Source organism: Colossoma macropomum, unplaced genomic scaffold (assembly GCF_904425465.1).
Source record: "Colossoma macropomum unplaced genomic scaffold, Colossoma_macropomum, whole genome shotgun sequence".
Taxonomy (NCBI): Eukaryota; Metazoa; Chordata; class Actinopteri; order Characiformes; family Serrasalmidae; genus Colossoma; species Colossoma macropomum.
Genome location: NW_023494792.1, coordinates 31,219,252 through 31,291,340, shown reverse-complemented (window position 1 = coordinate 31,291,340; position 72,089 = coordinate 31,219,252). Strand labels below are relative to the sequence as shown.

Below are 72,089 nucleotides of genomic sequence, written 5' to 3'. Positions count from 1 at the left end.
TCACTACTCTCACTCGCTATAGTCCAAATGTCACTGTGTTGGGTCAACATGCTGTTCTTTCTCTTTATGTCTTGTCCACATTTTTAAAAATGGACAAAATCATGCAAAAAAAACAAAAAAAAACAGACTCAAAGTGGCTGCTGCTACTGTTTTTAGCTATTTGACACACTGTTGTCCATGTTTATAGATAACAGTGGGCCATAGTCTCAGGAAGCACATAAACAAGTCTGAGACTGCTTAACAACTTGAAACGTTTTGAGACAAGTGTGATGTAGACATGATGTTTATCTTTGCCATTGGTGGGGGGGGGCACTTTTTTGCGGGCCTTTTTTTCTACTGTTTTCAATTGAAGAGGTGTGTTTTGCATGCAGGTTTTTTGCACAGAGCACTCTTGACACCTTGATTGTAGAATTTCTGCCTAAATATATCAAAGCAATAGCTAAATGTGTGATTTTTCAGGGAACCGTCACTTTAAAGGTCCTCATATCATCACTGTCCAAAGAAAAACACACACACACACACACACACACCTTCTGGGTCGCGGGGGGGGGGTGCTGGAGCCTATCCCAGCTGTCATTCGGCAGAAGGCAGGATTCACCTAGGACAGGTCGCCAGTCCATCACAGGGCCAAAGAAAAACAATATCTCTGAAATGGTAACTTTACAGGAGAGGGGGTAAAACTTTCTTAACGCATGTAAGTTAATGCAAAGAGATTTCATTTCAACGAATTTTGAGACATTTCTATTGGTTCATTTATCATGAAATTGAACAGCCACCATGATCAAATTGTATCAAAAAATAGAAATGGACAAAAATGGAGACATATCGGGTTTTATTGGACAGTGACAACATGTGACTGCAGCCTAAATGAAAATGGAAACTGAATGGTGTGCTCAGTTGAGATTTTATATCTTGATATCTTTCATGCAGTGGATTTCTTTAGAAACAGCAGCATGAACTCCTGGTCTCAAACTGGTTCCTGCGGCAATTTTGAGATTCCACCGAGCTTCTTATCAGTTTACCAATCATTTCCATACAGGTGCATGTACACACACGCACAACCAGTCTTGGTGACTCTCTTCATCTTCTGGTGTTTTGGGTGTTTGTGTTTTGGGGAGGGCTGCTCTTTGGTATAAGCGGTCACTTGGGGCCCCTGAAAGTGTGATGACGAAGGCCACATATTGTAATTAGTATTTTTTGTATTAATGCATTTTAAAGATTTTTTCATTACATTTAGTTTTTATAACCATATATGTATTTATATCTCGCTGTTGTCGGAAGAAAACCTTGTATCTCCAAAACAGTAACTTTACAGGAGAAGGAAAAATACAATGTACTTTTAATGTAAGTCAATGGAACCAGACTTTTTTCCAAGTCATTTTGGGTCATTTCTTTTGGTCTGCTCATCATGCAATTTACATACAATGTAAAAAGCAACAGGTATTTTCAAATTATGTCAAAAACTGGATAACGACAAAAATGAAGATGCTAGGTATCGAGTCACATTATTATGACCCCTTCCTACTTTCGACAGCAGCAGCGCGTAGCTCATGAAGGAAGTCAGGTGTTTTGAGCTGGCTTAGTGGGTATATAAGGTATGGAAGGCACTCTCAACCGATTTGTGTATGAATACATCCTTGCAGATCATGTACACCATAATGTGTCCTGATTGTCTTCACTGAGACGGACAGGATCTTCTGGCAAGACCATCCGACATTGATTGGAAGAGCACGAACAAGACTTCCAAGTACTACCCTGGCCTCCTAATTCCCCAGACTTGAACCCAATTGAGCATCTGTGGGAGCACCTCGACCATTGTGTTCGCTCTATGGATCCTCCCCCACGCACCCTCCAGCAGCTGTGGGATGCACTGCAGTCAGCATGTCTCCAGATACCTGTGACAACCTACCAGGACCTTACTGAGTCACTCCCAGCCCGTCTAGCTGCTGTCTGTGCTGCACACGTCGGTTATTCTGGATATTAGCTGGTGGTCATAATAATGTGACTTGACTGTGTATATATTATATATATATATATATATATACATACATACACATGTATATATATATATATATATATATATATATATATATATATATATATATATATATATATAGCGGATTCAATTGCTCTCGGCCAGATTAGCCTCTGTGCTATTCGACTAGCTTTGCAAACTTTGTAATGCAAAACGTTTTTTGGGAAGTTTGAACATATTGTACAAATTCTGAGAGTACCTGCTTTGTCCAGCTATGAGCTTTGGTGTAGAGCCATGATGTACTGCCTTTCTTTTTATTATTGCTAGCCATGTAACTTGGCTTGCTAACTAGAAAACTAGCAGTGTAAAGTGGTGACATTGTATCAGCAGTAATATATAAGAGATGCAAAAGGACCAATCACAGCCCCTGTTTTGGTGTGGAGTGATTGTGAAAATCTCACAGATACATATTTTGCTCTGAAAGGCTCTTTTTCTAGAATTTAGTTTCCCATGAATGATAAAATGATAAAAACACTGCACAGAAGTGCGCATACATGGATGTGTGGATAGTCAATGATGGTATCCTGATAGTTATGGCTTTGTGTATAAAAGATATCAGACGCTGTTTCTGTGTGGGCTGGTTGCCCGAGGCTAACTTGTGTGTGTGATTTGTCAATACAGATCCTGTTGTCTAATATGCCTGCAGTTTTGTTCATTTAAATAGTTCACAGTAAGTCACACAGGCTGCATTCACATGCAAAGACTTTTGCCAATCCGATTAAATACATTCTGATTATAGATTCAGACTGAGGTGTTTATATTCTCACTCTACTCAACAATCTGAGGGGAAATCTCAATTTGCATGTACACTACAAGTAATCAGATCCAAACTGACACGCATGCGCAGAGCACTGCTTAGTGTAGACGTTACCATGACAACGAGCATCACGTGAGTCCAGTCAGAGTGAGACGAGCAGCAGTGAGCAGTGCTTGTGTTTTTAATTGCTTTAAAATGATGTCAGACTCAGGAAAACGTCCTTCACGTTATTAAAGAAGGCCGAGAGGAAGACGTCGTGTTCTGAGACACATAAGCATCCAGCGTCCGTCCCACCGCCGTCTTTTAAAGATCAGAGCATAAACTTCGTCTCCTCTGCAGACCAGTTTCTGCTCCGCCATGTTGAACGTTATAAACTGTCACTATGACGTGACGCACATGTGCAGAACGTACTTAAACTTTCCGACTGGGAATGTAATCAGATACAGGCGTTTACACGGTTATTTTTCTTCTATTTAACAGATTATTTACAGGATTTCCCACCTCGTTCAATCAGATAGGATTTGTATTCCGAATGGCCTCAATCGGACTAGACTATTCCGATTGAGGTGTTTACATGGACGTATTCTATTCCGATTGAGCTATTAGTCGGATTATTAACAGAATATTAGGCTGCATGTAAACGTGGCTACTGTGTCCTAAACCACACTGACAAGCCTGCACAAACTTAGTGAAGCTTTGGTGAATTATTGTTACAGAATTTATTTGGGCTGCTTGGGTGACTATTAAGTTCTTGTGTTTGTTAGCAAAGTTAGCCTCTCCACTCCAGTTCTAAACTAAAGAAGAAAACTTGGAACAATAACATGTCTTGGCAGATCAGCTACATCTTGCATAAGTATAGAGTTAATTTTTCATGGTAAAATCACTGCAATGCATGACCTCTTGTGGCTTTTTGTTCTAATATGATTGGGGTACGATGTTCCTGCTGGCCCCCCAAAGGTTCAGAAAAAGGCTCAGTCCTGCTTGTTCTGCGTACATTATGATCAGTGAGTCTCTCAGTAATGGGTTTTGACCTGACTCAGAAAACACCGCAACCTGCTGGTGTGGGTCTCTGCAGACTCGCTCCACTAACACACACACACACACACACACACACACACACACACACACATACACACACACACACAGCGTCTGGAGAGCACAAAGGCTGCATTCACACAGTGTGCTAGTGTGCTACTTTCTTTATTCAGTGTGAAGTCACATTCAGTCAGTTCTGGCCAAGTGCTTTTGTCCTTCAGAGGATCAGCTTTCCACCTGAACGAGGCCAGACCATCTTACTGTCTCGTCACACACCCCTCACTTGCTTCCACTCGGCCTTCTAGCACAGCTTTATGGCGTTTGAACTCTGTTTCACTCTGATCTGCGGCCTTCACCGGTCACTTCAGGTGGCCCATTTCCAGATGCATTTAAGTCTGAAAAGGAAATGACCTTCTGTGATTTTTGTGTCACTCAGTTGATATAACTCGCTTACCTTACTTCCTAGCTTGAGCCATTTAGCATCAAGTAACAACCAAACCTACTATTTTTTTTTTTTAATTAGCTGCCTTTTATACTGTGTGAACAGTTCATAATGAATGGACAAATGGAAATGATGCAGAATTAATTGGAATAGAATCCTCCATGTACACTGAAAAATGTTTTTCCTTCTCCTTTGTTAGCCTGTCAGAAATATAAGGTTTTATCATGATGCCAGTGAAATTTGGGTGGTTGGAATCAGTGCTGTGTGTGAACATCTAGAGGCCTAAACAACATTTTACTATATCTGACCCCAACCTCAGTATTTCCTACCCAAAAGAAATGACACCCCAGCAATACAGCTCGATAATATACCAGTATTTAGGTCCCGTCTACATCTCAGTATTCTCACTGAAAACTGTTTTTGAAAAGTTTTTGAAAACACTCCAGGGTGTTTTGAAAACATTGATATTACGTCAATAACTTGTGCACGTCTGTGGCTGTTTTCATTTTTTGAGCTTGCCGAAATCTGAAATATGACTGATGACTGGGTGGTTTCTGTGTGCTCAACAACTTAGGGGTGATTTGATGACATGTTTATAACTTTATTTAGCTTTTCTTTTTTCATTAAACTGCAGTGCGGTGTCGGAATGTAAATGGGATGACTGCAAATATTAAATACCTCAATGTTTCTAAAGGTATATTACTTGATGGTCTTTAACCAAAAGTCAGATTCGAAACAAATCCTACTCTCATAATTCAAAAGTGGTAAAAAAAAAAATAAAAAAACAAAAAACAAACTTGACATTTCTGACACAGTGGGGCAGCCATAGCTATACAGTAGACATATCTGTTGTTCTCTATATGAGGCGCAGCATTTAAGGTGGAATGGGAAATTTCAAAAAAGAAGCTGGCAAATAAGAAGCTAACTTCATCTTAGTGTAAGAACGTTCTAACGTTAATCTGTGATGAATATCTACACGGATCAAGGAATGCTATAACTTACCAAGCTACAAAGCAACCATCACTGTACATAAATAACTACTACATAAAGTTAAGACCCCCTGAATAGACTACTAAATGAAACAAGCTTAATATAAAACCAGAGGAAAAACAATCACATCAACAGGTTCTCTGTGCTTCACCAACCACACGACCATATCTACATGAACATCACACAAACAATACGCATCACACAGACATGAGTGTGGATCACTGTGTTCCCTCTGTTATATAATCCTATCCCACTGTCTGAGTGCAATACTCTTGAAATAGGATCATTTTGGACAGTATCTTTATTAAACCGCCGCTCTATAATGGTGCTGAATGCAGTCCAGCAGCGATGTTAACCGCCCTAAAATTGTGGCACCATTGACGTGCCTGGCTGGTGTTGATTTGTGGATTTGTGTGGATGAGGCCTAAGTCTGTTGTTTCATGTAGTCTATGGCTACGCACTCACTGTGGTCCCCGGTGGCTCGGGGGCCCTAAACAACCTCTTTTACTTATCCTTATAACTAGAAACAGCCCTATTTGGAACAAAATACTGAGGAGGATTTTCACTCTCTGAACCCGGACTGTCCACTTCGGCCCATTTCCAATGGCGTGAGATCAGCTGAAAGGTCAAAAGGTCAGAAGGCTTCAGGTGACTGCTGTTGAAACCACATTACAACAGTTATACCCTTTAAGCTTGGGGCTGTACTTCAGCACTGCCCTTCTTTCCAGCCTGATTATTGGTTTTAGCTTTTTGTGCCACAAAAAAATCAGCTCAATTTGATCTGCCTATAATCACTAGCTGGCTAACCTGTGAGGGAAAATAGGCTACATTAGGGTGGCACAGATTTGTGCATATTCACTGACCTTCAACATTTGGTCTTGCCTGCATATTTTGCTTGTATGTGATTACATTGAAATAAATGAAGTCTTTATTGTGCCACACATTTGCATTCAATCGAAGTTCAGTCAGTATAATGTTGCGGTCAGAAGAAAACTTGGTACAAATGGTGATTTTACAGGAAAAATGGTAAGTTAAGTTAACGTTGCAAGATTTTCTTCATAAAAATATTGGAACTATTTCTATTGGCCCGTTCATCCTGGAACTGTGACACAATGTAAACAGCAGCTGGGCATTAAATTATGTACAAAGTGCCATAAAAGTAGCTTTATTACCCCCTGACATTTTTACTGTTGACATATTTTCAGTTTGTAAGTCAAACAGCTTCATTGGTTCTTTTTACCGTAAAGTTTTTAAGGTTACTTGCTACCAATGCTTTTATAGTGAGGTTGACAGCTTCAGCCATCTAATCTAGAACCAACAAACTAAACTTATAAGAGGGACAATTTCTTGTGACCAGTAATTTGGCAGTTGTAAGTATTTGCTGGTGTGTGGCCCTGAGAGGGAGCATGTCTGTAGCCTCTCCGATGACTCTCAGAAAAACAGGTCAGGCATGGCAGTGGTGCTATATACCGTCCTCATATAACCTCGTCCCGTGTTTGTTTTGATCTCACTTACCCTCATCCAGCAGTTTGTAGAGCTGAGAGCAGACAGAGATTGGAAGAATGGACAGTACTGACGTCAGTATTGACACACAAATATATATTTGTATTAATATACTTAAGAGGAATTAATTATAGTGTGGAAGTATAGTCTAAATCTTTTTAATCCTAAGATTAAACATTACCACAGAGTACCCTGACCTCTAACAACCACCAGAACCCTAACCTTTAACTATAGGCCTATTCCTCGAGTTGACTATACTAAAGGGACAGGTTTTAGCGCCTTCAGCCTTAAAACATTAAGGGACAGTTTGTCTGAAAAAGAGTAAATGAGGACAAACCGAATATCCCTTTCTGGTCCTCACAAGAATAGAAAGACAAATATATGTGCGTAGTTGACTGTGAGGGCACGGCTGACCTGCTTTTCTAACACTGCACACACTATGCATAACATATGCACATACACACCAGAGATGGGGACTCGAGTCACATGTTGACCGACTCAGACTTGCCCTTACATGACTCTGCACTCAACTTGGATTTAAGGCTCAAGACAAAGACTTTTAGTTAGAATCACCATCCTTAATGCAGTGAACAGCTGAAACGATGTTCTCCTGGTTCTCCTGCAGATTGCAGCAGCATCAGGTTTAATGCAATTCAAATAACGAGGTAACGAGGTACCTCATCTGACTCAGGTTTTAGTAGTTTGTAAGCTGGGTTAGCTATTAGACTCTATAGTTATCATTGTTGGTATACAAACTACAGACTAACCAGCCTTTTAAAGTTGTTCCTTGTCTTTCCTTTAAACATCATACACCAGACTCATGACTTGACTCGGACTCCAACTCGCACCCCAGACTTGACTTGCACTTCAGATCCTTGACTCAGACTTGCTCGTTAGAGACTTGACTTGGACTCGCACCCCAGAGACGCGATTTAGACTCGCACCATATAGACTAAAAACTCGACTCAGACTCATACCCCAGAGACTCAACTCAGACTCATTCCCCAGAGCCTTAAGACTCGGACTTGCACCATATAGACTCAAGAGTCGATTTAGACTTGCACCCCAGACACTTGGCTCAGACTTGCACTCCAGAGACTCGACTCAGACTCATTCCCCAGAGCCTTAAGACTTGCACCATATAGACTCAAGAGTCAATTTAGACTTGCACCCCAGACACTTGGCTCAGACTTGCACTCCAGAGACTCGACTCAGACTCGCACCCCAGAGACTCAACTCAGACTCACACACCCGAGACTCGACTCAGACTTGCACTCCAGAGACTCGACTCAGACTCTCACCCCAGAGACTCTTCTTGGAGTCACACCACAAAGACTCAAGACTCGGACCTGCATCCAAGAGCAAGTCGAGACACAACTTGGACTCGGAGACTTGAGACTTGACTTGGACTTGAGCACTCGGAGACTTCAGGCTCAACTCTGATCTGCACCCCAGTGACTCAAGACTTGTCTTGGACTCCCACTCACATCTCAGAGACTTGACTCGGACTTGCACCCCAGGGACTTGACTCAGACTTGCACTCCAGAGAACTTGACTTTGACTCGCACCCCAGAGACTCGACTTGGACTCGCACCCCAGAGACTCGACTCGGACCAACACCCCAGAGCCTTAAGACTCAGACTTGCAAAATAGAGACTCAAGAGTCAACTCAGACTCACACCCCAGACACTCAGACTCACACCCTAGAGACTCGACTCGGACTTGCACTCCAGAAACTCGACTTGGACTCACACCCCAGAGACTCGACTCGGACTTGCACCCCAGAGTCTCGATTTGGACTTGTACCCCAGACACTCGACTCAGATTCGCACCCCAGAAACTCAACTTGGACACCACAAAGACTTGAGACTTGGACCTGCATCCTAGAGCAAGTTGAAACACAATTCAGACTCGAACACCTCAGAGACTTGAGACTTGACTTAGAGTCGAGCATTCAGAGATATGAGACTTAACTCAGACTCGCACCTCAGAGACTAAAAACTCGACTCAGAATCATACTGCAAACACTTGAGGCTCAACTCTGATTCTCACCCCAGTGACTCGAGACTTGCCTTGGACTCCCACTCACATCTCAGAGACTTGACTCATACTCACACTACAAAAACTCCAGACTCGACTCAGACTCAGAAAACCATGTATCTCTGAAATAGTAACTTTACAGAAGGGAAAAATCTTCTAAACTTTGGAACTTTACTATGTTGTAAAGGGCAGCTGTTAATTTCAAACGCTGTTAAAACTACAGTATGCTGATGATGAGCTGGTGTCATGCACTGCCCAGCAGACATTTCTGACCTGCTTTTCCAGCACTGCAGACTACGTACTCACACGTACACGTGCCACTGTATAGACTGCGGGCTGTGTATACGTATCACTAGAGCGGAAATGTGTGACCTTTTTAAGCACTCACTGCAGAAAGTGTACAGACACATATGCGCACGCGCACACAGCTGTATAGACTAAATAGACTAAAGGCTAAGCGAGGACAGGGTACACAACGTCACAGCAGCCATGACTGACCTGCTTTTCAAACCCTCTCACTCACACTCACACATACATACACACACACACACACACACACACACACATCACAGGCAGTTGTGTTTCCCTAAAGCTTCACAGAATAAAGACCAAGACAAAGTTCAAAATCTTCCGTTCTACCAGATAAGGATACTGACATCAATTTGGAAAAAGAGAGGGAATCTCAGAGCCGTGTGGAGGGTATGTAAGGACAGGACACGCGGCATCACGACAGCATGGGCTGATGTACTATTTAAACATTTGCTCACTACAGACACTACAGCGCACACTGACGCTGCTGTATAGACCATGTGAGGACAGCACAGACTACGGAGATGACTGACCTGCTTTTCTAACACAAACTTACACTGAGTAACTCTCCCCGTGGACACACACACACACACACACACACACACACACACACACACACATACATACACACGTGCACACACGTGCACACACACACACAGAGCAAAAACTTCCAGTCTCACAATTTGAACAGGCACTTAAAGATTATCTACAGACTATGAAATGATTAACTACCTGGTGAACCTCAGTTGATTATCAACAACACTGGAATAATTAAAGTTAGAATCATGGTAAGGATTAAGTTTGGGATTTGGGTTAAGCCAAGCTTAGTTTAGGTTTAGTGTTTGGGTTGAGGTTAGGTTAGCATTACAGTGAGTGTTAGGTTTAGGTTTTGGGTTGAGGTTAAGGTTAGCATTACAGTGAGTGTTTTTAGATTGAGGTTAAGGTTGGAGTTAGAGTAAGTGCTAGATTTAGGATTAGGTTTAGGCTTTGGGTTGAGATTATGATTAATGTTAGAGTGAGTGTTAGGTTTAGATTTTGGTTTGAGATTAATGTTAACCAAAACAGTGTTAGGTTTAGGTTTTGGGTTGAGTTAAAGGTTAGCATTAGAGTGAGTGTCAGGTTTAGGTTATAGGTTGAGGTTATGGTTGGGGTTACAGTGTGTATTAGGTTTTGGATTAGGTTTAGGTTTTGGGTTGAGTTAAAGGTTAGCATTACAGTGAGTGTCAGGTTTAGGTTTTGAATTGAGATTAAGGTTAGCATTAGAGTCAGTGTCAGTTTTAGGTTTTAGGTTGAGGTTATGGTTGGGATTAGAGTGTGTGTTAGGTTTTGGATTAAGTTTGGGTTTTTAATTGAGATTAAGGTTAACATTAGAGTGAGTGTTAGGTTTAGGTTTTTAGGTTGAGGTTAGGTTAGCATAAGAGTCAGTGTAAGGTTTATGTTTTAGGTTGAGGTTAAGGTTGGGGTTAGAATGAGTGTTAGCTTTAGGTTTTGGGTTGAGGTTAGGTTAGCATTACAGTGAATGTTGGGTTTAGGTTTTGGGTTGAAGTTAATTTTAGTGTTAAAATGAGTGTTAGGTTTAGACTTTGGAATGAGGTTTAGTGTTAAAGTGAGTGTTAGGTTTTGGGTTTGGAATGAGGTTAAGTTTAGTATTAAAGTGAGTGTTAGGTTTAGGTTTTGTGCTCAGGTTAAGGTTAGCATTACAGTGAGTGTTTTTAGATTGAGGTTAAGGTTGGAGTTAGAGTAAGTGCTAGATTTAGGATTAGGTTTAGGCTTTGGGTTGAGATTATGATTAATGTTAGAGTGAATGTTAGGTTTAGATTTTGAATTGAGATTAATGTTAACCAAAACAGTGTTAGGTTTAGGTTTTGGGTTGAGTTAAAGGTTAGCATTAGAGTGAGTGTCAGGTTTAGGTTTTGGTTTGATCTTAAGGTTAGCGCTAAAGTGAGTGTTAGGTTTTGGGTTTGAGTTTAGGTTAGCCTTAGAGTGAGTGTTTTTGGGTTGAGGTTAGTTAGCATTAGAGTCAGTGTCAGGTTTAGGTTATAGGTTGAAGTTATGGTTGGGGTTAGAGTGTGTATTAGGTTTTGGATTAGGTTTAGGTTTTGAATTGAGATTAAGGTTATTAAAGTGAGTGTTGGGTTTAGGCTTTGGAATGAGGTTAAGTTTAGTGTTAAAGTGAGTGTTATTTTTAGGTTTTAGGTTTTGGGTTCAGGTTAAGGTTAGTGTTACAGTGAGTGTTTTTAGGTTGAGGTTAAGGTTGGTTTAGAGTAAGTGCTAGATTTAGCATTAGGTTTAGGCTTTGGGTTGAGATTAAGATTAATGTTAGAGTGAATGTTTGGTTTAGATATTGGTTTGAGATTAATGTTAGAGTGAGTGTTGAGGTTAGGTTTTGAGTTGAGGTTAAGGCTAGCATTAAAGTGAATGTTAGGTTTAGGTTTTGAATTGAGATTAAAGTTAGCGTTAGAGTGAGTGTTAGGTTTAGGTTTTGGGTTTGAGTTTAGGTTAGCCTTAGAGTGAGTGTTTTTGGGTTGAGGTTAGTTAGCATTAGAGTCAGTGTCAGGTTTAGGTTATAGGTTGAAGTTATGGTTGGGGTTAGAGTGTGTATTAGGTTTTGGATTAGGTTTAGGTTTTGGTTTGAGATTAATGTTAGAGTGAGTGTTAGGTTTAGATTTTGGTTTGAGATTAATGTTAGAGTGAGTGTTAGGTTTAGATTTTAGTTTGAGATTAATGTTAGAGTGAGTGTTAGGTTTAGATTTTGGTTTGAGATTAATGTTAGAGTGAGTGTTAGGTTTAGATTTTAGTTTGAGATTAATGTTAGAGTGAGTGTTAGGTTTAGATTTTAGTTTGAGATTAATGTTAGAGTGAGTGTTAGGTTTAGCTCTTGGCTTTAAGTTAGATTAGCATTAGAGTGAGTGTCAGGTTTAGGTTTTGGTTTGAGATTAAGGTTAGCATTAGAGTGAGTGTTAGGGCTCTGTGTGTGTTAGTACATGTAGGCAGCTAATGGGGCCAACAAGCTGGGCTGCAAGTGGGTCCCATGTGAGCAATCATCCCCTTACCCTACATGGGGCCCTTATGGTGTCCCCTTATATGGGCTAATGATTGGGCCAATATAAACTACACTAGCCCTTATGGGTAATTTGGACAGTAAACCTGGGCTCCAGGTGGCCTATCACCTGTATTACATAGAGTCACTATAGGCCAACATGCAAATTTTGGTGATATTTTAAATGGCTCAAACCAGTACACACCGTGTGGGCACCACTTTTCTATCACATGATTTGATCAAATGCAAAACACTTTTTACTACAGAGTGCAGAGTTCTCTGTATCACGTATTATGAAAAAAGGAAAACAGAGAGAAAAAGTCATTACATCAAATTGAAATAACAATGCAGTAGGTTACCACACTGCTTTAATCAAGGTATCTGCAAGTATCAATATATAAAATTTAAGACATTTTAATGCCACTTTACACAGTTCAAAGTGGGGTTAATTGGCTTAGAGCCAGTAATTTCATGAGGTTTTCAACTGTTTGTCTTACAAACGTGACCACCACACATATAATTATATGGCGGTGTCTAATAAAGCTACTGCTTTATATGCAGCCTCTGCTGCAATAATGCACATTTCTACTAGTTTTACTGTTATATTAGTGCATAGCTTACAGTCACTTATCCACACTGAGTCAAATGCCACTTATGACAATTCTAGCCTTAAAATAGACATATTTAAAGCTTATAAAACACATCCAAGTACCATATTTTTACTTTGCATGTTGCAATTTACGGTGAATCATTCAGTAAATACTTTAAAGAATCTTTTTGGACAGGCTAGTTAGCCTGTTAGCTATCTGCAAAACAGCATATTACACAGCATATTCCCTACAGGTTTGTGTTAGAATTCAAACTGAACCCAATTTTGCAACTCCTTGATTATCAAAGTACAATGTTTTGCATAGTCTGTACTGATAACACTAACAAAAATAAAAAAGTTGGATGTCTAGCTGAAAATGGTTGATTTTGCCACTTGGCTAGCTGACTGTTTTCCCTGCTAATAAAGGCCAATACAATTCCCCATAAATGGGTAATGGAATTAGAAACCACCAGTTTACTGTAGGACACCTTTAGATCCCGTTAGGAAACTGTCAGATGCATGTGGAATCAGAGCACCTGTTAAGCCATTAGAGTTCTTTACACTGTGGTATCAACCCAACAGGAAAACACAGAATACCATTAGTGACTATTGGACGCCACCAGGAACCAACAGATGGTTAATAGCTCCTTTGATTTTTTTCAGCAGGGTTAGTATTTGTTTAAGGCTTACAGGCTTAATCCTCAGGCATTTGGACTAATATCCTTTCAACAAAATGCTCCACTTTACTTAGCAATAAAGTGAAATAGGACTAAATATTATTTTCATACCTTCATAATTCTGTCAATCAATCCTCATCAGTGGAAGGCAAGCCTTTTAGCTAGTTAAGGCTGGAGGCACCTAGAATGTTCTAGGCTTGTGTTGGTGGGGACTGTTAAACAGGATCTCAGTCATTTTGACAATCTTTACCATTTTGAACCAGTTATAGAAACTAGCCTTTTATCTCAAGTAAAAACATGGAAAAACAGACATTTGTAGATTTATAGACTGTCTTGTACTCATGTTTAAATGGGCTGAGGCAACAAATTATGCACCACATAAATCTGTCTGTATTTGCAATATTTTATAAGAACTACTTCAATGCAGTTTATACTTAATATTTTTTAAAGCATTTGAGATTCCATATGAGAAATAGTGTAAGAAATGCTTATAAATCAACTCTCAAAACTCACTCAGCTTGACTGGGACTCACGACTGTAACTCCACTGGGGCCCAAATCTGTACCTTAACTGTGGGTCCCATAACATTAACCCTACTGAGACCCACAAATGTAACCTGACTGTGGCCCATGACTGGAGCCCACTGCTATAACCCAGTTGAGAGCCACACAGAGCCCATCAAAAAGCTCACTACAAACCTAAACCCAGGTAAAACCCATATGGGGCCCACATGGACATATTAGCTAGAGGTTAGAATTAGAACCAGTGATTTTGGGTTGAGGTTAAGGTTGGGTTTAGAATGAGTGTTAGATTTAGGATTCAGTTTAGTTGAGATTAAGGTTAGCATTAGAGTGAGTTTTAAGTTTAGATTTTGGGTTGACTTTAGGTTTAGGTTTTGGGTTGAGGTTAGATTTAGGTTTTGGGTTGAGGTTAGGTTAGCATTAGAGTGAGTATTCGGTTTAGGTTTTGGGATGAGGTTAGGTTTAGGATTCAGGTTGAGGTTAGGTTAGCATTAGAGTGAGTGTTAGGTTTAGGTTTTGGGTTGATTTTACCAGTGATCTCCAATACATCTTTAAAACGGTAATCTTAAAACATTTTTTAAAGTTTAAAACTTTCAGTTTTGAGTTTTTGGTCTTTCCCTCTTCAAAGATTTTTGTTGGAAGAGTTGGCTGGAAATATTTGCCTGTTGACATTGCCAAGACGGCTGCCAAGTGAACAGACTTTCCTATAAGGACTTTGGCTGAGGTTAGGTTAGTGTTAGAGTAAATGTTAGAGCTAGGGTTAGATTTAGTTCTTGGGTTAAGATTAAGCTTAGTGTTGGTTGGAGCATTATGTTCAGTTCTTAAGTTTTGGTGACAGTTGTGGTTAGAGTTTGTTAGATCTAGGTTTAGGTTTAGTTTTTGGGTTGAGGCTAAGGTTAGCATTACAGTGAGTGTTAGGTTTAGGCTTTAGGTTGAGTGGGTACATAAACCTTCACAAAAGTAATAAGGGGACACCGGAGAAAGAATGCAGGAAAAAGTGAGATATGGGCCTTTTGAGGTGACATTAATAGATTAATGTAAGTTAGATTGTGTTCTCATAAAAAGTTACCAAACTTTTCCTGTGGAAACTCACTGTTACTCTCTCTGCATAACTCTGCGTGGACACTAAGTGTCCCCTGGTGCCCCGCGTTCTCTTGCCCCTCTCAGGAGCTATCGCAGCATGGTAATCAGAGTGGCATTTCTATTGTGTCAGCGACGTACCTTGCCAACTGCATGCTCTCTTCCACTCGCTCTCTCTCTCTCTCTCTCACACACACGATGAGGTTTATCTAGGTCACAGCTGACATGAAAGTGTGCGGAGTGTACAGACATTTTAATCAGGCGGCTCTAACCTCTCTCTACTGCTTCACTTTTAATAACCCACAGCATGAGCACACATACACACACTGATTCTGTGCTTTCCTTTCTTCTGGGCTTTGTATTTAATGTTGATATAGCCGCCCCCCTCCCCAGTCACACTAGACTGCAGCTCCATTGTGTGTCTCTGTCTGTCCTCAAACAACCTGCCGTGTCCTTAAAGAACCTCAGCCGAGCATTGCCCCGCTCCGCTCTACAGCCTGCAGGGAAACACCTTTATCTCAGCTCAGAGTTTCACACACTGCCCTACAGCCTTTAGCACTGTTACTGCTCTGCCACACTTTTCAGACTTTAGCACTGTTACCATCTACCACACTTTACAGACTTCAGCACTGTTACCATCTACCACACTTTACAGACTTCAGCACTGTTACCATCTACCACACTTTACAGACTTTAGCACTGGTACCATCTACCACACTTTACAGACTTGAGCACTGTTACCATCTACCACACTTTACAGACTTCAGCACTGTTACCATCTACCACACTTTACAGACTTCAGCACTGTTACAGTCTATCACACTTTACAGACTTTAGCACTGTAACAGTTCAAGACATTTTACAGACTTTAGCACTTTTACAGCCTACCACACTTTACAGACCTTGGCACTGTTACAGTTTACCATACTTTACAGACTTTAGCACTGTTACAGTCTATCACATTTTACAGACTTTAGCACTGTTACAGTCTATCACATTTTACAGACTTTAGCACTGTTACTGTTTACCACATTTTACAGACTTTAGCACTTTTACAGTCTATCACATTTTACAGACTTTAGCACTGTTACTGTTTACCACATTTTTTACAGACTTTAGCACTGTTACAGACTACCACACTTTACAGACCTTGGCACTGTTACAGTTTACCATACTTTACAGACTTTAGCACTGTTACAGTCTATCACATTTTACAGACTTTAGCACTGTTACAGTCTATCACATTTTACAGACTTTAGCACTGTTACTGTTTACCACATTTTACAGACTTTAGCACTTTTACAGTCTATCACATTTTACAGACTTTAGCACTGTTACTGTTTACCACATTTTTTACAGACTTTAGCACTGTTACAGACTACCACACTTTACAGACCTTGGCACTGTTACAGTTTACCATACTTTACAGACTTTAGCACTGTTACAGTCTGTCACACCTTACAGAATTTAGCACTGTTATAGTCTATCACACATTACAGACTTTATTAGTTACCGTCTATCACACTTTAGCGGACTTTAGCATGTTACAGTCTATCACACTGTAACATGATTAACATGTTACAGTCTACAGTCTATTACACTTTATAGAATTTAGCACTATTACAGTCTATCACACTTAACAGACTTTAGCACTATACTTGGTCTCATTTGATCACAGTTTGCTAATTTCCCTGAACAAACCCTGTTTAAACCTCTACCCTATAGTGCTGTCAGCCTGTGTTACTACACACTGCCTTGAGGCCATTTCACACCAGGCACGGTAACCGCAGTGCATGAGGCGGGGCCAGGCGCAGTACTCTCCTATATTAATCAATGTAGCCTTTCACACCAGCTGCATCACAGGGTGCCATGGCAGCACGAATGCCAACACACTAGACAACGCAAGGATGGAGCAGTAGATGCACAAGCATACAGATCTTGTACGTCCAGAAGTTGTGTACATGGCTGGAACAGGGTGGAGTTTGAACAGTTGGACCAGAAACATTTGCCAGAAGCTGATAAAGCAGTACATAAAGACACACTATTCTGGCAGTCTGGCTTCATGACAAAGAAAGAGTACACCACACTGATAAGCCTCTCCGTCGTCTTGGATTTTCATTCGTCCTCTGCTTGTGCCTGCCTATCTACGATTCTACTGGTCGACGTGCCTCCATGTCAGAATCTGTTGCAGCAAAAGCTGAAATGGTTTGAGCTTTTTTTCTGCATACAGGCACATTTCTGGTCTGACAGAGCTAACGCAGTGTCCTAACTTAAATACATTGGGGGACTGCATTTCTCAGTGTCTAGCGTGTAAACACTAATGCGTGTGTCAAGCACAAATATGCTTGGAGGTGTGCTGCATGTTCCTAGGCAGAAACAGTAAAGAAATGCAGTGTTTATTCAATCAGGCTAAATACTAAATCAACAAATATAGTTTTAACTCTTTTACAAGGTGATAGAAATCCCTTCTGTAGGTTCATGTTGCAAACCAACATGCATCTCCCGCTCTTGATGTAGCATCACATGGTGATGTGATCAGCAGCAGTCATGGCAGCGAGTCAGAATTCTATTGTTTCTTTCTTTATATATGAGTAATAAATGGACAATAAAGACATTTGTATTATGTCAAAAAATGCAAACCAATTTGTGGATTGGTTTTGGCTTACCACACACACTGCGTCACATCTAGTGTAAAACCCTGCATGTTCTATAAATGGGCCTTCTCTACAACTCTACCTACCATACTGTACCCTAGCCTACATGCTAAAAGGTCCATCCGTCCTTAGCCTACAGCTTTGTCCATGGGTTATTTTTATATTATCTACTGTTTCCTTGTTAAATTTTGTTCTATTCCTGATATTTAGTTTATAATCTTTGGTAACACTTTATGTGGATAGTCCACATAAAGTGTTACATTCAACTAAATATTGACTAAATTGACCATCATTTTCTTTAACTCTAAACCTGGCTCTAATCCTAACCCTAACCTCAACTCAAAACCTAAACCTAACCCTCACCCTGGTCCAAATCCTAACCCTAACCCCACAACTGTTTAGAATCAATTGAGTTTGAATAGATAGTTTGTTAACAATTTGAATATCTGTAGATAATCTATAGAGGACTACAGTGGACTATCCAAGTAAAGTGAGACCTAATCTTTTTTTAACAGTTGAATCTATTTTAGTTTGGTGGGCAGGTTTAATTTTAGTAACCAGAGCAGCAGTGTAACCAGCAATACATCAGACACAGCTACTGTCTTTTTATAAGATGGCCCTTCTCTTCTTTTCTTTTCTCCTCACAGCTGGAAAATACCATCATTTTTAGGCCAACTTAACATGAAAACTGACAATATTGTTATGCTATTTCACCTGATTATCTTCTGCTTTTCCTCAGCAGTTTTAGTTTACTATAATAGGCCTGTATATATTAGGTTTCCCTGAGGACAGGATTTGAGAGTTGTTGGGGAGATTAACAGAACAAAACCGTGGAATGGCTGGGGGTCCTGTGTTTTACTCCGCTGTGCTGTATCCTGTCATTCTCCCATTTGACACTTTTACTATACTCTAATTGGCCATGCTCTTGCTGGCAGAGAAGAACAGCAGGGTCCCGTTTTTCTCTCTCTAATCACTATGTGACACCACTTAAGCATCTGAATGGTTGTGCAGCAGAGTCAGACGCTTCTCCTCTGAGGGCATCAAGCTGCTTGACGATGCTGCATGGCTGGAGGTCAGAAAGGTGACCAGGCAGGCTTCATATACACTGACGAGGCCTGCTGTCTCGCACATCTGCTATCACCTGCGGTGATTTTCTTCTAGCAGATCAAACAACCTCAGTGATGCCAAGAGGTAAGATTTACTACGTCTAGTCAAGTGGCATTTTCCAGTATTTACAGAACAGGAACTCACAGTAGAACTTTGCAGGTTCCACCAGATAGTAATGTACATTAATTGGATTTATTTGTCTTGTTTAACAATATTTCTTTCTTACTGCTTGGAGTGCCTTCAAGCATATCATAGCCATCATGAGAAAACCTCCTGATCTTTATAGAAAAGCATTTTAAACTTTCATACAAGGTAATACAATTGGTTTAACTTCATTCAATGTCATTTTAAACCATTTCTATTGGTTCACTCATTTATTTTGAAATGTTCACACCATGTAAAAGGCAGCTGTCATTTTCGGGTGGTGTAAAAAAGAGAGTTTTCCTAACACAGTGACAATATGCCACTTGTTTTTACAGTTAAAGCCTGCTTGGTGTGAGATTTCTGCATTGATTGCTTTGCACCATGTCCAAACATACTTGTTGTGGCAGGTGTTAAAACCAGTCCTACATCAAAATAGCACTGAAATGCAGATATCTTAAATTCGTAAACATAAAGAGAAAGCTAAACAGGCAGGAAAAAAAAAATCCCTAAAACTTTTTTTTAGGTCATTTATGATTGAAGCTGCAAGCCGTGTGAAGTTAGAATCAAAGAGTTGGAGCGCGTCCAGAGGAAATGCTTTGGTTTTTAGCGGTGTGGGCCACCGCTGACCCTCAAGCTTTCTCTTCCATCTTGTTCCCACAATACACGCAGCATTAGGACAGAGGAACCCTTATTAGGCATTTTTATGTAAATGGCTCATAAAAAATGGGTTGACTTGCTTTAGGACTCAGTATAGTCAAAATACATACAGTCAGGTCCAGAAATATTTAGACACTGACAAAGTTATAATTGTAGCTGTGCTGACTTTCAGCTTTAATTTGAGGTTACTTACTTCAAAATTGTGAGAATAACATAAGAATTATAGTCATTTCCCTACAAGGTGGATGACAGATGAATTCTTATTGGTCAAGAAAAATCCTTTCCAAACAAATGACCAGATCAAGAGCAGCCTCCAGGAGGTAGTTGTATCTGTATTAGCATCATAATCAAGAGACTTAACCAGAGTAAATACACAGGGCTTAGCAGAAGATATAAGCTATTGGTAAGCCTCAAAAACACCATATTAGAGTTTGCCAAAAATCATCTTGTTCTGGAACATCTTATGGAAAAATAAGACAAAAGATCAACTTGTACCAGAACGGTGGGAAGAGACGGGTATGGGAGAAGGGAAGGAACTACTCATGAAACACATCACCACCTCTTCCAAACATGGTGGAGGTAGTATTACGGCATGGGCATGTATGGTTGCCAATGGAACTGGTTCCCTTGTATTTATTGATGCTGTGACTGCTAACAAAAGCAACAGGGTGAATTCGTAAGTGAATGGGGCGGCCAAGTTCTTCAAAATGAATTGGACAGTGCTTCACAGTGCAGATGAACAATGACACAGAGCATACCATGAAAGCAACTCAAGACTTTCTTTAAGGCAAAGAAGTGGAATGTTCTGCAATGGCCATGTCAGTCTTCTGGTCTCAATCCAATCAAGCATGCATTTCACATGCTGAAGGCAAAACTGAAGGTCAAACACCTCAAGAAAAAGCAAGAACTGAAGATAGCCGCATTAAAGAAGAATCCCAGTGTCTGCTGATGTCGATGGGTTCCATACTGTAGACAGTCAATTGCAAAAGATTTGCGACCAAGTATTAAAAATCACAATTTATGATCGTTAATTTGTCTAATTACCCTTGAGCTCCTAATAATGGATGGCTATGTATGAAAATAATTGTAATTCATACACCACCACCCGATTTGGTTGTAAATACCCTCAAATTAAAGCTGAAAGTCTGCACTTTGAGCTGGTCATCATTAATTCTATCTCCAATATGCTGTGGTAAACAGCTAAAATTACATTAACATTTGTTGACGTCCAAATATTTGAAAGCTGACTCTATCTGAGTCACTTCAGGAAATGAAACCATTCACTTACCTCAACTTACCAGGCTGATACAGTCTCCTCTTTGATTATCCCATCTGCTGGCTCCAGTAGCTCTTTTGCTGCTGGCTCATCAAAATGTCAAACACTGGTACGCCAACACTTCACTGAAACCTCCACCCACTTGTTGGAAATCCAATCATACACTGTTTCCTTGGGAAGCAGATAAGAGGAACTCATTTGATTGGATTGCCTGTCTATATGCAGTCTGTAAAGGCCAGTCTACAGTGACACAATATCTTACAAATGGCTATAATCCCATTTATGTTACATTCAGTTGCTTTATTTGACCTGTGGCCTCTATTTTATGATTAAACTCACACCAAATTCCATTTCATTTTCTCACTGACTTCCCCTTCACTCTTCCGAATGCTGTATATGTCATACGAGAAGGGAGTGGCTAATTGATTTAGGCATGGCCGTCACACCACAAAAAAAGTTATACATGCAATAAGTTTGTCGGCACATGCAGAAAAGTAACAATGACAATTTTGTTCACCTAATTCTGTCTTAAGCAAAAGCAATGTGTCAGTAGCCGACAGTCAGTGCCGGCTTTTGAAATGTGTGCTGTTAACAAGCAGGATGGTCTTTAGCTTGGAAAATGTGTCCTTGATTTCGAAACAGAAATTTCAATTTTGATTCATCGGAATTGTTGCACTATTTGACTGCACAGTCTTTTACAAAGTGGTGAAACCCCGCATCATCTTTACTTCTGAAAGACCCTCTCTGGGATGCTCCTTTTTCCCCCATGTTACTGACCTGTTGTCAATTAACCACCAGTTTTTTTGTTTTTTTTTTTAGCATTACACAACTTTCCCAGTCTTTTGTTGCCCCATGCCAACCTTTTTGAAATGTTTCACTGGCATCAAATTCAAAATGGGCAAATATTTTTGTAAAAACAATAAAATTTCTCAGTTTCAACGTTTGATATGTTGTCTTTGTACTGTTTAAAAGATTTGCACATCATTGCATTCTGTTTTTATTTACATTCTGCACAGTGTCCCAACCTTTTTGGAAACTTGGGTTGTACTTTGAAAAGGAGAATGTTGCCAAAATACATCAACCACTGATTGGGCACTGGAAAGTTACTCACAGGACATACTTGGTATATGTATACTGTGCGCCCACAAGATCAAGATTAACCTACTTAGAAAGAAAACACAGATTTAGATTCCCTGAGGCTTTAAGAAAACCCACATTATTTTCCACAGGATATGATGGAAGATTTACAGACAGGGCAATTCATATGGGATTAATATAACCTGGGGCTATTCCTATAGTTTGTTTACAGTATGTAAGAGCCACCAGAACCTGTATTGATGCAGGGGCTCACAGGCTGCAAAAATTATAGATATGGTAGATTCAGACAAGACAAAAATCACCAAGAAACACTGCTAGTAATTACTTTACCCCACCTCACCATGGAAAACGAATCCCATACGAATAGTACTCAAGTCTAGGAGCGCTCTTCTGTTCCAGACCAGAACGCAAGGCAACCACAGGCCATTTTTCAGAGCTCAGACATGGACAAAACTGGCAAATCCTTGTGATTTCAGAGCTAGATCTCTGTACAGAATCAACCCTTCAGCAAAGAGGGGAAACAGATTTGTCTCAGTTGAGCCAAGAGTACCTTCCAATGCGATGGCCCAGACTGATACAGCTCACAAATCATTCACACTTGAAGAACCGATGAAGACCTAATGACGTCATAAATATCACCTGTATGTAGACGAGATAGAGGCCTATCTGTTTGTGGTGTACTGAATGAAGTCATCAGCAGATTCATCTGACAGGTTTGTGAGGAGGCAGGAATCAAGTACACTCGTTCTTTCTTTCCTTCTTTCTCTCATACCGTCATCATGCAGCCCAGAGCAGATGGAGGACACTAAGCTATTGTTTCATTGAGTTCTCTGATCATTCTACTAAAGAAGACTGTGTGGGGTGCTTACCAAAAAGCCCTCCCCTGCATAGCGAGAGTAAAATCCTTTGGAAACAGGGACTGGCTATTCCATAAAACATTATGTAATGGACATTGCATAAGATGTAACTCCGGCACCAGCTGCACTGTAACTCTCTGTACCACACTGTAAATCCCCTCTCAGCGTTCCACCCATCACTGTTTGCTTTCTGTATTTTACATCGCTTTGCCCTAATCACCTCTCCATAACTCTTAAGTATTCCAGACACAGATTAAGCCCGGCCGGGCACTGAAGTCGCCATTCATAAGAATTCCCCCCCATTCAAAATCAATTTTAGTTCTGAGCCAGGCTTAATGTGTGTCAGGCATCCAAGCCTTTGCAAGTTTTATTTCTTTTTAATTTTTCTTTTTTTTGATAGCTGCTGGAACCGCGAAACACCCAGCAGGCATGAAGGGGGAAAAAAACCTGTCAAAATCACAACTGTAATAAGTTTTTTCATGACTCCAACATCTGCTCTCTCACTGACGAAAGCACAGAATGGTTCTGGGCCCGAAAACATTCATGTAGAAGATTCAGGGCTACTAAAGCAAGCATAACTACACGTTAACAGGTTTTTCCCCAGAGCTGTGGCCCTCATTAACTTTAGTGGACACCCTGCACTTTAGATTATACATTCCAGCCCCCCTTAATGTGACCCACTTTGTAATATAGTACATGACTGCACTAATGATCAGACCACACTGTAATAAATTGTGGATAATGCTGGATTAAAAGTATCCACAGACCCTGTGCCTATGTACATTATTTACATTTTTATCAATTTAGGCTCTTTTTTATTTCTATTTCATTTCATTTTTCCCATGGTTTGATGTGAAATGCTGAGAAAAACTTAAGTCAGATCAGGAATCAGATGTCTGAAGAGTTTAAAGGCTGTAAAAGCTCTCTCACAGAAAGTTATTACATGAAATGTAATAATGAATATGCTGCATGATGCTGGAAACATTATTTCACAATAGTTCTAAGGTTTTGGCCCGAAACAGAGGTTAAGGCAGGGTGTTGTGAGGCAAAATAGTCCCCAAAGAAAACAATTTTTTTAAGGTTTACCACTATTTTACCATCAACTTTACATATAAAACTCAGAGGGTTCACTGGTGTTTCTGTATAGTAAATAAAATGGCTATATTTGTATAGACATTGTGACCCCTAGTTCCTATCGGCACCACTGTATAAAAATCAGAGTCAGCAAGTTTCTCTAGAATTTACTATTTCACATCTACTGACTCTCAACAATTGAATAATGAAGAACTTCTGAATATTGACGCAATTCCCCTTTAATGTCTACTTTTCTCTTTAATACTTATTAATAATCTTACATATTTGCCTGCTTTGTTACATCATACATGTGTGCACTCACCGAGACAAACTCCTGAATGAACCTGACACACGAATATATCAACACTGGTTAAAACTGCTACACTGCAGCGCATACAGAATGCTATGCTAATGAAAAGGGAAGGCTCTGACGGGTCCATGACCCAGGAAAATCCCTTTCTTATCCACTGCCACAGGCAACACTGCAAGTTGTGTCCTAGTGCTCGTTTGTAACAATCCACACAGCCATCCATGTGACTAGCAGCAAGCCAGAGCAAGGAAACTATTACTTAGAATACAATAAATGTAGAGCATTCTGTGTGCTAGCTTCATTTTAAATTGCCCTCCGTCCAACATTTCAAGGAAACCCAGAGTCTGGAGGACGCAAAACAGAACGCTGAACAAAGTGAAACAGCAGTATTATAGCATGTAGTCAATGTAAGCAGCAGAGCCTGACTGATATGAAAAATTACACCGCCAACTGTGAAGGGTGCATTGTCAAATCTGGTTGTCATATGTCAACTGTCACATTTCTCAAACTCAAATAAACAGCAGAAGGTGGTGTTTTGTGTACCAGTTCAGCCAGTATTGCTGCTATGAAATTAAGCAACTGACTGATAGCTTTGCAGTCTCTGGCTAGCAGAAAGCAGGCTGGCTCAGAAATCAGTGATTCTGCTTATATTGAAAGGTATTAGTGGGATTTTCACTTACATTGGTTAATCAATTTACTACCCCAAACCACCAGTGAACCTTAATGTGTCTTCTGAATTTTTTGTATATGATGATGATGGTTTTTTATATATATATATATATATATATATATATATATATATATATATATATATATATATATATACATACACAGACCGATCAGGCATAACCCTGTTTCTACACTCGTTGTCCATTTTATCAGCTCCACTTACTATACAGGTGCACTTTGTAGTTCTACAATTACAGACTGTAGTTCATCTGTTTCTCTGCATACTTTGTTAGCCCCCTTTTACCCTGTTCTTCAGTGGTCAGGACCCCCATGGACCCCCACAGAGCAGGTACTATTTGGGTGGTGGATCATTCTCAGCACTGCAGTAACACTGACATGGTGGTGGTGTGTTAGTGTGTGTTGCGCTGGTCTGAGTGGATCAGACACAGCAGTGCTGCTGGAGTTTCCAACATTGTCTCCACTCACTGTCCACTCTATTAGACACTCCTACCTTGTTGATCCACCTTGTAGATGTAAAGTCAGAGACGATAGCTCATCTGCTGCTGCACAGTTTGTGTTGGTCATCCTCTAGTCCTTCATCACTGGTGACAGGACGCTGCCCACAGGACACTCTTGGCTGAATATTTTTGGTTGGTGGACTTTTCTCAGTCCAGCAGTGACACTGAGGTGTTTAAAACCTCCAGCAGCACTGCTGTGATCCGCCACCCAAATAGTACCTCCTCTGTGAGGGTCCATGGGGGTCCTGACCACTGAAGAACAGGGTAAAAGGTATATATATAGTATATATATACTAAGGATTATTTGGGGACTATTTATCCTTGCAGCGCTCTACATGTACCTCTCCACCTTGACTGGATGTTAAATGGCTCTGTGTTGTACCACCACCACTGTGAAATCTGAGCCATTAAGTCTACACTGAACCATTTCACATGAAACCACTCTGAATGCCTTTGCTTACATCAGAAAATTTGAAATATTGATGGAATTCCCTTTTATCATCAGCCGTTTTCATCGGCCAGCCAATATGTATGTTGGTAAGCAGTATTATTTCATAATTTTAAGAAGTAAAACTTTCCACAAATCTGCATCATTGAGTAGGCTGTGTTTTATTTGATTACAGCAGACAACATCTGTCTTTTGGAGAGTAGTAAGCAGGACCTTGGCATAAGTACAGTATTTCTAATATATGTGACGCTGACACTACAGAAGCAGTACATACGGAGCGTGTATCTGGTAACAGGTTAATTTTTCTCTACGGTCGGAGTTGAACTAGCACTACGTTTACAAAGCCAACACATATCAAGGCTGGCAACTGCTGTGTGTTTTCCTAAGCAGGACAGAACAGATTTGCAACAGAAGAGTTATAGGTTAAACTGTCGTGTGTGTAGACATATCGGATAGGATTGAGAGAGTGTGATTTGTTTTTGTCCATCAGTGAGTTTAACAGCAAAGTGATTTTCCTTTTTTTCTGAAACTTCTGTTTTGTTTTCAAAATGTCACGCTGTAAGAACTGTAATTATAGCAAAAGCAACGGCGAGTAATATCCAGAAAGTATAACAGCACCTTAAACCAGTCAACAAATACACTGATTTAAAGAAGTCCCTCCAAAGACAACTGTATTGAAAGTCCGGCTCTGTAAAACTGTCTGATGTATTGCCAACGCCTGTAGTGGTGCATGGTGTTGTTACAAAATGTACGATGTGTCCACTGAAAAGACCAGCCAGAGCAAAAACTGGGGGCCACTTGCTCCCATTACAAAATGTAACAAAAGTTCCCCCAAAATTGTACAAATCTGTAGCAGTACAGAAAAAAATATTTACAAGAACCCTTGTAGTTATGCAGCAAATCCAGCTTTGGCACTCAACGGTCTCCGTCTCCTCAGTGCATTCACTCTGTCCCTCCCTGATGCCGAACCGTCGCACAATGCGCCACAAACGCTCCCACAACATTTCAGCAACGTTTCAACGGCGCTCCTGCCACCCGGTGCTCCGTGCAGCGATGAGGCCCCTTCCGCTTCTGACTGGCGGCGTGTGCTGGCTGGCACAATAGAAGAGGGCAAGAGTGAAATCATTGGTTCCAAAAATACAACATTTCAAAGTAAGCCTCTGTTCCTTTTCTTTTCTTCCACTTCTGTGCAAAATGACAGCGGCAGCAGCTCCTACCTGTCGGGAACGGGAACAAAGCCATCATTACCACTCTGACAGCCTGAGTCACTCACTACCCCAGCCCACTGATGAACCCCAAAGGGAACCTCACGCTTGCTTCAATATTCCCTGCACCGGTACGACTGAACTCAAGCTGCTTTGTGGACTTTAGTTACTCTGCCACATTAACAAATAATTGGATCATCAAAAGGATGTGAAATTACACTGCCAAAACAATCCCGCTGAGTTTGACATCTTAGCTCTACTCCTTTGTCTATATTTATCTACTTAATTAGCTAAAAATGAGCCATTGGGCTGAAACTACAATAACAATAATACAACTATTTTTGACACCTAACTAAACCTTCTCTGCTGTATTTTAAAAGGCACCTGTGGTGCGTTTCTAACTTTTAATTACTTTAAGATATTTAATTAGTATCCAAATAAGCTATTTTGCATTATTAAGATGAAATAAAATGTAGTTTACAATAAAATCATCTAGAGAATGAGCATCTAAAGATGGTAAAAATTTTGTTAAAAATCTACAAACAAAATGATGACATAATGGTGGAAGGTATGGTATACAAAGTGTGGGCTCATAGCTTTTCTATTTTAATTCAGTGAGGCAACATTGGGACATGCCAGTCTGCCAGCAGAGAGACATCAATATGCAACCTACAAGCCAAATGCAAAATTATTAATTAGTCTACCTATGAGATAAGTGTACGTTTAAAGACTATTTGCTAATGCATGCTCAACTGCTACATTCCCTCCTCTATTATCAAAGTTTTCAAGAAATGAACCAATATTTCTCTACTTTGATAGCTCTCCTGTCTTCTAGAATGAACTACGTTGTTAGCCATCAAGTCTGTATTATTTGCATGGCAACATCCCAGTATGTCTCAACTCCCTGCTGCACAGCTTTGTTTTTCTTAACGGAACAACATCAAAAGAGTCCAACCTGGGTTCCAGTCCTCTATTCCAAATTTCCATGGCAACAGCCAAATATGTCCTTTGATGAGGAGTGGTCTATTGTGTCCCCTCAGTCTATAATCACCAGACTGGAAAGGCATACAATTATGTATATACACTTTGTGATCAAACTTACCCTCTTTTCCTGCCTCTTCTCCCTCCTCTCGCCTAATCTGTGTCTGAGACCAGCTCTCGTGACGCCATCCTAGCTTTCACCCCTACTGCTTCCTCCATCCAGCCCCCGCACTCCTCTCCGCCACCCCCATTCTGACCTCCATTCCTCCCCATTTCAGGCCCACGCTGGCCCAGTGTGTTGCTGAACCAGTCTTTGATCTCTTGGCTGCTTAGTTTGGTGCACTCCGCTCTAGGCACCTTACGGTCCTGGCCTGGTTGAGTGACACTGCAGGGCTGCTCGGAGATCAGCCGGCCATTCAACTCGCTGCCGCTGAGCTTATGGAACAGCTCCTTCCACTCCACAGCACCACCGCGCAGGGCCAGCCGGCTGTCTTTGAACCATCGGACAATGTCTGTACGAGGCAAGCCTGTCTGTGCCTCCAGACGACTATATTCCTCAGGCGAAGGCCACCGTGTTTGGACAAAGACATCTTTGAGGAGGTTTAGGGACTTCCTATCCAGAGGTCCAGAGGATGGGGTGGGGGCAATGATGGGAGGGAGAGGGCTCATGGGTAGGCCACCTTGTTTGTGAACTCCGTTAAGCAAAGCATGTTGGTGGTGTGAACGCGACCTCCTCTCTGCGATGTCAGTTCTCTTGGAGCCCATTGAATTCAACAGGGCTTTTTCTAAGTTGTCTCGAAGTGCTCGTCGTTCCAAGAACCAGCTGTCAATCTCCTCTCTGGAGAGTCTGGTGGTGATTGCGATGTGATCAACCTCGTTGTATGATGGGAAACTATTTCTCTGAAAACTTTCCTCTAAAACCTTCAGCTGCTCAGCAGTTTTCCCCTTCACTCTTTCCAGGAGAGGGAACTGGGTTGGGACTGTTTTTGGACGCTCCTTTGGAGCAAAGTCACTATTTAAGTGCTGTGAACCATTGTGGGCCGGTGCACTCTGGTCAAGAAACCAATTCTTACCGTCCCCACAGGGGACTCCATTGCTGTTCTGACTCTCTGAGGGTCGACTCTCTGAGCCTATGAGCTTCTGCTCCGCTGTCGGCTCTAGTGGTTTACACTCCAGAGAGAAAGCAGGGACCAGGGGAGGGGCTACAGGTGGAGCCCGTGCAGTTTGAATGATTGTTGGTCTCTTCATTTGAGAAGTCACCAGGGGGGGCACCATGGGTAAGTTTACATCAGTAGGTAAAGGTGATAGTTTGTCTTTAGAAATCACTGAAGAGGCAGGCGCTTGATTCCTTAATTGTTGGGGAACCATAGACCTCTTTAGATCTGTGGACAGTAGGGACACCATAGATAATCTGTCTCTGGGTAACAGGGGAGGGGGCGCCATAGGTACCTTGTCTTTGGGAGGTATAAGTGGAAATACCACTGGCAATTTCCCCTTAGGCATAGCGTAAGGGGCGATAATGGATCTCTTCAGGTCTGGGGCAATCAAAGGTGGGGGCATGGATCTCTTACTATCTGGGGGTACAGGAGGAGGAGCCATGGGTAGTCTTTCTAGGGGAGGGACAGGAGGGGGTGCCATGCGTAGCTTATCTTTGGGTTCCTCTGTAGGAATCATGGGACGCTTTACCTCCTGGGCCACTGTTGGATTTCCCAAAGAGCGCTTGAGATTCTGCATACTATTAACGGTTGTCACAGTGACAGTTGCACACGTAGCAGGTGACCCAATTGCAGTGGTCACCGTGGACAAGGTGGACTGTCCAATAACGTGGCAGGAGACTGCTGGTGCAACAGACTGACTGGTGGCGATTGGCTCGCTCACAGGCGTAGGCAAAATGGTGAACGTCTGGTCAGCAGGTGGCATACAGCCATTGAACATTTTCTTTCGAGCTTCCTCCACCTCTTCTGGTGACCAGGTGATTCCCTGCTTCAGTCGCTGGGTAGTGAACCATACCTTGATTTGCTCTTCCGGGTGCTTGGATGCAGCAGTGAGCCATGAGAGCTCAGCATGAGTTGGGTAGGGGAATTTGTTGAAGGAAGTGATGAGTGTAGTGTTGCTGTCCAACAAAGGATTGTACTTGCTTGTGTTCAGAGGAACGGCGATTGTTGGAATGGAGTTAAGGTTGGGTGGGCGCTGCAGCAGAGGCATGACGTGAGAGAGGCCCTGAAGGATCATGGGCTCAGGGATGATGATTGTGCCATTCACATTGACCGCAGTGATCTGATCCTTCAACATCAGATTATCTAAATTACTTTCTACTTCATTACCATTGTTGTAGATTTCTGTATTGTCCACCACTGGCTTTCCAACATTTTGTACACTTGAAGGGTATGTGGGGAAAAAGTCAAAGCCGTCATCATCATGCATGTGCTTGGTTTCTAGAGCGTTTGAATCATCCTCATTCTCAATGGTCTGCTCTAGGATAGTCTGGTTGTCAAGTTTAATTCGCTTGAACTTGAAATTGCTCTCTCTTGGATGAAGTGTTCCATTGTGTTCTGTTAGGGAGTCAAACTTCTTGGTGCTGAAGTTGCAGACGGCACACAGATACAGAGGGTTCAGAATGACGTTAGGGTGTGTAGAGTACACATGCTCTTTGAAGTCGTTGAGATTCTGAGTGGAGAAGGAGCAGTACTTACACTGGTAGTCCCTACCTTGCTGTTTCTGTGTGGCAAGGGATTTATCTTCCTCCACCTTCCCTTCCATCCCTTCCACATGACTCTCCTCCTTATGGTCAACCTCGCCCTCCTTTGCTGACACTTGATGCAGATCTAATGAAGGCTGCAGAGAGGAAGACCTGTCCTCTACTACTTCATCAGCCAAGATATCCATTTCAACAGGGCTGTCTGTTGGCACATCGCTGACACACACCATGCAGGGAGTGAAAGACTTCCTTCGGCTGGACATGGTAACCGTAGTGACAGGGTTCAGGGGTAGGCCTGACAAAGCGGTTGGGAGGTGTTGCGAAGTGAAGGAGGGAAAGAGGGATGGAAGTGGTCAGAGTGGATTCCCGGCACAGGAGCGGGACTCTGCAGTTCCTCAGTCCGCTCCGGAGTCTCCCAGCCTTGGCTCCGGAGTCTCCCGCTGACCGGGAACATCAGCTCCAGTGCAGGGCTTCATAGGACCTCATTACACAACCCACCTGTACACAAACAACAGGAGAACAGAAATAAGCTTAGAAAACTAACCAAGCATTAACAAGCAACCAAATACACAATTCAATTTTGCATCAAAATCTCTCACTACAGTTAATGAAACCAACCGGACTTCTTGTGAGCGAATGTGAGACTGCCCTTTCCTGTCAGACATTTCAAGACATTTTCATGATACGTGACATCTATCACAATATTTGTTTTTCTGAGATTTCATCGGTGGGAACAGACAAAAAAAAACAAAACAGTACTGCCACATTTAAAAATACCATCAAAAACTACATATAGTGTTTTTTTTGTTTTTTTTTAACATTTCTTACTCTGCACTGCAGTCCAATCCAGTTAAACAGGCCTAATTATTGTATTTCTAATGATTTCTAAAGCAGCTGTATTCTGTACTGATGATATCCACAATGGTTATAAAAGCATGTTGTGATGTAATAGGACATAATTTATCATTATGATAAATGTTGTCATATTGGCCGCCCTGCCTACCTACAAAAGACAACATCTGTCAGTGTAAACCCACATTCACTGTATTTTGACAAATTAAATGTGTTCACTAAAACATTTATAAACAGCACAATTAGCACCTATTCAACTATTAAGACATAAAACCTAACCATCTCCCCATTTCCATATTACAATATGTACAACCCTAGATGATTTCAGCTTGAGTCCCAGTTACAGTTTTGCCTCAGAGCTCTTCTCCCAAATTTATATGAGAAGGTATTCAAAACAGCAGAAAACTGGCCTGGCACAGGAAGACCCCCCTCCCTTCATTTCTCTGTCTCTAACAAAACCATCAAGGCTATCAAGGAGAGCCCATCTTTACAGCAAACCAGAACAGAAGAGAGGTCTATGAGTTTGCTGGAGAGGTCCACGAGTTCAGGCATTCCACAGAGCAAGCCAACACAACTCAGCACAGGATGCGAGATTTATCAACAGCCTCAGCTAGGGAGTGAGAGTGGGGACAAAGGAAGAAAGAAAAGAAGAAAGAAATAAAGAAAGAAACAAAGAAAAACATCTCAGCGTTGGACATATAAGCTCATACTATTTTCAATCCAAACTGATTTCGGAGCAAACAGACCAAGAAAACCCCTTTCTCTTTTTTCCATTACATCAGGTTCTATGAGGGTGATGAACACTGGGAATTTTTAGTCTTTAATGCCAGATCACAAATCAGTTCCTCTTCACAGTGACACAGCATTTTTGTGCAATTAGGCAAGTCTGATAAAGTTGAAGCCGATGAAACCTAACCGTTATAGAGTGAACTCGCACTGTTTCTACTTTATCTAAGCAAATTTAGCGTAGTATGAATGATTTTTTTCCCCCACAGACACTTAATTTCTGAGTAGTTACTGCACAGGTCAGCTAAAACAGGTAAGATCAAAAAAAGGCTGACAAACCTTCAGAATTTTCTGAATCATAAAATCTTTTCATAATATGACTTCACTGAGCATCATTCACTGCATAGTCGGGAAGATACAACAGAAATTCTGAATATACTTACTAAGGCAACTCAAAGTCGGCGAGAAGCAGCAACGTCATCTGTTCTACATGGTCATAATCCAAGGCTTTTTCATCAGGTAGCTCAGACGACAGGAAAAGGCTCATGTCCAAAGGCTGGAAGAGTCATATACTGTGATTTTTTTTTCCTTCAGCCTCACCTCACTGCACAAGTCACACCTTCAATCACGCCACCAGGACCATTTCAGATTCCCTCCCAGTGAGTGACTATTTTCTTCCAGTTTCATCCCTCAGGAAAGCACTTTAAGTCTTTCTTCTCAGAAACGGAAGATGAGAATAATAGCTGCGCAACCTTCTTTGAGCACTCCTCTGACAAATCTTTCATTTAAATGAATGTATGAATGAGGCACTGTTTATTGTTATAGCCATGTGTATAATGTACATGTACGCTGTAAAGCAAAAACACATTCCATCAGCCATTCTTGTGGGGGGGGGGTAGCAAACAACTGAATGATCGATCAGTCTACTTCTCCATCCATCTCATAATCAAACCCTGAACAGAAAAAATAAACAGCAAAGCTAATCAATATCTCAGGCTGATGGCTCTGTGCAATACTTTCATTACTGAAGGAGAAGGAAAGTGAGCCAACACTGAAATCCTCACTTCACAGAATAAGGAGGAATTTCACCATTCGTTATAATGGAGTAAGTACATGCGCATCCTCTTCTCTAAATGAAATAAACTGCTGCTGTCTTTCTGACTATTAAAAATGTTAAAATATGAAGCCTGGCTTCATATCCATGTAGTTGTTATGGCAACAGCAGAGCGGTGTGATGGTCCACTGTCACCTCTGCGCTGCATATTAATGACTCCGCCTCTCTCTCAGGTGCTAATTAGAAACACACTCACAGCCGCCCAGCGGAGCAGAGACGAGCCTGTACGCGTGAGAGAGAGAGAGAGAGAGAGAGAGAGAGAGAGAGAGAGAGAGAGAGAGAGAGAGAGAGTGAGTGTGTGTGTGTGTGTGTGCGCGCGCGAGTAATGATCCGTTCCGGTTGGTGAGTGACGCCGGCACGAGCTGGCATCACTGCGGTGACGGGGGCCGCCGTAATAAAACATGCATGAGTCGTCTTCTGTCCTCAACTCACACCGTGTCCTTCTTAAAGAACGGAACACACATATGCAAACACCCACACCCACACAAGGTCTCTTCATTAAAAAAAGGAAAAGAGAAAAGTTCCTCTCCTTCACACAAACAGCCTGAACGAGAGAATTTCGTTAACACATCCTCTGCACCCTGAATTTACTTTCTTAAATTAAACCCACTTACAAGACGACTCCACTAGGGATGTGCACGGGTTCTCCAGTACTCTTAACCGTTTGAGAAGCCCGTATTTAAAGATTGAAATCACAGTTTGGGTATGTGTTACGTTCCATCACTGGAAGACGGAGAAAATCTATATGCCAACAATTCAGTGAAGCGTGAATTTTAGGTTTTGACACGTATATAAAACGTGAACGTTTTGTATTTATGAGTTGCCACTCCAAAATGTGAGGGGATCACCCCTATGTTCCCAGGGCCCTTCATTTGCTCACTGAAACTGCGAAACAGCCCTATATTTCCAGGGCCCTGTGCTCCCCAGGCCCCCTGTTCCCTCTGTAATTCTGGAAGCAGCCCTATATTCCCAGGGCCCCGTGTTCTCTAATAGAAATTTTCATGGGGAAAAAGCTCTATGCCTCTATATTACCGCAATCGTATTTCCACAACATAAAAACAAGAGTCAAATCTATATTTCTGGTATAATTTTAAAACATATATGTTTAGTAAACAAAATCTGAAATTGCCTTTATGTACAAGCTGCTTCCCTTATTAAAATACACTCCGATCGAACAAAATTTCAAGGCATCATAATGTCATAAATTTTGTCATAATTTTACTTGAACACCGCAAAACACTACTGAAGGTGGCGTTCATGCTATCAATGGAATCTTTAAGCACATCCTCAACAACAACATCTACTTTACATTTTAACACTGTTTGTTACTTTATTCTGCTACCTTGCTGGTTAGCAAGCTAAGGGCTAGCAACAACAAAAACTTCTTAAAAATTGCTTGAACACCGAAGTTTGCTTAGCTAGCTTATTAGCTCAATGAGGCTAGCCTAGCTGAAGTGCATGCCTACTAAAAATTTTCTCTTTGTTGTTCCTTCCCCATATGACCCTTGATGACCCCATGTTAACCAAGACCTTAGGAACCCTTTTAGAAGTTACCTTAATGTATCATTATAAGGTATAACGTATCAGACAAAGATCTGAACACAGGTCCCTGGGAACACAGGCACACTAATTTGAGTGCCTTAAGGACATGTGAATGAGAAGGCAGAGGCAGCACTGCTTTTGTTGCTAAATAGGCTCGACTAATTCCAACAGTTCCAACAACAGGTCAAAGGTATTTCTCAGGTTAATCACACTCGGGGTGTGTGCTCTTGTATCATGCCTGTACTAAAGGCCGTCTCTATGTTATGGTGTACATTTTAGGACATCCTCACACCACAGCATAACAACTTCAGCCTTGCGAGAAACACACTGTAGCGTCCCGCTACTGGCTGCGGATTCGCAGGAGGTGTGGCTATGCTTCTTCTTTTACACAGACGCCACAATATGAGTAAAACATGTCTCAGCTCTCATTTATCAGCAAAATGGGTTCTTTTAAAAGGCCTCAGGAGAAAGCCTTCAGACTAAGTGGCCACAAACTCTCAGATTGTAAAGTTTGTGTGAACTTCGCAATCCTGTTTTTTCTTACTAAATTAATTACAGTTTTGTTACCAAATTGATGATAGTTTACTACAACCAAATCTTTTACTGAACTGTTCTTTTATTACGTTCTTTTATTTGACAAAGTTTAGGCCTCTACTGACACAGTATCACTTCCGCTTCGGTGTAAGTGACCATCGCAAAATTACTGGACGAAAAGGTAAAGCAAAGAAGAAAAAATACTTTACCTAGGTTTAACTATTTAATGTGATTATTTTTCAAATGGTTACCTAAATAAGAAGACTCCGTATCAGTGGTCAAAAATGTTTCCCAATACTTGACGTGCAGATCTCAAATATGAATGGAATTTAAAAATGTGCAATAGACATCTTAAGTGGTATCACATCAATGCATTAACCCAAAGGGGATGGAACACGGGGAACGGCAGATTTAGAAGAGAGGATGATTGTCTCCTCTTGAATCCCTCCTTAAACTGAGCCCTGGTTATCATGATGACCTATGTCTCAATACCCTTTTCTCAATACCCTTTTATCCCATTGCTATCGTCAGTGCTTCCAGAACACTGAACAAGACTAATTTAGATCAATTAGAGAGCCTGTAAACAGCAACAACCAGTTTATTGTAACCAAAACCACACAGCAACAAGCAGCTGACTGAACGTCAGCCTATTATCTTATTTTATTGTTTTATTTTTACCAAATTGTTTCATTTTTCCTCCTGTCCCTTCAAAAAATATATATTTTTTTTTACCAGTACTAAAATAAAAATAAATTGGACTCACAGTTCTTCATAGCCCTTTTTATATATGTGTTGTTTTGCGGGTATATTTCGTCCATTCTTTGTTAGCAATTCTCAGAAAAATGAAATAAAGAAATCTAAAATGTTGTGATGCACAGCCCAGCACCAGAACTAAATTATAAGGGGGGCAAACAAAAACCACACAGAGGGGTGGGCAACGCATTCACACAGCAGGAAAAAAAGGAAAGAGGCTGAGAAATCTACAGTAGATGGGTTCAAAGAAGCCACACATTCAGGAGACGCTCCACAGCACTTCCACATTTATAGCAATTCACCAAAGGTCCACCTATCTAGGAAATCTGTCTGCTGACTTATCTCGCTACGACATTCTGCACATCCTGCCAAATTGGGCAGATTTCGGTTGGATTTGGTGGGAGGAATAGTGCTTCGGAGAAATTTGGATTGGTTTGTCATTATTTTGAGTTTAAAAAATCAAATCAAGCAAAACTTCAAACGACATACGGTGATGTCACTACTGTTGAGAGGAGGCCGTAGCCTCATTCACAATCAACAGCAGTTCACCTCAGTTTTTTTTCTTTATTGATGTAATGAATGTGCATTCAGACCCAACTCGGCACAGATTATCCAGTTCCCTCTGCATTACTGACTGTACACAGTTCTGTTACAGTAGGACACTGGAATGACCCGTGATCAGCTTTGCAGAGCCTGTAAAGGTAAACACGTTCTAAAAAAATTTGTACGGGGAATAATTATGCATGCACTACTATTGCTGTTCATTTTCATTTACCTTTCTGATTGCCTAGCATCCTATTGTATACAAAGCATTTAAAAAATGTTAATCTTGTGAAGAAATGTGTTATCATATCATATCATATAAATTGATTATTTTGTTAATGACTTAGTTTATTTGTCCAGGCATCTCTTGGCAGATGTTTGGCAGGGATGCTAAAATGACAGAAATGCTTTTGGTACTTCAAAGATAAAACGATTTGTTTAAAAGGCTGTGGCATTTAGCGACAACTTAAATAATCATCTGCAAATGTTCGAAGGCAAGACATCAGCGGTTAATGTTCCCAGAAGCTTATTATTCATGTCATGAAGGTTAAATGCAATATTGTTTCCTATTATGGTTAAAATGACCTTTTTAATACCACTTGTGGTTAACTGTGCAGTAGCGCGTACAAAGTTTAGTTTAATTTTTTGGCCCCTCTCAACTACAGGAACGTGCAAAATAGCAGGTCTAGAGGGGCGTGATGATTGGTTGGTGGGCATTGCCCTATAAAATGACTTGCTGACACCAGGCCTGGTGATACATATTGTTTCATGAAAAAATATCGCAATATTATGCACTATTTTTGCATCCCTTGAAGAGATTCCAATCTGCTGCAGGTTTTTTTTTGTTGTATTATCTGAACACTACATTAGCAATACTGTCAACAAGTCAACAACAGGTGGAGACATCTAAAGGACTTTGGGTTAATGATGCCCTACATATATCTGTTATATCTGCTTCTATGAGCCAAAAAGACAATACATTATATATTATTGTAGCTCTTTTTGACACTGACCACCCTGAAAGCAGTGGTTTGATGGCTGTGGGTTACCTAATGTTATGCTACCACATTTAGCTGTTTTAATGAAGTCTATAATATTCAGAACCGCAAACAAAGACAAAAAAAAACCATTATATTAAATACTGGAACAGCTTGTACACAGTACTGACCTCCACCACAGAACACAGGGAACATACAGAGTTCATTTACTGACTCATATCTAACCACATACAGTGCTGTGTAAAAAATATTTGCCCCTCACCCGATTTCTTCTATTTTTGATCTGAGTTTGTCAAATTTAAATGTTTCAGATCATCCAACTAATTTTAATATAAGATAAATACATGAGTAAACTCAAAATGAAGCTTTTACATGATCGTTTCATTTACTGAAGATAAAGGTTTATTCAAAACCTATATCACCCATGTGAAAAAGTAATTGCCCCCCAGGCCTAATAACTGGTTGTGCCACCCTTTGCTGTAACAAGTTGCGATGAGTCTTTTACATCACTGTGAAGGAATTTTGGCCCACTCTTCTTTGCACAACTGTTTTAATTTGGCTACATTGGGGGGCTTCCTGTTTAAGGTCTTGCCACACAATCTGAACGGGATTCAAGACAGGACTTTGACTTAACCACTCCAAAACCTTAATTTTGTTCCTTTTGAGCCATTCAGAGGTGGATGTGCTTGTGGGCTCTGGATCATTGTCCCGCTGCCTAACCCAACTGCACTTGAGCTTTAGGTCACGAACTGGAGGCCGGACTTTCGCCTTCAGGATTTTTTGACAGAGAGCAGAATTCATGGTTCCATCAGTTATGCCAAGTCGTCCAGGTCCTGCAGCAGCAAAGCAGCCCCGGATCACACTACCACCACCATGTTTGACTGTTGGTATCAGGTTCTAATGGCGGAATGCAGTGTTAGCTTTATGCCAGATGTAACGGAACCCATGTCTCTCAAAAAGTTCCACCTTTGACTCATCAGTCCACAGAAAATTATCCCAAAAGCCTTGGGGATCATCTAGATGTTTTTGGCAAATGCAAGATGAGCCTTTTGGTTCTTTTTGGTCAGTGGTGGTTTGCACCTTGAAGCTCTCCCATGAATGCCATTTTTACCCAGTGTCTTTCTTATTATTTGAATTGTGTGAATTGACCTTAACTGAAGCAAGTTAGACCTGCAGTTTTTCAGATTGTCAGTTGGGTTCTTTTGTGACCTCCTGGATGAACTGTTGATGCGCTCTTGGTGAAATTTTGTTAGGCCAGCCACTCCTGGGAAGGTTTAGCACTGTTCCAGGTGTTCTCCATTTGTGCATATTGGCTCTCACTGTGGTTCTCTGGAGTCCCAGAGCCTTAGCAATGGCTTTGTAACCCTTTCCAGGTAGATTTCAATAACATTCAAGTGTGACAAACATAAAAAAAAATAGAAGAAATCGAGAAGGGGCAAATACTTTTTCACAGCACTGTATGAACTAGTAGTTTGTCAGTTAGTGATGAAATGCACTTTCATCACATTCAGTCACAAACAGAGCAGCTAACTCTACCTAGCCGACTAGCTATTTTTTCCACAATGTTTTGAGTGTAAACATGATGACAGCTACACAACTAGTAGGCAAGCTAGTCAGCCATATGCTAGGCAGCTTTCTCTCCTTATCCTGCTCTCTTTTTGAGTAAAAGAACCCAGCCTTTGGCCTGCTGTAGCTATAGCAACATCATTTGGATTGTCAGAATGCACTATTGGCTCACTGATATGGGACAGCTGATTACAGTTAACTCTACAGTTTTAAAACTACATGGCAACAGCATGTCAGCAAACACACAATCAGTCCTTACGTCTTATTGTGCAACAGCCTATTTCTACCTAGCCATCACGATTTCAATGCATATACATAATGCATAACGCACACACATAATGCAAGATTTGCCATTGCACATATTTACTGTACACATGCACACCACTGTGAACGTTCGCAATTTCTACAGCTGTCAAAAAAGAAGGCTCAGCAGTGTCCAGAAATATGGATCCAGTTTGGGTGAAAACCATTCCAGCAGCTCATATGGAAAAGCTGGAGGGCGCTTAATCAAATCAATATACACAGCACAAAACAAAGACAATCAAACAAGTTTGCATCTGAGAGAAAACGGACATGGCCAGAGTGGGGAGTTGGGTAATGACACGCACACACAGACTCCTCTCTCTGTATTGAAACTTTGGCCCATTCTCCTGTGAAGGCTGCTGCATGTTACCTGCTCCTGTATCTGTTTTAATATAAGGTGATGAGTTCACTGTCTAACTAATGACACCTTACAGCAGCAATCTTAGGAATGTGAGAGAGAAAGAGAAAGAGAGAGAGAGAGAGAGAGAGAGAGAGAGAGAGATACAGAGAAAAAGAGGAGGAGAGAATAAAAGATATGAGGGGGGCTGTCGCTGAGCTTAAAGGCAAATTTACTGACATAATACAAGATAATACTGGATGCGTGGCTTAAGGAGAAAGAAAGAAAGCAGGAAAGAATGAAAAGAGATGGAGAGAGGTACAGAGAAAGAAAAAAAAGGGAATTTTACAGAAAAAGAGAGACAGTTTGAAAGACAGAGATACACAGACAAAATAAAAAAGAAGGAATGAATAAGAGGGAGAGAGTGATCAAGAAAAAAAGAGAGTATGAGAGAGACACAGAGAAAAAAGAAAGAAAAAAGGAAGGCAGGAAGGAAGGGAGGAAGGAATTAGAGAGAGGGGGGTTAGAGAGAGACCCTGCTGCTCCTGTCTGTAGGATAGCTGAATTTGAATGAGCACAGAATTAATTTAAATCTTATCAGAAAGGTCTTTAATACCTTATCAGTTCTGCAGAGACAAAAGGCATAATCGCTTTAATGCTCTGAACTGAGAGCCATGCACACAGAGAGAGAGACAGAGAGAGAGGAAGGGATGGAATGAAAGAAAGGAAGACACGTTGGACTACAAACATTTAATAAAGGAGCCAAACAAACACACACACACACACACACAGAGCACAAAAACACACTGACAGAATCAGTAAGCTACATGTTACAGGTCACATAAATGACTGAAAAATGAGCTTGCTGTATTGCCGTAACGCTTCTGTTGTAATATTGTAGTGTTGTAATGCTTTGATGTCTTAGTGCTGTAATGCTGTATACTGTAATAGTGTTGTAGTGTTGTAACGCTGTAGTGTTGTAATCCTGTAACGCTGGAGTGTTGGTGTTGCAATGCTGTAACATTGTGTTGTAATGCAGTAGCGTGGTAATGCTTTAATGTTGTAGTGCTGTAATGCTGTAATACTGTGTTGTGTAAGCAATAGAACACGAGAGGGAGTGTGTTATCACAAAATAACATCACGGCTGTGATTTGGTCGCTGTAGATCATCACAGCCATGATGTTGTTCGCGATTTCTTTAATACAACAGTTAAATAAATAAAGTAATAAATTAATAAATTGGACCGTGAACGTGGTATTTGATGTTTAAATGTTAGCCAATCCTTCCGAAAATGATAGTTCCTCAACGAGCAGCTTGCTGCTACGTCAGAGTAACGAGCTCCGCTCACTCGCTGCACAGCCGGCAGTTCGTTCTCCAGCTCCTCACGCAGACCAACTGACAGTTTGGGAATTTAGTGTAGTCTCATCTTCAGAGTCTGACCAAATCGGCTGTTGGTCAAATATGATCTTAAAAGTATCCATTTTCTGTTTGTGGCAAAGTAAGAAGTAAAAACGTTCAAATGGCTTAAGCGTCTCCTACAGCTGTCAAAGTCGTTGCTTACGTAATGTAGTCTTGTAATGTGTTGTATTGCTGTAATACTGTAATGTGGTAATGCTGTAACGTTGTTGTAACACTAATGTAATTGTTGTGTTGAAATTCTGTAATACTTTAATGTAGTGACGTAGGATTGTAATGCCATAACATTGTTGTGTTGTAATACTGTACTGTTATGTTGTGGCATTGGAATGCTGTAGTGTTGTAGCATCGTAATGCTGTAATGTGGTGCTGTAGTACTGTAAGGCTGTAATACTATTATGCTAAAGTGGTGTTACACTGTAATGGTGTAGTTTTGTAATGCTGTAATACTGGAACACTACAGTATTGCAACACTGTTAATATGTTTCTTTTGATTCACTTTTAAATTTACTGCCAAACACCACTCCTATGATAATGCTAATTTCTGCTAGCGCCCCTATGGGATGTTATACTAGCGCCAAGCTAGTGGTGGAGCATGTGAACCTATAATAGCAGTTCTAAGTACATCATGAATGTCTGAAACATTCCATATCCATTTTACTTTATATGTTAAGGTCTTACAATGACTCTTTACAGTGAAAACCTGGCATAGAACAGCGGCTTTTATTTTAAACAAACTAAAACTTAAAGGTAACATACAGCTGTCAGTGATGCATCTGGGTCTGGAGTGAGTTTTTCTTTCAGTATCACTCCTACCTGATGTAAATCAAAATGTCATTGGTCGATTTCCCAGTCAAAATATGTTTGCAGTTATGTGGCTGTGTACGGCCTTCTATCCAGCTCATGATGGCCTAATCAACGGGGAGACTTCACTTGGCTGTGTCTATTCAAGGACTGAATAATTTTCCTTTTGGCACTTCAAGACCTTAACTGTGTTGTTTACAACCAAACACTAAACACTTAAGACTACTAGTGTAATATCTGCATTGGTTTAATACAATAAGTATGATGAGTGTATGAAATAAAACTGAACTCAAAATCAAATGAGCCCTAAGAGTTCCCATTCTGGTATAATGCTGTAATGCTGTATTGCTGAAAGTGAGAGTGAAGTTAGCAGTGTAACGGTGCTGTAATAATAGTGTAATTCTGTAACTCTATCAGTGAATGTGATGAACAGTAGTTCAATGGTGCTGTAAGAAGTGTAATCCTGTAACACTACAGGTGAATGTGAGGGCAGTGGTGTAACAGCGCTGTAACAGTGTAATGCTGTAACACTACAGGTGAATGTGAGGGCAGTGGTGTAACAGTGCTGTAACAGTGTAATGCTGTAACACTACAGGTTAATGTGAGGGCAGTAGTGTAACAGTGCTGTAATAGTGTAATGCTGTAACCCCATAGGTGAGTGTGAGGGCAGTAGTGTAACCGTGCGGTCCAGGCAGAGCCAGAGCCTGGTGCTGCCGTTTGGATTTTCTGCTCAGTAACGGAGCCTCATTAGAATAATCAGAGTCTAATGGCAGATTTGGGGTGAAACCCCCGAGGAGAAGGACTCCAGCACAGAACAGGACACTCAAGTAGTTGCCTTGGTAACCACCAGCAAGCCTCAAGTGTGATTGGATGGCTGTCCTCTTCAGGCTCAGAAGCGAAAGCCACTCAAGATGAGCTTAGCGTTGATTATTGATCTGATTGATTAGCCACTGCAGATGAGACAGTGTTTAAGATTCACACAGAAACTCCAAGCATCCAGAATAACATCCACGTATTATATCCATGTAGCTCCAAGATAAAACAGTACAGGAGTTCTATTCTACAAATCAGTCCCTCAATTCAGGGGGAAGAATGCACCAGCGCATCGTGATGTACCAATTTGGAAGTGGTGACTCAACTGTTATGATTCTAGAATTTTAGAATTGATTATAATAATATTCCAAAAGGTATGTGCTTATTTGTTGGCCAAAACAAAACTCACTCTAAAAATCTAATTTTGTTTAATATTACATATTACATTGCTATTTAAATACAGTACCTTCTCCAGTCATGTCTATCTGCATATATATATATATACACACGCAGATACACATGTATGTATATAGCCTAGTCATTTTGGGCTGTTTCTCGGTCCGTTCATCATGAAATTTACACACAATGTAATGGACAACAGGCATTTTCAAATTATGACAAAAACTGAAAATGACAAAAATAAAGATATGAGGTTTTGTTCCGATGTGTGTGTGTGTGTGTGTGTGTGTGTGTGTGTGTGTGCGCGCATGTGTATAAAATAATGGCATTGAGAAATCTGAGATTTCAAATTGAACTAAATTGTTTTTGAAATGAATCATAATTTAATTGCATTGTGAGAGATTTATGCCCCTAAAATCAATTCAACAAAACTAGGCGGAGACCTCGTGTGCATTGTTTTTAATAACTCGGTGCATTAATACAGAATTCAATTGGCCCTCTGTGAGCATATATCAAGTCTTTTATACTGGCTTCAAAAGCAACTCGGCCCATCAGATGTTCAGTCTGGAACTATTAGTTTTATGAAGAATAAACTGAAACCTTCAGTCGAAACAAAAGTTTGCTGATTCACGTCTGGTTGCTCATGCTGCGTGTGTAGACTACTCTATATGAGCGTCTGGCGCGAGGCCACGAGGCTCTGCATTAAGCAGGTTTGAGATCCGTACAGCCGGCCAAGCGGCAAATAGTTTGGCTGCACACTCTGTACAGCCTGTTTAAGCGGAGATGTGGAAAACGCCTGACTCCCTCATTCTTTCGTCTTCTTTCCTTCTCCCTCTCCCTCTCCCTCTCCCTCGCTCTCCCCCCATGGACGCACATGCGGTATCGATCTGTTTACACCGGGGCGGAGCGCTGTTTGTAGTGACTCTAAACAACAGCAGGAGAAAAAGACAGACGGGGAGAGAGAGAATGGAGAAAAGAGAAAAGGAGAGAAGCTGTGGGCGCTGCTGACTGTGGAATAAAGGGATAGGAATAATAAACACGGAGGCGTCTGTGTATATACGTTTGAGCCAGCGCTCGGCGGATGGTCAGGGCGTTTAAAGATGCTTCCCGCAATTTAGGAACATCGCCACCTACAGGCTGCATGATCAGAACAGCACGGCTCCGCTCCGCTGCGTGCGTCCGTCCACCGGTCAGCCGTGTTGATGAACGTATAATGGACAGTGCGAATGTGTGGTCAGAGCAGCCTGGGCTGGATTGCTCAGTAAATGCGTGGAAGCATTCTACATGAGGGAGAAAGAAAAAAAACAGCTGTACTAACTGATACAGATGTCCAGCTGTAAAACACACGCATACACATGCAGACACATGGGGATGTACAAAGCACTGACCAGGCTTCACTTTCACAAGGACAAAATGAACCAATGTATGGACAAGGGATGCAGATTCCCAAATTCCTGTGACCGACAACTGACTGTTATTAGTTAGCGATTAACTGCTAACCGACAAGCCTAAAATCACAGATCTGACCAATGAAAACACAACACAGCACTGCGTTTATTTAAACAAGGCTTTAGGCCAGGGCCAGCTCTAGACTTTTCTAGACTAAGCAGGATTTTAAGGGGGATCAAATCTTGCTAGTTGATCTAAAGTAGAAGCTCATTTTTTAACAATGACTACAAGAAGCTGTCAAAATTATGTAAATTTATATTGTAGTGTATTGCTGGTGATCGGATACTCATTTAGCGTTTTTATAAGATACAGTTCAAACTACAGTTTAACATTCTCAGCATTTCTGATCCAAGGCTCTGGCTCACAACTCAGTATTTCTTGCTTACCCAGCTGACTAGATTGATCTAAGCCTGGTATTAGTAACAAAGCTGCTTTTTTACCATTATAAATGCTTTACTTTCTACATATTTAAATCATTTGATATCTTTTTCCTTCTTTGGTTTATCCTCCCCTTGTTTCACATGATTAGCTGCTCAAACGTCATGCTTTCATGTGATTGTCTCTGCTTTATCCCTGTATCAACGGCTCCGACACTATCAGTTAAAATTAAGTGAAGTTGAGGATTGACTCCAGCAGCAGGAGCCAAGAGTCGGCGTCGATTCCAGAAAACCCAGAGTTGTGCAACGTTAAGTAGGGCTACCAGAACAACTCTCGCAATTCAAAACCTGCCTATTCAAATATCAGCTGTTTATTGAAAATTAAATTCACTTTTTAACTGAATGCATTGGTCAAACATTTATGTATACGTTTAACTCTTAATTGGTTAATCATTAACATCCCTAGTAGAGAGAAAATTCCGACTTCTAAATAGCTTCTACTACAGTTTTTGAGCTGTATCATGTATTTTTACACATTTTTTACAGAGATTAATGTGTCATACACTATCAGCAGCAACAGGACCGAGTCTATTTGAGATTTCTTAACAACTCAACACATTTTTAGGCGAGTGTTTTGTGATTTAGACACGCCGTTTCCACACTGCTAATTGACAGGATCCAAGCAGAGACGTTCACAAGTCAATTCATGCGAGTCACGAATTTCTTAGGTGCGAATTCAAGTCGAGACTTTGAGTTTGAGGATTCTCTTTAATGAAAGGCTCATTATTTTAAGCCTTATTGAACATGACACTGCTTAGAGCTGCAGGAGAGGGGACTACAGTAACGACAGCACGTGACTGTGGCAAAACTAATAGGCAAAGTCAAACAAATAAGGTTGCAAATGAAATGTTTTTCTTCATTTACCGCTTAAAGGCTGGTGGTACTATTTAATTAGTTTTGTGCGTTTCTTCTCAGGCAGAAATTTCATGAATCTTAACTCTTGAGTCCGAGTCGAGTCACAAATCGGTCTCAGCAACTTCCATTATTTCTGAGCTCCTATCACCTTTAAGCTCCAGCGCAAACTCAAACTTCACATACCAAACATGTCTTGGCTGACTGACTGCATTTGGTGAGAGGGGAAAATTGTGTCAATTAGCTTTTTTTCAGCCATCACTTTGATGCCCAAAATGACAGAACTTTACTAAAAGTAAGATATATGTATAAATATATATTATATATTGTACAGTGGAGATGCAGGACTGACTCTGGACTGGTGAAGGACTGTATTCAGCATCATAAGGCATGACAGCCGAAGTAAAGAATAAATGGACACCACTTGGAACAAGCAGTCCTACAACCCTGCAAACAACACACATACACGCAAGTCACGAATACTCCAGCCACAGCTGGATCTGTCTGAATGACGCATTAGGATTAGTGAGAAGTGAAATGGGGGGGGGGTCTAAATGAGAAATGTTCTCACCATCAACTCCAAAACCACATCCAGGGCCACATGCAGGCAAACTCCACCAATTTGAGGTTTTCTATTACCAACGCTTCTTTATTGTTTATTTTTTCTACAAGATAGATCTTGATACTTCAGTAGTAATAGCCTCTTTTTGATACTCTTGTGTTTTAAAAATCTGTTTGAAAGCTAAAACTGGCAGCCGACCACCCACTGCGGTGGTAGCTCCACATGGTCACATTCTGAAATCAAAAATCTGTTGCTATTTTGTTATTATGTTCACTCATGTAGTAAATCAGCATAGGGCAAAATTTATTCAGTGTATTGTAAATACCAGCATTCACCATTTAAAGCATTATGATTAGTGTGGTTCAATTAACATGGAATGTTATTAAAATGGGGAAACAAAAAGATACATATGTTAGTATTCCTTAATCAAGAAAATAAGCCCCCAAAATAGTACGGTTTGTTTACCTTGAGGCAGGATCTTCCATATATGTGGCACTGTAAATAGTCTGATGGAACATAAATGAGGGAGCTTCTCCTCACTGTAAACTTACTAATCAATTATAAGTTCATACTAAGGAGGGCCTGAGAAAAGTGAAAATGTTGTCCCCAAAACTAATTTTAAAGACTATAAATATTGTTCCCTATAATTATATGCAAACATTACACAGATTCCAGTAGATTTAGTTAAACAGTGTTTTACTGACTATTATAACTGTTATAACCTTTTGGGGCCCTAAGCAGGATTTTTAAGCGGTAACTTTTTACATTCCAATGATTTTTAATATTTTTTTCTGTGTAGTTAAGTTTTTTACGAAATAAACAAAGCCGTTCAGGGTGGTCTGATGTGAAATGCTCTGCTCCAGAGAGACTTACAGAGTTAACTGTTCACAGTGGTGGTGATAAGACATCTGAGGAGTTTAATGCCTCTGAAATTCTCTTAAAGAAAAATATTACATGAAATACTTAAAAAGTCATTGTTAATATTTTTAAGACAAACTACTGCTAATAGTTTTAAGATTACAGTTTATCCTTAAAATGTATTTTTTAAATGTGATTTGTAGAGGAGGGGTACATTCAGGGTGTTGTAAGGCAAAACGGTCCCCAAAGAAAACTTGCTTGTGTCAAATTTACCACTATTTTATCATTATCATCTTTACATTACATATAAAATTCAGAAGACGTGTAGGTTCACTGGTCCCTTTAGTAAATAGTAAATAAAATGGCTATATTTGTGTTGCAGAGTTCACAACCCCAGTTGCCTCTTTGAGGAAACAAGACCTTAAAATGATTGTATGTGAAAATTCATGCAGCATTTTAGATAAAAGAGAATTTGACTTGAAAATGTAGGTGGATGATCACAAGTTCCCAACCTGACATACGAATGGCAGTCTGAGCGCTACAGGCATCAGGGTTTGTGATCCGCACCATTACTTTTTAATATATCAGCTGTACACAAATGCTGAGAACCTGAGAACAAACTTAGAATGAAAGTGAAGTGTGTTTTATGAATGAGGCCTCTGTTCTCTCATTACAAGTGTAAAGAAATTAAGTTGGTAAGTTTCTATAGAACGACACATCTCATCAAACCATTCTGAATGAATCAACAATTAAATTATACAGGTTTTTTTTTATTTAATGTTATAACACGTTTTGCTCATGCTAAAGGTTTGGATGCATTTTACAAGCTTTTGTTTTAATCAAGGAGGTAGTTTGTGTTTAAACGTAGCCGCTGATCTCATATTTCTGTAATGAAAGTGAACAACAGGTGACTGCTAACTTAAACCAAACGCAAAGTCCTTACAAGTGATTGACTCTCACACTACATGTTTATTACAACATTTTCACAGATACCAATAAATCCTTAAACCATAAAATCTGTTAATTTGATCAGCCAAATGACACATCATGGCTACAATATATAGGATGTGTAATAGAATATTCAAGGCTGATCTAATATTACTGCTCTGACTGTTGTTTGATACTGCACATGGGACTGCAGGAGTGAGCTCTTCAGACACCGAAAACCATCCTGGACTGAAGATTTACAACGGAGAATTCCCACAGTGACAGTGCAGCTTTAGTCCAAAACTACATTCGGTAAGAGTTCTGAACTAGGATCAGTTTTTGCCTCATATATCTGTAATATTAAATAAAAAAAAAGCCTCCCTCTGCCAGAGCACTGTCCCACCGTGACTGCACTCAACAGGCCAGTGATATAATCTCTAAAACTTGCAGCCTATATACAATTTTCAGACCTGAAAAAAAAAGATATTATGGGTAATTACAGAGAATCCCAGCTGAACTGAAACTCACATAGACCTAAAACTACTTTTAATGCCTTTTTAAAAAACATCTCACCTGGACCTTCATATTAAAGCATTAACAATAAATAGCCGGCTCTTTGGCAACGAGGTTTCGCAGACAGTTCTGACAGATTTTGGATCAGCGTTTAGTTTATAACCCTGCCTGGGTGTGCAATCTTCCTCCCAGGGTTGCTCAGCTAAAGTGGGTCATGCAGCGAAAGAGAACCTTACATCACCCTAAAGAAGGTCATAGCTTTATGAAACTCCTCACGGGCCACTATGTCCTATCTGTCTGCCTGTGACAATCGACTGGCTGACTGAACCTCTGACCTGCGACTGGCAGAGATGACGCAACACTGAGGGCACAAATGTTTACAAAATGTGAAACTGGTACATAAGCCAAACGCAACAGTCACTATTTTAGACTTCTGGGTGCTCCAGTTTTCACAGACAGCAACTAAGACTGCAATATATTGTTAACTGTTTTCGCAATAATTTATTAACCATGTGTTTTTAATGTAATGTCTGGCATATTTCAATAGCAACATAATCGCAATACAAGTATTTTGTGCACGTCAGGCAACTGTGAATAACTACCGTAGAGGAAAAACAGGGCACCATGTGATATTTTTCTCAAATACAGACACCATTTTGAGCCATTCTGACTAACTAGCTTGCCTGCAGGAAGGCCTAAAACAGCAGGGAGAGTCTAAGGCACTTAGTACTTGAACTTTTATACATGCATCTCAGCAATACACAGTGACAAATCAAGTTTAAGAGGTGCCACAGAAGAACCATTTTCCCCCCTAAAGAACCTTTCTATGGAACTACTTTTGTGAATGAGATGTGTGAAGGTTCTTCTAAGAACTTTGTCATAATGTGGAGGTTCTTCATACTCATACATCTCATTTACATAAATGGTTCTTTAGGGAACCTTTAGTGCCAGACAGGGTAGCAATTAAACATTTAATGTCTGGCATATTTCAATAGCAACATAATCGCAATACAAGTATTTTGTCCATGTCAGGCAACTCTGAATAACTACCGTACAGGAAAAACTTAAAACACTTTAAATTAGACATTAAATCCCTTAAACACTAGGCTTATTGTTCAGTTATTAAACTTATTATTTAGCACAAATGATTCAGTAACTACTACAAATTATCCAGTAACTAACATATAACATTTAGAATCCACTATAAACCATTCAGTATCAATTATAAATTATTCAGTAACTACTATGTGTCGTCCAGTAACTATTATATATTTTCAGATATCTACTATGAATTATCCAGTAACTACTAAACATTTATTAGTACCTATAAATTATTCAGTAACTATGAATTATTCAATAAATGCTATTAATTATCCACTATTCAATAACTACTATCAGTTATCCAGTAACTGCTAAACATAATTCTTCAACTACCATTAATTTAGTCAGTATCTACTAAATTATTATATTATTGCGCAACTACTAGAAATACAGTAATTACCATATACTATCCACTAACTACTGAACACTTTTCAGTAACTGCTACAAACTATTCTATCATCCATATTTATTCCATAATCCATAATTAATTATAATTCCATAATTATTCCATAACCACTGTGTTTTTCTTTTAAAAACTTTTATAAATGATCAGGTAATTACTACACTATTCAGTAACTGCTACAAATGATCCAGGAACTGCTACAAATGATCCAGGAACTGCTACAAATGATCCAGGAACTGCTACAAATGATCTAGTAACTGCTATAAAAGACCCAGTAACTGCTGCAAATGATCCAGTAACTGCTGCAAATGATCCAGTAACTGCTGCAAATGATCCAGTAACTGCTATAATTTATCCACTAACTACTATTAATGATCCAGTATTTGCTATAAGTTATCCAGTACCTGCTACAAACTATCATTAACTATTACAAACCATTCAGTAACTACTATAAATGATCCAGTAACTGTTATAATTGATACAGAAACCACTCTATTAACTACTAAAGTTATTCATTAACTACAACAAAAATTGTGTAGTCATTAGGAACCGAAGCATGGACCCACTCACAGGTCCTGGGAGTTAATATTAATAACTGCACGAATAAGTGAATGAATAAATGAGCAAATCAACAAATTCATTGAAAATATGGGGAGAAATAAAGCAAAGCAAAAGGTTTTTTTGTATATTTTCTCTGTTTTCTGTGTTACATGACGCTCGGGTTTTCGATCTGCTTGAGCCCAGGTTTAATGCAAACGCTCCACATCACAGCCAATAAGAGCAGAGGGCTGACCCTCTCTGACACTCCACAGAACAAATAAACACGCTCAAGAGGAGTCCACCCCCGCCTCCTCATCCAACCAGATTTATTACAGCGCATTAGCAGCACAGGAATTTCATCCGCAGCCAAGCTCAATATTGACTCCAAAGGAACTGACTCCTCTGACGGATACAGAGAGCAGGTCAGTAACCGTATAGTGCATTCACACCAACACAAAAAGTCACGTCTTGAATAGCACTGTTCCCTTTCTGGTACATATTTCACCTCTATTGAAATGCGCTCACTAGACTGAAGGCTTTTCAGCCTTTCGGTCAACAACGTTACAAGGTCAGAATTTAGCAATATCTCATGTACAGTGACTGTGCTCTCTTTCAGTAAACTCTGAGCTAGTACTGCAGCACCAGCTGAGCTGTTCTGGCAATTCCTTACAGGTGCCTTGATGAAAATGGACAGATAAGAAATGGATGCCCCTAGCTCAGTTTTCACTTTTTTCAAATTTTCAAATACATCCTTCATGCAAGACAGCTCACGAACACCCACCCACCAGTTTATCCATGCACAGAATGAAAAAGCATCAGACGTTTCACTGTAGGCAAACATTCTGTCTCAGCTGACCAAATCTACAACATACTGCGACTACAGTGCACAGTAGTTCAATATGAAAGTCTTTAAAGTAGGGATCGGCGATATTGGTGAAATTCAGTATCACAATATTTCCAGAACATATCACAGTATATACAGTATCAGATCAATAAAGCTAAGTTTGCATTAATACATTTAAGGCCACTGAATTCCTAAGAACTGCTACTCTACACTAAACAAATGCCTTATAAACCTAGATTGGGCTGTTTAGCTCCATTTTCATGTTTTAAAATGACAAGAAAAGGGAACCTCACTCATTGCTGTAAACATTAACCATATACAAACCAGATATATAGAAAATAACCCTAATATCTATTTACTGTCAGTTCCTGGACACCATGATGAAGTGCACAAAATAGAACTGAAAAGCCAAAAGCAAACCACCTGTCAACAAGAACACCACTATGTTAAAAGCATTATATCACTGATATAATATTTATTAACTATTAACTAAGTGGCTAAAACTGATAAGCAACATCATGGTATTATCAATATCACGATACACGTGATACACAAGAACTCACATGCTACTTTCCTGTTTCTAAGGCTTTCCCACACACCCATAAAGCATAAAGCCAGCACCCATTCAGTTCTCAAGGTCTTAGCTAAGAACTGTCAAAACAGCTTGTCAACAAACATTCTGTAAACATGCTGTGTGTGGAAATGGATGTGGTCTTGTTGCAGAATCGGTGCTATTGTCTGAAAAACTCCACTGTCGCAGAACCAAAAACTGCACTGATTAATGATACATTCTGCACTTAACCTAATAGGATGGAAAACTCCAGTTTTTGAGAGATTCAACACCATTTTCACTCACCCTCAAGTCTGTCAAGCAACTAGTGTGTGTTGGGTCCAACTTTATTATTAAAAAATATGTTCTTTGCCATTATCGTTCTGTGAATTGAGGTCTGCATTTTCTGGCCTGAGGCTAGAAAGCTAAACACAGTGTGCAAGACCAGTGGTTCTCTATGTGGTCCTGAGGGCCCCAAAATGGTCCACACTTTTACTCTAACCTAAATCACAAGACACAGGGATGAAGGGAAAATGTGGACCATCTGGGGGGGACCTGAGGACCTGAGTGGAAACCATTGTGCTAGACTGACAGTTGTAAGTGTGCTGTCATGTACACAGCACGTTTGGTTGATTCCGATTGCTCTGACTCATTTACAGCTCTTTCACGTATCTCTGTGTTGTTAGTTTAACCCCTAAAAATCCCAGGCTTAATACATACTAAGCCTTATTATTCAGTAACTACTGGGACTTCAAGGAAAACTGGCTAAGATATTCTATATGATAAAATTGCAGCTTTTGCCTTTTTCAAATTGCGATTTTAATGTTTAAAACAATTACTCTTTCAGCCCTACATGCTTGAGTGGTTCATATGTTCATGCATCCCATACTGTGAGATTTGGGTTAAAAATCGGCCAATTTGGCTGCAAAGAAATGGAATCGCTCATATAAATTCATGACTGGTGAACTAAAATTCATATCATGGGACAAAAACACACAGATAATTCACTTTTACATTAGTATAACTCCCTCCTCAACAGCCGCTATGCGATACACGAACTAATATCAGATTACTGGCATCCTTCTGTTGTACTGAGGCTGTTTTGAGAAACTGAGGCAGGCTCAGCACTGTGTGTGTGTTCATGCAGATGAGAAGATTAATTTAGTTGGACTCATCTGGAGTGAGAACTGGTGCTCTGAGACAGTCACATACACACAAGACAACGAGTATCTCACACATGCACACACACACACACAACCTCAATTATGCATTTTGCTCCTCTCCCACACCAGCTATAGCAAAAGAGTGAACAGCCCAGTGCACACAGATTGAGGCTGGGGCGCGGAAGAAGCGTGCGCAGACCCAGTGGAGCGACTACAGGGCAAACATTTCTAATGAGAGTGATGAACTCATGCTGGGGAATCCAAATTAGACCCCCAGTATGATGAACAGGCTTAGCCAGTCTATTTGTGGACGGGTTCTGCACTGCCTAGCATGAGAATAGGCCAGCCTAAAAGCTTGATAATTCATTCATTCATTCATTCATTCATTCATTCACTCATTCATTCATTCATTGACGCACACAAGCACACAGCATGTGATCCCTGTTAGGCTGGTGTGTACGCGTTTGTGTGTGTGTGTGTGCGGTTTACTGCCGTAGCACACTAGCTCATGTGTTTAGCAGCTGGTATTTCCATAAGAAGCATAGCCACACTTGACCGTTGCTGCTGCTGCTATGGACCCTAATTCCCTGCAAGCCCCGCCTTCAAGACAAAATCAGCCAATGAAATTAAAGCATAGGGCAAAAAAAATGAAAAAAAAAAAAAGGTATTCTATACTCACTGAACTTCTTCCTGGACTGGGCGGGGCTTCTCCCCAGGGGACGGCCTCCCGTAGCGCTCCTGCTTCTCTCTCTCTCTCTCTCTCTCTCTCTCTCTCTTTTCCCTTCTTTTCTCTTCTTTCTCTGTCCACTGATGCCAGTCTCTTTCAGTTACCCACAGAGTTTCTCTCTCCCTCCCTCTTTCTTCCTCTTTCTCTTTTCCCTCTCGTTAGACTATCTCTCTGTCTCTGGTCCAGCAGCTCTCTGGAATCTGAGACGGGAGAAAAATGTCAGCAGTAGAGGAGGGTGTGCGTGCGCGTGTGTATGTGTGTGTCCTCCCTTAGACAGGCCCTGAGACTACTACGCTTTTGTGTTTGCCAAAAAAAACTAGAAGGCTGTTACCTGGGAAACGTGTGGTATGGCAGCGGGCTGCTCAGATTTGGCAAGGTTATTTGAATGACAAACCACAGCGAATGATGCAGCGCTTTACCGAGCAAGGATTGAGCCCAGTGCAGTCAGCAGTGATGCAGCACTTCATATAGGCACCATCCGGCTATAGCCCGGCAGCAAAACGGGCCTTTATCGAGCACTCGCTAATGAAGCCCTTGTGAGTCAGCAATGGTGTGCTGCTTTACACAGGTAAACCAATGATGGCACACCAAAACTCAGAGGATGAGGAAACTGTGGCCTTCCCTTCATTTAGAATTAACATTTGAAAGGCTGAAGAGGAGCTCACCTTCGAAACTACTGCTTTGTTCAGAGTGGTGCACTTATGAACTCACTAACTACATATACACAGAGTGATTCAACAAGATTCATCTGATTTCAAAGCGCAATATTTTTACAACCGTGAGGCGCCTAGGAACCAATCAAAAGAGGGGGTCATAGAGTTTCTGGGTGTCAGTATGGCGGTGAACCTCCAACAGCTCAGAACATTTGACGTTGGTACCAACAGTTCCAAGAAAAAGGTCACCAGCATCACCAGACTGTGGGGATACGTTAAGGATTCTGTTTATGTGCCACCACTCCCAACAACACTGGATGATCGTGGAAATCGCATCCAAAGAGCTGTGAGTACAGCGACACCCGACATGCTCATTCGAATATGGGATGAGTTTGATTATCGCGTTGATGTTGTCCGTGAAGCTGGAGGAGGTCATATTGTAAATACATAATAAACTTTATGCTCCCTTAAAGCATTTACAGTTTACTGCATTGTTCTGTAATGATTTACAAGTGAAATAAATTTTGAAATCAGATGAATCTTTATAAATCACCCTGTACATATATATACATATATAAGTTGCAAAAACAACCCATTTTAAATTCATTGTTTTTGAGATGTCATATGAATCCTATGCATTGGCAAACATCCACCTATTTAGCCTATAGCAGTTTAGCTCCGCCCATTCAGTCTGAAGTTACAAGGAGTGTTTCAACCTGGAGTTGTTTTCAAACAAGACAAAAACCAGAACAATACAAGGCAACCAATCAGAACAGTAGTCTTTTACATATGCAAGGCAGTTACAAAAGTGCTCTACACTGTCAGAAATAAAGGTTCTGTGCTCTTGTTCTGTGTTCTTGTTCATCAAGGTACAAACAGTGTAAATGTTCCCTCAAAAGGTCCAACAGTGGTTTTAAGGTCCAACTGTGAACTTTAAATAAGTTTTTCCAAGTGAAAAGTACATATTTGCACCTTTTCATAACCAAATGTTTTAAAACAGAACAATAAAATAAAAAGCCTGGAGGCGAGACGGGGTGTGTGGAGTCAATACAGCTTAAAAAATATAATTTCAATGGATTATGGTACAATTATGTTCTCTGCCCAAAGGTACTGAGATGTACCATTGAGGAAACCACTCTGGTTACAAGAGGGGTACTGTGACAGTGCAGTACTATTTTTTTAGAAAGTGTGAGGGAGTCTAAGGGATGAAGAGAGGTTGAAAAAAGGTCAAGTAAAATGAATTAGAGCCTGTTTTTTTAACACAGGATGATGCAAATGGAATAAGCGAACCTAAATGTTTTGATTTGGTAAAAGCAGTGTTCTGTGTCACAAATAAAACATACTATGCTTGAATGCATGGCAGTTACAGGTTGGATGACTTCACATATGAATGGTTTCAGAGCTGCCAAATGTTGCTGAGCTCTTTGGTAGCGTTTATCTTTAAAACGTCATTAAATATGACATATAAAAATCCTTGCTGGTTGCGCCTCCCCTCGAAACACTGGCATTACAGATTTTGCAAAAAATATTTTTGAGTACTGCTTGTGTCAAAACCCGAAATAATCCCACACCATTTGCTTCAGTGTCAGTATTAAAGGCCGAAACGATACAGTATTGGTGCAACACTAATATGATCTGATATGCAGTGACCCGACTGGAGAATGATCATGGAACCACTGAAAAATGTATAGCATTCATTCAAACACTACTACAAAACAGCTGACACACTACATGGTGCACTGTTTCTCTGATAGGGAGTGATTTCTAATGCAGCTTAAATGTTTATTGATTACAAAGTAAATCACTTGCCTGAGCCAACTACCCTGAATCACTTCATACAGCATTCAGCCATAACACCAAAATGGGCCTTTACTGATCTTTGATCAACCAAACATGTGAGTCAGCAGTGACTTTGGCAACACACAAAGATACTGAATATTACAGCGGAAGGAAAGTGCATTTTGGGGAACTAAATGTGTATTGTTTACAGGATGAATTGCTAGCCTAGCATGACCACCCTGAAATTCACATGCTTTTTCATTAATATAGTTACCATTTGTCTGTAATGCAACAGCAGATCAGGCCTTTACTGAGCTCTCATGAACAAAACCTATGTGAGTCATCAAGGACATGCTCCTTTACTCGAACAAACCAATTAGGATGTACAATACTACAAATGAATGGACAATGAAACTGGGCTTTCACTTCATTCAGTAATAACCCTACAAATGCTGAAGAGGGCTTCATCTTGGAAGCTAAATCTATATTGTTTACTTAATGAATCACTAGTCTGACCCAACTACGGTTGTGACTATACCAAAATTTTGACTCTGACATCGATACCAAGGATCACAGTCTTCGATATTAAAATGATACTGTGGCAAAAATGTAAAAACACTTACTGTCTGCTTAATTATTCAAATTCTTACAGCTTAACTAATATCTCTAATTTCTGAATCCAGCTTTTATCAACACAAAAGTCCTGAAATGTTAAACAGTCTGCCTATTTCAGTCCAACTATGCATACCATGATTTGGCTATAAGCAAAATACATCAGTGTAAGATTTGCCTATTCAGCAAAAGACCTGAAAATACCCAAAGTGAGAGAGCTGTTCACCATGTTGTAGCACTGAAAAAGTACTGAACTTGCTATATCTTGTCCAAGACTCCCCAACACTGAGAAAATAAAACTGGATCTTCATTACATTCAGAAATAAGGCTATCTAAATATACCGGCCAGCGAAGATGATCTTGGAAACTCAGCTGTTTGCATAATGAATCACTACATATGCTTGACATTAGCCTGATTCGACCACCCTGATACTGACATGCTTTCACTTTGTCCCAGAGTGCCATAGGGAGCCATTTTACCCCACACATTTTTTAGGTGACCCAATCACCTTCCTCCCCTGAGCTGTGGGGGCTGGTGACAAGAGATCAGATATTATGCATAAAAATGCAAAGAAACAATGACGGCTCAGCCAGTCATTCTGAAACTTTGGCAATGCGGGGAGTTTGAAACAGTAACCATGGCTGGAACAAGGCGAAATTTTGGGATGGTCAAACCAGGATAGCTTCAGGGAATGCTGGGCATCCCCTACCACTGGGTTACCATAGCTCAGAGGTTACCAGCCTTGGTCCTGGAGCACTCCTGCGCCACACATTTTAGCCTTTTACCTTCTCTCACACAGCCACACAACACAGAAGGGGCTTGTTGATTAGGTGACTGGTTGGATCAGGTGTGTTATAGCAGGGACACTCCAAAACCAGGCTTGTGTACCCTTTCCATAGACGAATGAGAGCATGAACTCTGGAAGGTGTCATGATTGGGACGCAGTAAAAAAAAAAAAACAGCAGTCATAATCATTGATAGGACTGAAAGATTAATCACTTTTATATTGAAATCACAACTTGAAAAGTGTGTAATTCTCACACTGCAGGAGTTAGAATTTTTATTACAGCTTACTGCTGTGTATATGTATATATATATATATATATATATATATATATATATACAAGATAAACACAAATTAAATCACAGTCACAGTAGTGGTCAGAAACATCACAAACTCCACATACACTGTATTTAGCTTAGTGTAGGGTTGTAATTGATAATATTCATGACATTTTCCATTTTCCTTGTTTTACCACTGCATTTCTTAAAAAATCAATACTCTAACATTAACACTTTCATTTATTTATTTAAAAAAAGCTGTATTTTGTAATTTGCCTGCATTTGAAGATAAAAGAGACTGAATCAAGCTATAAGAATGTAAATATTTTCGGTGTTCAAGCCAAAAAACATTTAATGTTCACACAGTAATGAGTTGTTTTTAGCTTTTTTTGCACAATATCGTTCTGTATCAAGCATTGTATCAATTTAAAAATTCTGGTATTATGACAATACTGGCACTGGTACTCCACGCTAAAGGAAAACCTTTCAAAACTAAAAATACCTTGCAGTTAACCATGTTTTTTTTCTTATCAATCACCACTGCAATAACTACTGGTACAGACGAGATATACATCACCCAGCACTGATTTAGCTCCATCTAAACATCTTACAAAGTAGCCCAACACCTTGGTAAACATGTCCACGGGATAACGGGGATTTCCCTCTTCAGATGCCATCGTCACTCATCACCCTGAGGAGACTCCTGATGTCATCAGGCAGCGTGTAATAAAAACTTGTTTTCTGTTTAACTCTCTCAATCCTCTCACTCTGGTAAGCTTTGCTGTTTAAAAGCGGGGAAAATGACTTTATTCAAGTGATAAGCTAATGAGGGTAAATTCTAGGTTTCAAACAAGTTTCCAGCTGCTTGGATTTACAACCCGTTTTATGGACCTGCATGGAGTCACACATCGCTTCACTAAGTGTGTGCACCATCCTCACATTACAGCAGAGGCAGGGTGAGAAAAGAAGAGCCTTTACTTTAAGACACTGCAGCAGAGAGAACACACCCTGAGGTGGAAACCTAACAGCCCTCTACAGTTCAGCTGTTGTGGACTGTAAAAGTGGCCTTTATCTAGCCTGACCTCATGGCCTTGTCTGTGGCCAATGGCAGTGGGACAAGTGGTGTTACCTTCTGCTGCAGTAACAGCCAGCATAAAGTTGCAGAGGCTAGCCTGACAGCCCAGAGACCTTGAGATTTCTATGGTCCTCGGCTACATTTAATCTGAAATGGCTATTGAGTGATTCAGTGAGTGATTCAGGGAGCGATTAAGTGGACCACACTTGGTGAGCCCTTTATGGTGGATCATTCTTAAGCTCATACCCATCTGATGAAGACGAGGTGCTTTTAGAAGGTTTTAAAAGGCAGTTTGATCAGTGTGAAGTCTTTAATTTTTGAACGATGGACGCTGGCGATGGAATATGACAGATAAAAGTCAGCTAGTATAACATGAGAGAAGTTTAGAAAGGCGTTTGGTGTCTTCTGCCTTCGGCTCCTGACAAAGGTTAAAACTGACACCCCGACTGTGCAAATGTATGAAAACCCAAAGGCCACTCCAAACTCCACAATTCTGTTTCTGCTTTTGCTTCTTTAGGTTGAACAACAAGGCAAGCAGCAATTTGCTATCAGCAGTATTGTCCATAACCTTTATACTGAAATGAGGAAGACTGAAAGGAAGGAAACTAGCAAAGAAAATTCGAACTCATTTCGATATTAAATATCCATAGGAGTTGAGGAATGTATGTTTGCTTAATTGAAGTGAAGAAGTAAACCTATCATATTACACAAACACGGTAAACTGGTGCACTGGACTGAAGAAAAGCATTAGCGCGAATGGTCACCATGCTGGACTAACAGAGGCTGTCTTGAATAAGCTAATGGGCCAACTCTAACACTAGAATGAAATGGCGATGGCTTGTTTTCTCCACAATGGATGACGTTCCATCAGGTTAGTTGAGGTAACATTGAGAACAAGGAGACGTCGTTTCTTTAAGCTGACCACTCTGAGGGGTAATATTCCCAGTATTGTCCATAACCAATCACATGAGAGGTACTGATTAAAGGACAGAAACTAGATAAATCAGGTGACAAATAGGCTAATACTGACTGTCGTATATGAACTGTTGCCATCTAGAACTCCCAAAGTGATGGAACTGAAAATCTTTTCAACATTACTGGGTGATTCTGAAGGTTTAGAGACCGTTTTGTAAAATACATTATTTTGCAACCGTCACTTCAGTGTGGACACTCAATTTTAGTGATGCTATTCTTTAAAACTTCTAAAAACTACACTGTCCTTGTTCATCAGATGACGGTAAACTGGGCTTTAGAACCAGGATGTTTTTTCTTTAAAGCGCAGGTTCTGAATAGAGCTGGATTGGAGGCTTGTCTATTAGGAATGCCATCTATCTCTCCTCCTTTTGGGCAGGATCAAAGATCAGTGTGTCGAGGTCCCTCTAACAGGGAATCTTGGACTGGGGCAAGTCAGTAACAGGTGCCTTCGCCACACTGTCGTTTGTTCAGCAATAGCATAAGAGGATTAACCTATGTGCCCATTGTTCCCACGCATTATGGCTTCGGAATTTGCAGTTTGTTCCAATCTGGGCTTCTCGTTCACCGTCTCCGGTCCTGCCGGCCCAAATACTTCCAGGATCTAAAGCAGAGCTGCCACTAAAAAACTTTATTGGACAAAGATAAAACATGAAGCCTTTAAAAAGACTTAATTCAAATATAATCTAATAAAATATCTTTTAAACAGCTGCGCCCTTCAGGCTCTGTTTCTTACAGTACGAAAGATCAGTAGGAGAATTTAAAATACGCATTATTATTATGTTTGCACCAAAGTATGATTCCATTTTATTTAGGGAGTAAGAGAAAAAAAAGGCCAAACACTTTGACCAAAAAACAAAGCTGTTTGTTCTCTTCACTCTTCTGAGCTAAATAGTGAAATTATGTAGAAATATATCACAGTTTCAAGCAATTTATGATCTCTGTTCATATTGAATATCATGAAGAAGTACAACACCCAAGAGCTTCTCCCCTACAGTAATGATATCACTTGAAAACATGACGTCCTCCTCGATTTACAGAAAACAACAGAAACAAAAAGAGAAAGTTCCAGCTAGCATGGCAACACCACCTGTAGACAAAGTTTTTGAAGTGGCAAGAAATTATGAATGACGGTGCCAAAGGTATTCACTGCCTTGAGTTTTGATTTCAGCCAAGAATTTCATCATCAATTCCCATCATGCAAACTGCCGACTGAGCACTGTTGATTCACCAGGACATTTTTTAAAATCAATGATTCCTTTTTTTAAACCGAGTAATCAAGTTTACATGACTTATCGTGACAGCCCTGGATCAAAGCTCAGCTAAAGGTTTCACTGTAGGCATATTTGAAGTAAACCCATGAGATGTGGAGCCCCTGTGAGCAGGGTGGGGCGGCCTGCCTCTGCTTCGCCTTGACCGGAGTGAGAGATTTTTGGAGGAGGCGTTCTGGCTCTACGTCCTCTCCGGTTGGCAGGCTGCAACTCCAAACTACGATTCTGGCAACACACTGTACAGCAAATATCTCACACCCGGGGGAGGGAGGAAAGGAGAGAAAGATAGCGAGAGAGAGAGAGAGAGAGAGAGAGAGAGAGAGAGAGAGAGATAATAATAAGAAGAAGACGAAGAAGAAGACGGAGAAACAAATAAACAAACAGACGTATAATTCGTTAATTGTTTGTATGAAGCCAGTGTCTCAAAACTCACTTAAAGTAGCGCAAGGCCCAGCTTTAGACGTATCTCAGAAAGGACAGAGGAAAAGAAAACAAAACTTAGTGTGATCTACTGCTGAAAATGAAGACTCATAAACGGCTCTCTGGCTTGGACATATGTTTCTAGATTAAAACTCCTTTTCTTATGTTTTTTCTTATATTCTTTACATTATCTGGAAGTTCTTTAAATGTCACACCTTTTTTTACACTCACACATCTCATTAAGCATGAAATGGATCTTTAAAGAAGAATCCATTGAAAGGTTCCTCAAAGAAGCCTCCAAAGAACCCTTTCTGGCACTTATTTTAGTGTGGCTGTGCTAGTTACAATGTAGTTCAAGATGTAGGTCACAAAATATGGCATGTAAACATTTCCTTCCTACATGGATTCTGTACAAAACTTACAATCTGAAGTCCTTACTCTAACCAGACCAGGGACCCTACTCATAACGCTTCAATACAGATGAGATTCCAGATCAGAACTCCTCCTGTCCTTGTCAGTAACGTAATCTGAAATAAGAGGTCCTAGATCAGCATTCCAACTTTCAGACGTTTTATGAATACAGCCCAGATGACATATTACAGCAATATTACCACATTACTTCAAACAATCCTTTCGTTTGGATATTTTTTTCCTGTCATTTTAGGTCTAGGAAAAAGATCCCTGCACCTTCTTAACCAAGACTTTTTGCACATTTCCTCTTCAGTGCCCCTTCGCTAATTGCGTGAGGACCACTCAATGCCACGTACAGGCCAGGATCTGATAATTATAAGCATGAAAAACATGGCCAGTGCTCCACCAGGCATGCTCTGTAATGGTTTAGAGTCTTGGAGAAGTAAAGTTTATGTGCTACACATGACTTGCACTTTCTGGCAGCTCAGCCTCACTTGCACAATCATCCTGAAACGCTCTGCAGTATGTAAACAACGGAATTATGCAAGCTGGCAATTCAAACGAGATACAGATGAATGCTCTTTTTCATGCTGGAACAGAAATCTGACCCAAACCCCTCTCCACCTTCAAAAAAAATGAAAGACCAAAAAAAAAAAAACCTTGCTTCAATACAAACAACACAAAGGAAAGCTCACTCAACGCTTCTCAAAACAAAACAAAATCAATATCAAACGGGCCTGATATTACAGTCCGAGTAAAGGCCAAAGATACAGTACACGTTTCTCTCACTTCACAAAGACTCACAAAATTCCTTCGTCAGGGAGGCAGACTCACATTTCTTAGTAAGATTTCCTGAAGGCAGAAGTTTCTTTGGGTAAAGCCCATTTAGATGAGAGCCTATGAAGTTTATAGGCCCTTTCTGAGCACAGGTAAAACCTAGACTCAGATTGCAACTCCATCAATATAGACAGATCTCCTCAACCAATACTCTGCAATTAAACTTTATAGTGACTGGATTTCGGAATAAAATAACAAGAACTGTATCACTGTCCACTTTCTCTACAGACTGCACTGGACAACTGAACCACAGAAAATGGCTTCATTTGATTTATCTCATATTTACCTGCTGCCAATTGGTTAAAATGCTCAGGTGTCATCCCAGCGGCCAACACCATTCAGAAAATATTGGCATATAGAGGCTGGTTTCCGTCTCTTTACACTAATCATTTACTAAAAGGCTACATTATGGCATTTGCACAATTTTATACTACCGTATATTATGTACAGGAGTGAAAGATGGGAAAGACCATCACTTTTCTGAAACATTAAACGTTTGCTATTGAAGGAAATAACCACTCAATTTAAGACATTTTGGTTAAGAGGCAAACTGAAGAACACTTGAGAACGGCAGAAGAACACCCAAGCAACAGAATTCATTAACTGGCGGAAGAAAACTAACCTTCCTGCTCACAATTACAAACCATTTCATGCCACTTTAATGGCCTACCTCTTGGATTGTGCGCAAAATTACACAGCACATGGGCAGTTGTGGCGTCACGCTGGTTTGAAGGCCAATGAAACAGGTCAGAGTGTCAAGTGCGGCGCACTGAGAGACGGAGGAGGATTATTAGGTTGTAAATGTGGAAGCCTTTATGATAACTGTAAAATTATGAAGATTATATTCTCATACCAAACTGACATAAAGCAGATTCAAAGGCAACAGGAGGGAGGAGGGCGACGGATGGACTGATGGATGGGTGGGTGGGTGGCATAAACCACTCTGCCCACTTTTTACCCCATCGTAAAAGGGAAGTCATCAAAATTTCTGAATAATTCAGTCCTTCAGATGTAAACAAAGTCATTCAGAGTGGCTTGACATGAAGTGGTTCACTGTGGAGAAATTTACCCGCTCAGATTTCTTTACAGTGGTGGTGATAGGAACCAGGGGGTCACAATGTCACAAATATAGCCATTTTATTTACTATCAAAAACCACCAGTGCCTCCTGAGGTTTTACATTTTACATGAGATGTTGATGATGGTAAAATAGGGGCAAACCTGAAAAAAATAAGTTTTCTTTAGGGACTACTTTGCCTTATAACGCCCTATGAGTGCCCCTCCGCCATGAATGAATTACAATTAATGACTTCAAATACACTTCAAACCAAAACCGTCTCATAAAACTATCATAAAACAATATGTTGGACATATATTTTAACTATTTAATGTAATAGCTTTCTCTGAAAGGGCATTCAGAGGCATCAGACATCTGGTTCCTATCACCAGCACCGTGAACAATTCTGACTCTGAATGACTTTGTTTACATCTTAACAACTTAATTATGTAGAATTGTTGTCAAAATCGGTGGATTCCCCCTTTCATGCCAGCAGAAGTGACACGAACTCGCGAAAATCACAGAAAATCGCGAAACGGATACGAACTGATGCTTTAAAGTCGTGCTACAGAGCTCCAGTGTAGACATCCACCTCCAGCTCTTTTCCCCTAGCCAAGTTTAAGGACACTTGGTCTGTACTGATACTGATACTGCTGTTAGTTAGCAGTCAGCTAAACCTCCCAGACTGCCGTACAAGCACTTTCTGAAGGCCTTATCTTAAATAGCACGACATGACAACAGCATGAAAGTCCTCGGGGAAATGTCACCAGGTAAACACAGCCGGCTCGACGCCGTTCAGCCCCGACAAATACAGCTTTAGAGCCGAAATCTGGCGGACGGTCCGAAAATACGACGGCTAGCTAGCGCGGCTAACCGAATGCCATGACAACTGTGCGTTAATGCTAATGCTACGTTAGCCGGCTAGCTAGCCAGCCAGTGCCCCTCTTAGTTACAGGGCTGCTACACCTACAGACCGGCTCAAAGTTTATTTTCGCAGCTGTGCTAAGTGTTATTTCGAGCTTGTAAGGAGCCACGTCCCCCACACACGTCGAGCAAGGGGTAAAAGTCGTCTTTAAACTGGCAAAGTGAACATAAATAACGAAAAATAAAAACACAAGGTTGTTGAAGTGAAACCGGGCGCTGAACTGAACTTCGGCTTAATGCTGACAAAACGACAGTGAAGTAAGAAGGGCAAAAAAAAACACATCAACAGAAATGAATTAGATCCTTACCTGCCTAAAAAAGGAGTCTGTTGCTTTGGTGGAAAGATTGAGATTAAACAGCACCAACAAATCTTTTTCTTTCCCCCCGAAAACGGCGCTTTTTGAGCTTTTTTCAAGAAAGCAGCAGCAGCGCCCCGTAAAACAACATTTGTAATCCTAAAGATTTGTGGCGGATCCTAAAGACAAGCGTAGAGGGGGGAAAAAATAAAAAAGCAAGTGGCTGTGCATGCATGGGAGATCTGCGACGAAAAAGCCCACATGATCTGGTACGTCAGCATATATTTTCATACGACACCAAAAATATTTTCATTCAATGCATCGAGGAGCAGCAGCAGCAGGACGAGCTCACACAGACAGACGCTGCTGCCGCTGCTGCCGCTGTGTTTACTGTGTTCAGTCCAGCAGCAAGGTGGTGGAAGAAGAGAGGGAAAGGAGAAAGAAAGGGGGAGAGAAGGAAAAGAGAGACAGCAAATGTCCAGGGATAAAAATAAATGAACTTGAGTCACCATAAAACCCACCCTGCTGGAAAAAGACTATAAGGACCATGAGAATTAACACCTGGTTGTGCTATCTAACAGGAACTGGCTTAACTGTTACAACTAGAGCCCACTAGTTTCACTAGGTGTACACACTTAAAATGATGGTTCTTCAAGGGTTCTTTAGTAAAGTTATATCTATATAGAACCATGAACATTTAAAGAACCCTTTCCATCATTAAATTCAACCCAAAAAGGGTTCTTCTATTGTTATAGTCAGGGTTGTTACAGTAGATCCATCCACAGCACATTCTCCATCCATCTGAAGAACCCGTTCACGATGCAAAGAACCCTTTAACCATGCAAAGGGTTCTTTGAGTGATCATGGTTCTGTACAGAACCATTTTTTATACTAAAGAACCCTTGAAGAACCATCTAGTTCATCTAGTAAAAGTGTAGGACACCTTTAGATCCTATTAGGAAAGCATCAAATGCAATATTAAAGAAATATATGATTGTGTTCCAAATATTTTTAAAAATTATTTAAGAAACAACAACATTTTAAAAGATGAAACAAAGCGCTTCATCTGAGTAGTTTTGTGAGCGTCCTGATAAACACCGCTAGAGGTCTCGGGTTGGGCTGGTTTTCTGTTTTTCTAATGAGTAATTTTTATACACACTGTAAAAACTAAACTGGAGTTTTAACCTAAAAAGCCAGTAACCTTTAGAGTCCTTTACACTGTGATATCAACCCATCAGGAAAACACAGAATACCATTTAGAGACTGTCAGATGCCATCAGGAGCCAACAGACACTCTTAATGGTCTCTGTAATTTATTTTTCAGCGGAACATGCACAAAATCTGCACTACAGGTTGCAGTTACCAACCCCAATACTATAAAACAAGCCAAGAGATTCTGAACATACCTTTTTTGCTGTCATTCAGCCTGTCAATCGTTCATTCTTTTGCCTTTAATCAGCTTGTGTGTCTCAAGTGTATGTTTGATGTTCTTATTACTGATAGGCTGAATACATGTGGACGGGGATGAATTTCCAGTTTTGCCAGCATGACAGAAAAAAAAGTTTATTTTGGTTTTGGCTGACATTTGGCTAGCTTTTTTTTTGGCTCACAGCAAGTATGCATATTAATTGGGTGTCATATTTTCCATTGCGTTTTGGTGTAAATGCCAAAGGGGTAATGAAATAACAGTAATACTAATATTATGACATTTGTATATATACATACATACATATATGTGTGTGTATATATATATATATATATATATATATATTTATATATATATATATTTATACACACACACACACACACATATATATACACACACACATACATACCTCATATCTCTATTTTTGACATTTTTCAGTTTTTGACATAATTTGAAAATACCTATTACCCTTTACATTGTATGTAAATTTTGTGATGAATGGACTAAAAGAAATTACTTAAAATGACTTGGAAAAAAGTCTGGTTCCATTGACTTACATTAAAAGTAAGGTAGGTTTTTTCCATCTCCTGTAAAGTTATCATTTTGGAGATTTGAGTTTTTCTTCCGACAACATATATAAGTATTTAGTGTTTGGGTTTCAATATCACAGGACACATGGCTTTAAAAGCGCGCTGGGAATAATGAGCAAACATCGCCACCTGCTGTTTACTCCTGATACTCCTTTACCTCGCTCTCTGTTTCCTGACTCCAGTCTTTTAGTCCTGTGTTCCCGCTGCTGGAGGCCCCACTGCCCCGCACATCTTATTGCTTTCCCTGCGTCAATGCAGCCACTTCAACTCAATAATGAACTGTTAATGAGCTGATTGGTTGGATCAGGTGTGTTGGTGGGCCTCCAGCACCAGGGTCTAGAAACCCTAGCTGTGTCCGAAACCACACACTACACTATAATGAAGGGACTTCTATTAGTGGTGTACTATTTTTGTATATCATTGCTGTCCAAAGAAAACCATGTACCTCCATTTTTGTCAGTTTTTTCTACATCATTTCAACACACTAGCTGTCCTTTATGGTGTGTTATGGATGCCTTAATTTTCTTGATGATTGGACAAATAGAAATGCTCCAAAATCATTCGGAATAAAATCTCTTTACATTAACTTACATTGAAAGGAGTGTGTTTGCTTTCTCCTGTAAACTTACTATTTTGGAGATACTTGTTTTTCTTAGGACAGTGACGACATACTATTTGGTATGGTAGTATTCGGTTTTGGACGCAGTCACTGTTTTAGTTCACGTACACTGTACTGTTTGGTGTTTTTTCATCTGATTTGGGTCAGTGCAGAGGAGACAATAAAAGAAACATACATAGTAATAAGAATGAAGAATCAGAATGGCCAATCTGGAGCAGGACTATTCTTAAAATAGTCTATTTAGAACACAGAGTGAACTATTTAGACAGGTGCCTGCCAGCTCCAGGCCTGTAGACAACCAGCACTGAACACTTACATGTCTTTTCTGGTGTATTCAGAGGGGTGTGGCATAGCCTGAACTCATACTCCAGTAAAAGTATTTTTACTTCTGTGAAATTATGACTCAAGTACAAGCTAAAAGGGACCTTTCCAAGAAACAACTTGATTGAAAGTACAGAAATACCAGGTCCAAGTTATTTTTGTCAAATTTCTCTGTAATTAAATGGTTAAGATGTAAACAAACTTGATCAGAGTGGTTTGGTGTGAAATGCTCTGTTCTAGAGAAACGCACAGAGTCAGAATTGTTCACAGTGGTGGTGATAGGAACCAGACGTCCGAAGAGTTTAATGCCTCTAAAAGCTCCCTCACAGAAAGCTACTACATGAAATTGTTATGAATAAGCTGCCTGATGTCTGAGACATTGTTTTTACAATCGTTTTGGGATTCACCTAAAATTGTGTATAGATATTCTTGATATTTTTGAAATCAATTCATAGGTTAGAGATATACGGAATGCAGGAAGCTGTAAGGCAACATAGTACATAAAGAAAACGCTATTTTACCAGCATCAACATTACATATAAAAAAACTGAAGTTTGTTAGGCTCCATTTCTTTCTTTTGAAGATCCTCCTGGTGTAAAATAAAACGTCAGTGAGGTGTCAGCAACACTAAAGCAGTCAGGAAGCTGAACTAACAGAAAAGAATGAAATTAAACTCAAGAGAGGGATTAGGAACTGAATATTAATGACTAAAACGTACCTGAGTGAAGAAAATGACTGTCTTCACAAATGTACATAAGTAGAAATAAAAGTGTTAAGATCTAAAAATACTCAGCAAAGGGCAAATCCACCAAAATTGTGCCTAACTACATGGAACAGAGTAAATTAAACTAGTTCCTACCCATCTCTGGCTCTAATGCACCAGGCCAGTGCAGAGGAGACACAATAAAACCAACAGACTCTGAATCAAGGCGGCCTCTCTGGAGCTACACAGTACAATATTTAGACTAGCATTAGCCAGCTCCAGTCCTGCAGTTCACTTGTACTGGACACCTTCAGGTCTAGCTCAGCTCCAGAAGGATTTGATCGTTAGCTAATGAGGGAAAACAGCATACTGTGCAGTGCAGGTGGACTGAAGGATTAGAAGTGGGAAGTGCTAGTTTAGTATTGTCCCTGCTGGTACGCCCTCGTTTTAATGGGCTGATGAGTTGAAGGGGGTTTGTTAAGCAGAGCAAACACTAAACCATCATTAGCTAATGATGTGGCTCAGGTGCAGGGAAAACATGAAACTGCAGTGCACGTCCAGTGCACTGTACTAAAAACTAATTAGGCCTGCAGGCACAGGCTGCGGAAATAAAGTGGCAAAGATTTTACACTTGGTCTTACTCTAATGTTTCTTTGTTTGTTTGTTTTGGTTTCTGAGGTGGGATGGTTTAGCTGAATTTGTTTTGTCACAACAACAAGTATAGATTAAGCCCATTTGTATAGATTACAGTATGTCGTACAGTATCAGAAAGCACATAAGCAAGCATTGGAAATGACTTAAGGGGCTCATATCATGGAAAAACAAATTGTCTTCGCTTTTTTTGAAATAAAAGAGTTAGTATTTAAAGTGTGTTAACGTTTCAAAGTGTACTCTTCCAAATATGGAAACTACGGTGAGGAAACTTTTGAATTTGTTGTTTTGTGACGTCACAACTAATATATCCACCTATTTAGCATACAATATTTATGATCTATCCCACTCATACTGAGATTATAAGGAGTGTTCCAGCCCAGACTTTTTGAATTAGGCACAATACAAAGTAGCCAATCAGAACACAGTTTACTCACATACAACAGTAAAGGCCTTTACACGAAAAGCATTAATTATTCAGAAACCAATGAACGAATTTATACATGCATATAACCAATATTTTTGCAAACATTTTCAGACAGATCAATCAGACAAACTAAATATAATAAGTATACTTGATACTTTTAATTATTATGAAAACAGTACATAAAGATACAAAATAAGGAAATGTTAAGACAACCAATTAAAACTATTACGTAAATTAGTAATAAAACATAAATACAAAATTAGCAATAAAGTTTAAGTAAATAAAACCACTGAGTAAGAACAAAAAGATCAAGTAGAAAGCAACAGTACAACAATAATAGTAATGATAAAATAGTAAAAAAGTAGACAATAAAAAATACAGCAAACAAGAAAACAGCTAAAATAAATCATATAAAATAAACTAAAATATAAAAAACCTAAATAGGCTAAAACAGTTCCAGGCTGAGTGGAGGTGAATAGAGATTAAGACCCAATCCTATTTCTTATTTTTACCCCTACCCCTTGTTTTCAAGTGTCTTCTGAGCTATAAGGGGTAGTGGTTGAATTCTTCCCCTGTGAAATGGGACCCTCAAATAAAAACAATATTACTTCATTAACAGCTACTAGCGCTGCTCTGTAGGCGACCCTGCCAGTCTGCAGTGACAACAGAGGAGGGTAAAGTTCAGCAACCTCCCTGCTGGGCTTTAGTTACATTTAGGGCATTATAAGCTTTTAAAGGGGTGGGGGTGACAATTATTTATCATCGCCCACCCCAATTCTTCGGTAATATGAAGGTGAAGTCAGCTATTCACCGGCTTCTTGTTTGAATTTTCCTGTTCCACCTTAAATGATAGTAGTTCTGTAGCCTGAGGTCCCAGAATGTACCTGCTGGACTATTTAAGGTGGAATGAGAAATTTAGCTAGCTAGCTACCGAGACATACTACATACAACATACTACTAGTGATTTTTTATGCTTGTAATGAAGAAAATGACACAAATACATTGAAACGACATAAAACTAATGTAATACAATGACTATCGTGATTTTTAACAGAGAAAATGCTCACATTTGTGGGTTCCTCTGGTCTCTTGCACAGCCGTCTTGCCGGTTTTTCTTTCTCATAACTCTGTTTGGAGTGTGCCTCTGAAGAAACTCAGTTTGAAGGGCCATGTAGCCCTAACACTTCACCCTACCCCTCTATCTCAACAAAAATCGGGACCCCCTACCTCTAGGCGTAAATGTGCAAAACGGAGGGTTAAGGGCTAAGTGGTAGGGGCGAGGGGTGAAATGGGATTGGGCCTAAAAGTTTAAAATGGTCGAGTGGCACTAGCAAGCAGTGTTTTACAGATTCCTGTAATGAATTCCACCGGTTCTAAAAGCAGGTTTTCCCAGTTCAGCACTGCCCACTGTCTCAAAAAGTGCTTTGGTCCTCGATGGCAGTGCAGCGGTAAACACACTCAGTGTGTTTACCACTGCACTGCCATCGAGGACCAAAGCACTTTTTGAGACAGTGGGCAGTGTTGAGTATTGTAGGGGTCTCTGGTGATAAATCTCAGAGCCGAGTGAAAGATTGAGGCGCATGTCTGTACATCACCATAATTTTTGATAACAAAGTAGTCTGAACAATCCTTTTTCTAGTGTT

General features: G+C 40.3%; 1 protein-coding gene across 2 annotated transcripts; it reads right to left on the bottom strand.

The window, feature by feature from the left end:
- Positions 1-26,354: 26,354 nt before the first annotated feature.
- LOC118812121 (zinc fingers and homeoboxes protein 2) lies at positions 26,355-66,168 on the bottom strand. 2 transcript variants are annotated; one of them, XM_036576862.1, is made up of 4 exons: positions 65,722-66,168; positions 54,293-54,540; positions 28,138-31,212; positions 26,355-27,047 (listed from the first exon to the last, which is right to left on the bottom strand). In XM_036576862.1, exon 3 carries the CDS (start codon positions 30,975-30,977, stop codon positions 28,170-28,172), a length of 2,808 nt encoding a protein of 935 aa, XP_036432755.1. In that variant the 5' UTR covers positions 30,978-31,212; positions 54,293-54,540; positions 65,722-66,168; the 3' UTR covers positions 26,355-27,047; positions 28,138-28,169. The 2 variants fall into 2 exon arrangements, with proteins under 2 accessions (XP_036432755.1, XP_036432754.1); XM_036576861.1 differs by lacking the exon at positions 54,293-54,540 and having other exon boundaries at positions 65,722-66,167.
- Positions 66,169-72,089: the final 5,921 nt, after the last annotated feature.

What these genes read in the sequence shown, in the direction of transcription:
- LOC118812121 (XM_036576862.1), bottom strand. Translation starts at nt 30,977, where the DNA reads ATGTCCAGCCGAAGGAAGTCTTTCACTCCCTGCATGGTGTGTGTCAGC.